The sequence below is a fragment of the Schistocerca piceifrons genome, chromosome 1 (genome assembly GCF_021461385.2).
Source record: "Schistocerca piceifrons isolate TAMUIC-IGC-003096 chromosome 1, iqSchPice1.1, whole genome shotgun sequence".
Lineage (NCBI taxonomy): Eukaryota > Metazoa > Arthropoda > Insecta > Orthoptera > Acrididae > Schistocerca > Schistocerca piceifrons.
The window spans coordinates 653,757,155-653,829,243 of record NC_060138.1 but is presented as its reverse complement, the minus strand read 5'-3'; positions in this window follow the sequence as shown (position 1 = coordinate 653,829,243).

Here is a 72,089-nt window from a genome sequence, read left to right as displayed (position 1 = left end):
TTAGGTACTGGCAGAAATGCTTCACTGCAACGTTAATAGCTGGCAACTCCCTATCAAAATCACTCTAGTGTGTCTGCTGTGGAGAGAGAATCTTGGAAAAGAATGATAATTGAAGCCATGTTACTGTCACCTGTCGCCGCAACACAGCTCCTACTGCAGACTGACTCACATCCACAAATAAAGCTGCTGGAACTCCAGCCAGGGGGTGAGCTAAATGTGTAGTTTATGGCAAAGCTGTCTTAAGAGCCTCAAGGACTTTCTTAGAGTCAGTGTTTCAGGGGACCTTCCTGCTTTCCAAAGTGTTTTTACCTTTCAAGAAATCATTGAGTTGACAATTAATCTTGGTCAAATGAGGCAAATGTGAGCGGTAATAATTTATCATACCTGCGTACCTATGAAGGTCATTGTACCTAACAGGAAAAGATATATTCACAATATCTGAGACCTTTTCAGGGTTGGGAAAGATGCCATTTCAGGAAACTACGTAGCATAAAAAGTGGATCTTACTTTTGCAGAACACACTTTTATCCCTGTTAATTTCGTATGGCATATTCATCTAAGCATTTCATAATTTCACATAGATGAGATACTTGTTTTCCCATATTATTTGGTAAGTCCAAAATGTCATCAACATAGCGGAATACACAGCCCATACCCTGAAGCACATCTTTTATGAAACTGCAACTCCTCATCGGTGTTTTGAACTCTAAAAGACATCATGTTATGTTGAAACAAACTGAGTGGAGTCATAATAGCAGTCTTGTGCTTGTCCGTACCAGCCGTGGGTATCTGTGCAAATACTTTGGCACAGTCTATCACACTAAAAACAGTAGCTCCATTCAGGTTACATGTAAAGTCTAAAATATTCATAACTGGGTACCAATCAGTGATTGCTCTTGTGTTTAGGCCCCAATAATCCCTGCATAAACTCTGGGATTCATCATTCTTTTTAACCATATGCTATAGTATGTCCCATGTACTGTGAGTGTGAAACCATCCTGCCCACTAATGTACCTTCAAACACATCTTTAGTGCACATCAGCTTTTCTGGAGGCAACCTTCTTGGTTATCTGGGGAAAGGCTGATTGGATGTGGTGTGGATGTGATGAGTTTTAGGCAAAAGAGAGAAGGGGGAGGAGAAACGAGAGGCCTGCTGATGGAGTTGTGGCAGCCATCCATGGGTTATATATCTCTGCTTGTACATCTTGAAGTGCCTTTTCTGCAGCCACAATACACCACCTAAGAACTCCATTATGTTTGTCCAAAACATTTGTCTCTTCTCATTTCAGGTGGTACAAAACCTCGACTTGTTCAACCTGTTGTTCCAACACTGTACATTCTCAAGCTAACACAGCCAGCGCCAGTCATGAGAAACAAATGACAAATTCTTCTTGTGTGACACATGTGACATATTGAGTTCCACAATAAGATGAAAGAAGAAAGGTGACAATGTTTCGTTTTGTGGAAGACATGGATGTCACAGACATCCTAGTGCATTCTGTATTGGAGACATTGCATGGAACATGGTCTGATGCAGTTGTGAGCTTAGCTGCATGCACAATAGTTATCAGTCAATTGTTACCTAAGTCTGGTGCTAGGAAAAAATAAGACAGAAAACCTGTGCAATGAAGACAGACCATGTCAGAGATTTGTTCCAAATCCAAAGTCAGCATCATTCTGCTAAATATTTCAGAGTGGAAATTGTTTGCTGCCATTAAAATCCAAAAACTAGAAACCTGAGGTACATCATCAACATTCCTTGGAATCACTCTCACCTTGTACCCAATACCCATAAAAAACCATAAACATTTATGTCTTGTCGATGACGAAAAGTCTCAGTGAATCACTCATGGCCAAAACTGTAGCATTTTTGAAACAAGGTAGGCACTCTGCAACTGTTACGTGGGTCCGTACATCTATGCATGCCTGTTGGTGGTGTTTGGTAATTTGCAGGGTTTTGTCACTGTCTTGTATTTTGGGCAAAGTTTATGTGTTACCAACACTATTCACTTTGGCAGGGAGCATGTTCTTACCCCTTTCTTACTGTCCTCCTGTTGCTTTCATCCAATTTAGAATTCAATCTAGCCAAATGATAGAAAATTCTGTCCATAGGTGGCTCCGCCATGCTGACATTAGCACACAGAATCTGTGAGTCCAGGCCACTCTTACACAGTGTGTGACACAGGCCCGGTCTCAGGAACCTTGTCTAAAGCAGCACAAAAATTACTATTATTAGCACTAGCGATTGCTAATGCATCCACTTTTTTCACTAATTCATCAACAGAAAGTTCAGGGAAAGCATAAAGTATTGCATGCATCTTGAGGTAATCATTGCAGACAAAAAGTTTCACTGACTGTTCCAATAAAAGTTCTGCTCCCACTGAAGGGTAAAGTGAACACAGTACTTGTGACAGGGAACCACCGGCTGTAATATCACTGTCAACAATTTGATTCAGAAGTGATTCTGGTGGGATCAAGAAATATTGTAAAATAGAACCTTTAAAAATGGCAAAATAATGTTGTGGTAAAATGTCTGACTGTTCAGTGAAATTGAGTTCCACTGGGATGTAACAACAGCAAATCTGTCTGAGATGGAGATGATGCCCTGAAGTTGGAAATATCCTCCACAACCACAATTGAGGCCTGGTTGGTCAAAAAGGTGGAATTTTTACATTACTCAATCTCGAGCTGTTGTCTCCACCAGTAAAATTGTTAATAACTGTAATGGCAGCAGGTTGAGGAGCAGAGTTGGATAACAGCAGACCTTACTATTCCATCTTTGTGGTGTTGAGCATATTAGCCATGGCACAAGGTACACTGATGGAAATAAAAATAAATTCACTCAAACTTGGGGTCACCATTTTGGGGTATGGTGATATATGCTTGAACACATCTTTAATATGAAACTTCCTGGCAGATTAAAACTGTGTGCCAGACCGAGACTCGAACTCGGGATCTTTGCCTTTCATGGGCAAGTGCTCTACCATCTAAGTTCTGAAAACATTTTTAATATCAAACACTTTATATGCACATACCAAGACAGAGAGACACACTCATGCAACAAGCACTAGTGCAAAACCTCCGAAGAAGATAAACACAATCAAGATATATCACACAGAGTACTGACTGTCCTTTATTCAACTAATGTTCATTTATTAATTTCTTTGATATGTTTATTGTTGCACTGATCAGAATGTAACTTGAGCCCATAGTGATGACAACTTTAAATAAACTGTTTACAAGCAACATTAGGATGTCACATTCTGTGAAGCTGAAGAATAAAGGAAAAAATCTGTCCATAGCGTAATGTGGAAAATAGACACTTAGAAAATGTATGACTTTTAAAAATAAGATGATAATATCCAAAATGGTAAATGAAACCAAAGCTTTATTAAAGGGTAGTTTCAATGCTGACTTTTTATCATACCTTGGAGACATCTTGCAATTGAAGTTTCTTATTGGTAACTGTTTTTGTGTTTTGAGTGAATTCTTGAACAAAGTAAGAAATAAAAGAAATAATACTTGGTCAATATTTATATTCAAGGTTTGGAGAACTAGGCTTTTTTTAATTTTTTTTAAAGCATAATACCTGACAACATGTGTCCCCTGTTTAATCAGTATCTCCAACAGTTTAGAAAAGCTTTCTACCTTATCCACAACAATTTTGAACTTCAGTCCTTAAACACCACAGCAATGTGCATCACAGAACATTGGTGTAGACAAACAGAAATTCAACATATAATATCCACCCACATGAAAAAAATTGATCTGCTATTGTAGAGATCCTTAAAGGATGGGGGATCATACATTTAACTCATAAAAAGGAACACATTGTACAGCAAGACATGGCCTTACACATTTTGGAATGATGGAAAGATGAAGGCATTCATTTTTTTCAAGCACTTTTTGAGATAATAAAGAATTATTGTGAAGGTGGTTTGATGAACCCTCTGCTAGGCACTTAAGTGTGATTTGCAGAGTATCCATGTAGATGTAGATGTAGAAGAGGTGTGTTTCACAGTAGTAAAGATGCACAAGTGCTCATAGCTTTTAAGGTACTTATGCATTTTAGGGCCCATGTTTACCAGCCATTTTTCTTGTTTTGGTCTGTATCACCACCTATGGGAGTCAATTTTCACTTGTAACTTTCGACTCCATCATTTATGGACCAGGGTCCCTTACTCACATTGATAAAATTTCCCCTCTCCATTATCCCTGAAAGTTTGTAACATCATTGTGGAATCACACTGTAGATAATTGCATCATCTGTGAAAAGTCTGATGTTACTATTAATAGTGCCTGCAAGGTCACTGATACATGTCATGAAGAGCTGGGGCCCTGACACACTTCTGGAGGGCACAACCAAAGTTAGTTTTACATCTGTTGACGGCTCTCCATCCAAGACAACTAGTTGTATCCTCTCTACCAAAAATTCTCAATGTAGTAACAAATTTCTCTTGATATCCCATGCAGTCATACTTTTGGCAGTAAGTGTAGGTGTCTCAAATGATTTTCTGAATTCGAGAAATGTTGCATCTAGCTGACTGCCTTGATCCCTGGTAATCAGATGCTAAAGGTGCAAGTTGTGTTTCACATGATCAATGACTTTGGAATTCACTCTGGTTGGCATGGAGGAGGTTATTCTCATTACGACTGAGCTCAGGATATGTTCTAAGATTCTACAACAAATGGATGTCAAGAATATCGGACAGCAGTTTTGTGAAGCACTTCTGCTACTGTTCTTGTACGTGGGTGTGATCTTCTTTCAACTACTGGGCATGGTTTTTTGTTCAAAGGGCCTATGGTAAATTATAATTAACGGAGGGACTAACTCAGCTGCAAATTGGCTATAGAATATGACATGGATTCCATTGGACCCAAGAACTTTGCTCATTTTTAATGATTTCAGCTGTCTCTCAACACCACTGACACAAATATTTGTTTCACTCATCTTTTCAATGGTATGAGAATTAAACTGGGGAAATACTCCAGTTTTTCCTTTGTAAAGGAACATTTGAAAATGAAGTTAAGCATGTTTGTTTTTGTTTTGCTGCTCTCAATTTCAGCTCCTGTCTGATCCATGAGTAATTGTGTGACATAGCAAGCTGGGGCTATTCCACATGTTATGACTTCTACTCCTGAAGATTAATAATTTTCCTTCCCAGTAATGATGCTAATTATCATACTGTTACGTGTTTTTTATATTTGTGACATATATGAAAATACTTGAAAAACTGAATTAGACTTTGCTCCACTTAAAACTATTATTTCATAATTTATTTTCATTGCACTGAGTCCAACAGTCTAGTTAGTTTTCACTCAAGCAGTAGTGGTAGCTGAATTGCTTGCAATAGTATGGCTTCATCAACAACATGTGAGCTAATATACATTTGTGGGAGTAGTGACACCCTTCATTATAAAGACTGTCAACCCAACTTTATAAAAACATTTTTTATTTTGTGTAAAACTAAGTGACTTACAAGATAATTAATGTTCCATACAGTCATTATTTCTATTGCAAATTTTGCATTTTGGCTTGTTGGATTCTGAACTTTGACACTGCACATTTGTTGCTCTATTCATTGTGAATCAGATGACAGTTCCCAATAATTAATTAAGCTACTAATTAAGAGTTTGAATAATTTACTATTATGTAAAATAATTTTCAATTCAAATGCTCATTGTTGTTGTTGTGGTCTTCAGTCCTGAGCCTGGTTTGATGCAGCTCTCCATGCTACTGTATTCTGTGCAAGCTTCTTCAACTCCCATTACCTACTGCAACCTACGTCCTTCTGAATCTGCTTAGTGTATTCATCTCTTGGTCTCCCTCTATGATTTTTACCCTCCACACTGCCCTCCAATGCTAAATTTGTGATCCCTTGATGCCTCAGAACATATCCTACCAACCGGTCCCTTCTTCTTGTCAAGTTGTGCCACAAACTCCTCTTCTCCCCAATTCTATTCAATACCTCCTCATTTGTTATGTGATCCACCCATATAATCTTCAGTATTCTTCTGTTGCACCACATTTCGAAAGCTTCTATTCTCTTCTTGTCCAAACTATTTATCATCCATGTTTCGCTTCCATACATGGCTACACTCCATACAAATACTTTCAGAAACGACTTCCTGACACTTAAATCTATACTCGATGTTAACAAATTTCTCTTCTTCAGAAACGCTCTTCTTGCCATTGCCAGTCTACATTTTATATCCTCTCTACTTCGACCATCATCAGTTATTTTGCTCCCCAAATAACAAAACTCCTTTACTACTTTAAGTGTCTCATTTCCTAATCTAATTCCCTCAGCATCACCCGACTTAATTTGACTACATTCCATTATCCTCATTTTGCTTTGTTGATGTTCACCTTATATCCTTCTTTCAAGACACTGTCCATTCCATTCAACTGCTCTTCCAAGTCCTTTGCTGTCTCTGACAGAATTACAATGTCATCGGCGAACCTCAGAGTTTTTATTTCTTTTCCATGGCTTTTAATACCTACTCCGAATTTTTCTTTTGCTTCCTTTACTGCTTGCTCAATATACAGATTGAATAACATCGGGGAGAGGCTACAACCTTGTCTCACTCCCTTCCCAACCGCTGCTTCCCTTTCATGTCCCTTGACTCTTATAACTGCCATCTGGTTTCTGTACAAATTGTAAATAGCCTTTCGCTCCCTGTATTTTACCCCTGCCACCTTCAGAATTTGAAAGAGAGTATTCCAGTCAACATTGTCAAAAGTTTTCTCTAAGTCTACAAATGCTAGAATCGTAGGTTTGCCTTTCCTTAATCTTTCTTCTAAGATGAGTCGTAAGGTCAGTATTGCCTCACGTGTTCCAACATTTCTACGGAATCCAAACTGATCTTCCCCAAGGTTGGCTTCTACTAGTTTTTCCATTCTTCTGTAAAGAATTCGCGTTAGTATTTCTCAGCTGTGGCTTATTAAACTGATTGTTCGGTAATTTTCACATCTGTCAACACCTGCTTTCTTTGGGATTGGAATTATTATATTCTTCTTGAAGTCTGATGGTATTTCGCCTGTCTCATACATCTTGCTCACCAGATGGTAGAGTTTTTCAGCACTGGCTCTCCCAAGGCCGTCAATAGTTCTAATGGAATGTTGTCTACTCCCGGGGCCTTGTTTCGACTCATGTCTTTCAGTGCTCTGTCAAACTTTTCATGCAGTATTGTATCTTCCATTTCGTCTTCATCTACATTCTCTTCCATTTCCATAATATTGTCCTCAAGTACATCGCCCTTGTATAGACCCTCTATATACTCCTTCAACCTTTCTGCTTTCCCTTCTTTGCTTAGAACTGGGTTTCCATCTGAGTTCTTGATATTCATACAAGTGGTTCTCTTTTCTCCAAAGGTCTCTTTAATTTTCCTGTAGGCAGTATCTATCTTACCCCTAGTGAGATAAGCCTCTACATCCTTACATGTGTCCTCTAGCCATCGCTGCTTAGGCATTATGCACTTCCTGTCGAACTCATTTTTGAGATGTTTGTATTCCTTTTTGCCTGCTTCATTTACTGCATTTTTATATTTTCTCCTTTCATCAATTAAATTCAATATTTCTTCTGTTACCCAAGGATTTCTTCTGGCCCTCGTCTTTTTACCTACTTAATCCTCTGCTGCCTTCACTACTTCATGCTCATAAGTTAGTTATTCTCAAGGCAAATGCGTAATGTGACTCCATAAACTTTTCTGAATGCCTAGGTTATCACATTTCTTGTAAACCAATATTTTGGCCATACTTAAAGTCCATACTAAACGGAAAAATTGTACATAGTCGTTTTTTAAATGGTCATATGATTTCTAAAATGACAATTTGTTCATGCACTAGTTATTAAATGATTGGAATGAAATCACTAACTCCCTCATTAACATCCTTCACAGTATTGGCATGTCACATTTAGCAATGCAACAAGAGTAACAAAAAACTATCAGTCAGTATACACCCATTACGTGTTGAGCTGACAGGCATGTAACACATCTGCTGCCAATATTCGTGCACATTACAGTTATGCATGGTTTGTTAACAGGAAACATGAAACATGAATAATATTGATGTCTAAAAACTTCAAGTTATTTTTATAACTCAGATTAATGGATATTTTGACTGAACTGTGTTGTCGTTGCTGGGAAGTTTGTGGGCTATCATTGTCACATGAATGAGTTATTGTTGAGTGTTGTGACATTAATGAATGAATGAAGTATTGTGGTGTACTTTGCTTTGAAAGATTGCTACAAGATGATATGGTATGTGAATGTGATGTTTTGTGTAAATATGGACTTTTTTTGTGCTGCACTTGACTACTTGGTTTAGTGAATTGTTAGGACTACAGCACCACTGATCATTGGACAGTACTGCATTAAGTGTGTGTTCCATAACTTTGTAATCCATATTAGTAAATCTACCATAATTTCAAGAAAGAGGAAAACTGGTCACAGTATAATTTTGAGGCTAATAAATGTGAGCAAAAGTGCAAGTTAAATTATGGTGTTTATTTTTTTCAACAAACGGCATCAAATACTGAATAATAAAGTTTTCAGCTTCAAGGCAGCAAACACATGTGCTGCAGAGGAGGTCATGGAGGCTGCAATAAACCAGGTTGATGCTTTCCAACGCAACACTAACCTTGATGCCACTAACAGCCTGTACATATGATCAGAATCTCTTTGTGTTTTGTGAAAGATCTTTCAACAATATTCCACTATGGTAGTCACTGAAGGCTTCACACATTGCACTCTTGACAGCCTAACATGTTTCTTTCAGCATCTCTTTGTTGATAGCCCCATGCTTTGCTTTACATCTATTATGCAGTAGTCCTGTTCCCTTAGAAGTTTTTTACAGTGACTGAATACCATGGATGGTTCCTCCCATCATAAACTGTTCACTGGGTACATATCTATCCTGTTACTCTTTTAAAATTGACCCAAACAGTTTGTCCATGATAAGCTGACAATTTGAGTGGCGATCGGGAACAGCAAGAGGGATGCCTTGCCCCTGCATTACGACTACCAAGGAGTGAGGAATGGTGAGGGGAAGATAGTATTGGCTGCTTGCCATAATGCTGGCAACATTCCCCTTAACAATGTGTACTGTAATACTTCAGGTCTAGCTGCAGCTTTACACTGGCATCACTTGGAGATAAATGAACATCTTTCAATTAGTGGTGATATTCTCTGCTTCTGAAAGCACCAGTAAAATATTCAAGTTACCGTGGACAAACAGTAGTTTTTTCACATGAACCTATTCTACCTATTCTAAGTTAAAAGTTTCAAGTTCCTCATTGAGATATGACTTCTTTGTCTAGTTTACTGAGCATATAAACATTTCCTGGTTTTAGTTCAGCTCTGTACTTTGCTGTACATTGTTGTTGAAGTGTTGGCAGAAGAGCCAACACCGTGTTGCTAGAGGAGGCTGATTTGCACGCGTTTAAGCTCACGCAGACTGGCGTGAGGTCTGGAACAAGTAAAGGAGTTTATAGTAGCAAATAAAGTACGTAGTTGATGTAATACTTAACTTTAATCCATAATTAGAGAACATTGCTCTTGTTGATACATTAATAACAATCTCAATATAAACTGGAAATGGCGCCTTGCTAGGTCGTAGCAAATGACGTAGCTGAAGGCTATGCTAACTATCGTCTTGGCAAATGAGAGCGTATTTGTCAGTGAACCTTTCCTAGCAAAGTCGGCTGTACAACTGGGGCGAGTGCTAGGATGTCTCTCTAGACCTGCCGTGTGGTGGCGCTCGGTCTGCAATCACTGACAGTGGCGACACGCGGGTCCGACGTATACTAACAGACTGCGGCCTAGCAAGTGTGGTGTCTGGCGGTGACACCACAGTTGTTATAACTGCCTCATGGTCACTTATACCAATGAACATCCTTAAAGTGGCCAGGTTTATCTGTTGCTATTGGATCTAATATATTTCCATCGTGTGTGGGGTTTCAAACTATCTGTTGTAGGTTTGTAGGTAATCTTCAGAGAAGGCATTTAGTAATGATGTATATGTACATACTGAAGGGATGAATGAAAACTATATAGACTATACAAGCATGCTCCTAATTGCAGAGGCTCTCCAAAACTTCAATCAAATGAAACTATATGTTTTCATAGACAAATATTCATTTGTCGCTTCGGTCTACATGTATACATCATAGATGTTTGAGACTTGAAAAGGTCTTGGAAGCAGAAAGTTTCATTTGATTAAAGCACCTATGCCTGGGTTTCAGGCAGTATCCCATGTTTAGGTCGATGCTGAGGTGCTGTTCTAATATAACTGGAGAGCCTTTGCAATTTTGTTTGAGATTAGTGGACTGAGGCCTGAATGGGAATTTGGATTGAGGAGGGAGAAGTGCTATGGTAGTCCATGCACTTGGTCAAGGCTACAGTGCCAGAGTGGTGTAGTGGTTAAGGCATCTGCCTAATGAGCAGGAGACCTGGGTTTGAATCCTGCACTTGATACAAATTTTCATTTGTCACTTCAGTCTGCATGTACACATAATAGATGTTTGAGGCTTGAAAAGGTCTCTAGAACCATATCATTTCATTTGCTTTTAGTAACGTTTCACCACTAAAATGACTGAAATTATCCCAGTTGATTATTGCGCTTGATGAAAGTAGTCTCTAGTGATTACAGTATGTTAGGGAACATAAATACAAGTGAACTGAGGTTTTTTCTAATGGTTTTGGTTAGACCAGGAGATGAGGCTGGTGCATAGTGGAAAGATGCAATTGTAGTTCTACATCCATCCATGATGTTGAGTCTTGTCTAAGTGGATTTGAGTTTCTTATCTTTTGTGACAAATACACTTCCTCCCATTTCCCATTAGTCTGTCCTTTCAGTACACAGTTAAATTTTCACCAAAAGTCTCACTGCTGTCAACTTCAGATTTTAAAGGGCTTTTTGTACCTAATATTATGTGAGCTTCACTGCTTTAGGAGTGTTTCAAACTCTGGAGCCTTGTTCCAAAAACTTTGGCAGTTAACCATTAGTATTTAATGCTCTTGCCTGGGGAGGGGGGGGGGGGGATGTTTCTTTGGATCTTACACTTACACTGTGTGGTTTTCTACAGCTATCATTATCTAAACTGGATGGAGAGTCACCCGATCTAATAAAACCCTTGTGTGCATCCCACATACAGTCAGCTACCTGGGTAGTGGCCTCTTATGTGTAGTGCACACATGACCCATTTATGGGGACTCTACTGTTCTCAGCCCTGTGGTGCAGGTCTAGGAAGTTATAGTTTCGCTTGTCACAGAACTTTTGCGATATCTTGTTCAAGCCTTCCACTTCACTCAAAATCAGTGGGCCACTATCTGTTCTGTGGACAATGTTGCAGATCATGAACTTCTTTGAAATTCTGTGAGCAATGCTTGTATTCTCAACCTTCTCCAATAGTCCTTGGAATGATCTAGGTATGACCTTGGCACAAACAACAGGTATTGTTTGTTCCAATGTGTTCCACTATCTACAGTTGACTACACCTTGTTCCCTCAGTGTTTGCCAGAACAGCTCTTCAACATGTGGAGTGAGGTCAAGAAAGATACACACTGAGTGTGTCCAGCATTTCTTCCCATCCATTTCAACAACAGTTCAGTCTGGCTTCAGTAAAGGTTTCTCTACTGTAAAGATATATATGATCCATGAACTTAATGCTAATAGAATTAAACAAGAAAAAATATCCTTGTGGTCTCTGTGCCAAGGCCTTTGATTACATAGACCATAAAATTTGGCTAGGGAAACTAAAATCATGTGGCACTGCAGGGTTGGTGTAGGAATGAGAGGGTGATGTAAGTGAATAATATTATGGGAATTAGATTAAGTTCAGAATGTGGAAAAATTACATTTTATATGCTGCAGGCTTTGGTGCTTGACCCACATTTGGTCTTGGTATATAAAAATCATATTGGAGAACGCTTCAGAACTGTTATGTTTGCTAAAGGTACAAGGATATTGATAAAAGGCTTAAATACATTCATACAAGACAGCCAGAAGGATAATGGATCTGGCTTACAACTGGTTTACATTCAATACGAGGTGCATTCAAGTTCTAAGGCCTCCGATTTTTTTTCTCTGGACTGGAAAGAGATAGAAACATGCGCATTGTTTTAAAATGAGGCCGCGTTCATTGTCAATACATCCCAGAGATGGCAGCACTGTACGGCAGATGGAATTTTACCACCAGCGGCGAGAATGAGAACTGTTTTAAATACTTAAAATGGCGATGTTTTCCTTACTTGAACAGCGTGCAATCATTCGTTTTCTGAATTTGCGAGGTGTGAAACCAATTGAAATTCATCGACAGTTGAAGGAGACATGTGGTGATGGAATTACGGATGTGTCGAAAGTGCATTCGTGGGTGCGACAGTTTAATGAAGGCAGAATATCATGTGACAACAAACCGAAACAACCTCGGGCTCGCACAAGCCGGTCTGACGACATGATTGAGAAAGTGGAGAGAATTGTTTTGGGGGATCGCTGAATGACTGTTGAACAGATCGCCTCCAGAGTTGGCATTTCTGTGGGTTCTGTGCACACAATCCTGCATGACGACCTGAAAATGCAAAAAGTGTCATCCAGGTGGGTGCCACGAATGCTGACAGATGACCACATGGCTGCCCGTGTGACATGTTGCCAAGCAATGTTGATGTGCAACGACAGCATGAATGGGACTTTCTTTTCGTTGGTTGTGACAATGGATGAGACGTGGATGCCATTTTTCAATCCAGAAACAAAGCGCCAGTCAGCTCAATGGAAGCACACAGATTTACCGCCACCAAAAAAATTTCAGGTAACCGCCAGTGCTGAAAAAATGATGGTGTCCATGTTCTGGGACAGCGAGGGCATAATCCTTACCCATTGCATTCCAAAGGGCACTACGGTAACAGGTGCATCCTATGAAAATGTTTTGAAGAACAAATTCCTTCCTGCACTGCAACAAAAATGTCCAGGAAGGGCTGCGCGTGTGCTGTTTCACCAAGACAATGCACCCGCACATCGAGCTAACGTTACGCAACAGTTTCTTCGTGATAACAACTTTGAAGTGATTCCTCATGCTCCCTACTCACCTGACCTGGCTCCTAGTGACTTTTGGCTTTTTCCAACAATGAAAGACACTCGCCGTGGTTGCACATTCACCAGCCGTGCTGCTATTGCCTCAGCGATTTTCCAGTGGTCAAAACAGACTCCTAAAGAAGCCTTGGCCACTGCCATGGAATCATGGCATCATCATTGTGAAAAATGTGTACATCTGCAGGGCGATTACGTCAAGAAGTAACGTCAGTTTCATCGATTTCGGGTGAGTAGTTAATTAGAAAAAAAATCGGAGGCCTTGGGACTTGAATGCACCTCGTACAATAACACAAAGTTAGATGTCAACAATTCTAGCTGGCCCCAGGTGGTACTTTCTGGTAGAAAATCCACATTAAAGTCTCAAAAAATAAAATAAAATAAAATAATTTTAAACAAAATAAAAATAAGAATGTTTCTCCAGTTAAGTCTGTATAACTTTACCAAAGATGTCTGTAGTTGTTTTAGGAAGCTTAACATATTTAATTGGATTTTCCATTGGCACTTGGCAGAACATGACAATAATGTTAAATGGGAAACACTTCAGGTTCTGCAAAATTATGTTTAATTGGTCATGAACGGACTTTTGGCTCAAGCAATCATCAGGTGACAACTGAATGTCACAAAAAATTATATTCAACTTTCACAGATATTATTTATTCAGAAGATACAAAAATGGTGACAAGTAAGAGAGTTCACAAAAGGAAAAAATGTAATACTTCCCTTTGTAAACACTCTACTTGTAAAATGTAAACTTTTGTGGCTGGAAATGTCACAGTTAATAAAATATTCTGGGCTATATGCCATGGTTGGACAGACTTTCCACTAGACCCTAACATCTTGGCCTCATCTGCAAAGGGTATTTTCAAGGGGATCATAGTTTCTTTGAATTTCTGATTCATGTCCTGGTTCAGTACTGACTATGCAGTAGCACACAAATGGATTTTGCTGCAGTCAGTAGTGAGCCAGGTTGTGAATCAGGCATTCAAAGAAACTATGATCCCCTCTTAAAAATGTTCTTCTCAGATGGGAACAAAATTCTGGGCTGTAATGGAAAATCCATCTGACCATGGCTAGAATATTTTATTAACTGAAACAATCTACTTGTCATTATTTTGTATCTTCTTATAAATAGTTTCTGTGCAAATCACATGTCATTTCATTCGTGCTTCCAACAAACTGTTATCACCGGATGATGTCATAAGAAGCTAAAAGCCAGTTCTCAACCAAATAAATACCATTTTGCAGAACATTAGGAAAGTGTTTCCTGATTAATATTACATAGGACATTTGATGATGATTGTTTGCAAACTATCAGCAGTCTACTAAAACATTGTGTGTTCCCTAATACACTATTATGACAGTGCATTGAAAGACCTGTTCAATACAGTACAGTATATTTTGCATGTATAGCCACTTCTCTTTTCTTCTTACTGGTCCTACAATAGTTCAACATTAGCTTGTATTCATCAAGAAGAATGTAAAAATTCCTGGCAGATTAAGCTCTGTACCAAATTGAGACTCAAACCTGGGATCCTTGCCTTTCATGGGCAAGTACCAGTAAGTTCCAATACTGCACACATTCTGCTGCAGAGTGAAAATTCATTCTGGAAGATGAATATGTTCAATTTTAGTGAAGTGATGCTCTGAATTGCAACACATCTACTGACATTCCATCCACCCTTTCATTTTCCTGTATGAAAATGAGAAGTTCATCCTGTTTGCAAAGTTTACTCAAAGAGTAAGAGCCATTCTGTCATTTAAAAAATGTTTTGATCAGAAAAGTAGAAGCATGTATGTAATGTCAGTAGTTTGTAGCAAGACCATTGATACAATAGTTTGTAGAGAGGGAGGGGCAGATGTGGGGGTATAGAGTATTTTTCATATTTCGGAAGATGAATTGTGATTTTGTAAGTAGCCATAAGAAAGTTCCAGTTCCAAACCTGTCAAAAACTTACATCACACCAGCTTTTAAATCATGTTCTTGAACTTGGGGAGGTTGGGGGGAGGGGGGGGGGGAGGGCACCCTTGGGTTCTCAGAGAGAGAGATAATGATGATGAGTTCTTAAAGAAACCTCATGGCAATAATCATGTTCTTGAAAGAAAAACGCTTGAGTACACTATATTTTTCCTTTCCTTGAGAACTTGGGGGAGGTGGGGGGGGGGGGGCACCCTTGGGTTCTCAGAGAGAGAGATAATGATGATGAGTTCTTAAAGAAACCTCATGCCAATCAGTTGTTAGGCAGAGCTCATTCAGAGATGATAGCACAAATTTTTTTGAACTGAACACCTTCAAAAGCAACATGTTGTAACTACTTTTTTTGTGAATGATGGACAGCAACCTAAATAAATGGGAGACGCATAAGGCTACAATGGGAACAGCTAACTACAACTGCTGCCCTACAAGACTCAAGCTGACAGTGAGTCATTTCATGTGGTCATACATATGATCTGCTACTGCAGCTGCAGCAGCAACTGCAAGCTCCATTCCCACAGCCATATTCACAGATTCAAGCTCTGCCACCATCAAAAGCCACAGATCAAATGTGCCAGGGGCTGAATCTTAACCTGCACTTCCACCACCACATACCTTGATGGTCGCTGCCACCTGGGCACCACATAACCCGCCACCTCACCCTATCCCAGCCCTAGGGTGTGGAGACTGCTGCCACACAACCACAGTCTTTCCCCAGCACTCAACTGGCTACATTCCTCAATGAGTTGACAGAGCTGTTCCAGATGTTTTCTGGAATAAGCCTCACTACCCTCTTCATCACATTTAAGGTCACCTTGGTAAAGCTTCATGCTGTGCCTGATGTCCTAAGAAAGATTATGGTTATTGAAGAAGAAGCAATGTCATTGATGTCATGCTTTCATAAATCTCCATAGGACCCAAAAATTAAAAATTGCAACCTGGAATCCCAATGGCATTAAAACTAGAAAACCATTTTGGAAGACTTTGTAGACTGGAATGCTGTCAATGACAGAAATGCACCTGAAACCTGAAGACCAACTCACTGTCAGAAATTATGCCATCCAGAACTGCTCAGGTGTGGGACAGCAGTATTGGTTAAGGGCAGAAGGTGCTTCCATTGCTTGGAATTTCCACAGACTTAGAATATCAAGGCTGCCAGTATAGAAATCAAAGTTGGCCAAAACCTTTGGCAAATTATTTTGGCCTAGCAGCCCCCCCCCCCCCCTCCCCCCTGCTTCATATAAATCTGTACAGGGCCTTCAGAGTCTGCCCAGGACTGACAATCGTTTATTGGTAGGAGGGGACCTAAATTCAAAACATAGAGGCTGGGACTGTCGTGCTGAGAATGCAAGTGGCAGGACTTTGCAGGGGTTTGTCAAGAGGCACACCATCCATAGTGTCATTGTCCCTGATGAATCCATGCATATCTGTGGCAATGTGAGCAGAAATTCTGATACTTTAGATATTTTTGTCAAATAACTTGTATCTCAGTGTGTCGGTCACAGTGCACAAACAGACAAGTGATTACAAACTCGGGCAGATTTACCTACCTGGTGGGAGAAGAGATGGAGGAAATTCCCTGATTATAGCTGGAAGGAGACCTGGGTGAGGCCATTGAGCAATTCAATGGCATCCTCCATGCCTGTGCTCACCACTGATCCTGACACCAGGGATGTGCCCCCTGATATCTGGGATCTCATTGTCACCAAATCCAAGAAGTGTAGGCTGTGGCAACGCTATTGCAACCCAGCGGACTGCCACCTGTTGCAGAGTCCAGAGGACCAGGTAAAACAGTGATTACAACAGCACAGGAGCTGATGCTAGGAGGAGAAACTAAGATCAGCTGAAACATAATCATCCAGATGCAAAATGTGAAAAATAACCCAGCAGTGGAAAACCTCCACCAGAGAAAACAAGTGACTCATGGCAGGAATGGTTTTGCATACAAAGAGCAAGAAAAGGTGGAAGTAATGGCAAACTCATTGAAGTCACAATTCTGAATTTGCATCATTCACAATGATGAAAGTGATAGGCAGGAGAGAATAGTTATCAGACAAGTGACTCAGGTAAGAAATAGAAGCCCTATGACAGAATTCATGCCCATTAATGATCTGACAATATATGCACTTGTTAAGCATCAGAGTAATCATCCTGCCATACCCTACCTAGGAAGTGTTTGTAACACCTACCTGAAACTCACATACTTCCCCTCAGTGTGGAAAACTGTGAAGGTCATTGCCCTACCCAAACCTAACAAAAACCTGCTCCTTTGGAAGCTACAAGCCCATTTCCCTTCTAACTGGCCTCAGTAAAATCATAGAATTAATAATACTTTCAATCCTCCATCTCTTTCTAACTGAAAACAATATCCTTATGCCTGAACAGTTTGGATTCCATGCTGAACATTCCACTATCCAACAATTCCTCTGCTTTGTAGAATACATTTGTCTGGCCAGGGCAAGCAGAGAAGCAACAGTAGCAGTGTTCTGGACGCAGAGAAAGCATTTGACTGTGGCTGGCACAATGGCGTAATTTACAAGCTAGATCAGATAGGATGCCCACTATGCATAATCTGGATCATTGACTCCTTCCTTAGAGTATGATGGTTCTCTGTAAGGAATGGAAAAAAGTCCAGCCAAACATGGCTAGTTGTGGCAGGAGATGTTACAAGATGGTGGAATTGTGTGTGCAAAAGAATAGCATTCTACGAAAAAGGAAAAAAAAAATGACGGTAAAGTAAAGTATGTGTAAATTTTAAGAGCAAAATAGTGAAGTTAAATGAGTGTATTTCTAGCTTTCAGTTAATCGTTAGTGCACTGAGTAGTGATAGCTCTGAACTTTGAAAAGAAATGAGTGAGCTGTTAGGCAAACAAAGGTCCACTTCTTTTCCAGTTAAAAATTCAAATGAGTGGACCAAAATACTAAATAAAAACAAAAGTCTGAGCACAAAAAATTGCCAGAAAGTGAAAACAACAAACAATTGGTGTTTAAATGCAAAATTCACTATCTTTCTGTAAGTGAAGAGACTGAACCAGTACCGGTAAGTGGAAATGAGCATTCAAAACCATTGTGTTGACAGAACGGTGAAACATCACCTAAATTTGGCATTAAGAAAAACAGTGTATTCCTCTGCAATTTGACAACATTATTTGTTGGAGAACATGACACAATGTGCCATTCAATGCAAAATAACTGTGCCCTGTCAACATTTTAAATAGGAAAGCTGTGTTTAAACTGAGTTACACCGCCAACATTTCTTCGACAGTCAGCAAGTTAAATAATCATAATATAACCACAAAAGCTGTTTATGTTTTAAGCAAAATGGCTGCATGGAAATGCAATACAGTAGACTGGACAAATTTTAGGTGCAAGTAAAAGACCAGCCTAATCAGTTTGAAAAAATTGTGGGTAATGATAATCAAATGAGAGGTTGAACGTATGAAGTAGAATGTCAGGCAGATGGTGTTATTAAAGATGGGAAAAGTTTTGATGGATGATTTGGATGCTATCAAAGCTCAGATACCAGACATGTCTAATACGGGATACTGAACGACTGAGATTAAAATTGTACCAACCTGTAATATCTTTGGTGTCTGTAGATGTCACTATGTGCATGTTTTCTCCATAGAGTGAGTTGCAAATAAAGTTGTTCAGTAATTATGTGTTGTACCTGTATTGTCAAATCACATCCAAACAAGTTGTGATCCCAGGTTGCACTTGCTCATAAAGCAATGCTGCTCATATGTCTCACATCTTCCAAAATGCAACGTAGTTATGATGTGACACAACATCTTATTTGCTGTGGAAAATTTACAAGCAATAACAATGAGCTGTTGTCAATAATGCTGCTCTATAGTCTTCTAGAAAATGTCATCAATTTAGATGTGCTATTAAATCCGATGACAATTTATTGGATTTAGAGATGTAGAAGTAAAGACCCTGGATAAACACAATGCGAGGATTCAGAAAGACAGTGAAAGTACAAGTGGTGTGATATTTGTTAAACTAGGTAAACATTTCATGAACAAGCCAGGAACCGCTATGAGTGACAAGGACAAATCAGAGAAAAAAAAATCAAAATGAAAACAAAAAAGGGTAAAATTGGTGTACAAATGCAGTTTTTGCAACAAGAATGGACACAAATGAGATGAATGCATTTTCAGAACAAACTAAGCATGCAAGCTGCAAACAATGTCAATCAAACTCATTGCTGTTTCTCTATGAATGAGCCTGCTCTGAAGTTTTGTGACCCCAAAATTTTTTGGTGTATAGGCAGTGGTTGTGTATTACATGTGTGAAATGATTCAGAAAACTGCAAGAGAATTTAATGCTTGCAGCTAACAGTGCTACAAAAGTAACAGTTACAGGTGATTTATGCATTCCAACTGCAGCCACTGGTGCCAACTCTGTAACTCTGAGAAACACTTTGTGTATGTTAAAATATGTCTTGTTTCAATGGCAAAGGTTGTGGACAACAACCAAACAGTTACACATGGGCAAACTCTTACAGTTATATGAAATACTAATGGTAAATTTGAAATGTTTGCAAACAAAGTTGGTAACTTGTTTTATTTACAAGAAAATAGACCAAAGGTGTGCACTGTTGTTGCACCAAAATTTTTGAATAGGGATAAGCAAATTTGGTATGCCCAATTAAGCCACTTAAAATCACAAGATATGATCAAAACACTCAAAACTTAGTATGTGACAGGTTTGAAATTCAGGGTTGTCAGTCTCTCTATATGCACTATTTGTCCTAGAGGAAAAATCATATACACTCCCTTCACTAAATGTCAATGGGCATCAGATGATCTTCTGAAGTTTATCCACTCTGATGTCTGTTGGCTAATGAAAGAAACATTTCAAGGTGGTGCGTAATTTTTTCAACCTTTGTAAATGACAGCAGCAGATAATGTCAAGTCTATTTTCTTCAACATGAAGGAGAAACTGTTGACAAGTTTGCTGAATTCAAGAACCTAACTGAAAATCAGATTGGACATAAAATTAAATCCTTTGAGACAGACAGCACTAGGAGTTACCGCATTTGAAGTTAGATTCAATCCTCAGAATGGCAGGAATACGACATTGTCTTACAGTTCCATACACTCCAAAATGGCTCACTGCATGCTGCTCAAGTCAGGTTGATCATTTTGTACTGAAGCCATCAACACAGCTAACTTAATCCATAATCAAAATATCCATGGGTGTGCTGCCGGTCTATAGTGTCCAACGGGCACAATATTTCGGTGATCATACATGTCGCCATCATCAGGTGAACTGACGGACTGAGCTCCTGTGAACGTGCCGGCACGGAGATCCGTACGCTATGGCTGCTCAGAGGGAACTGGGTTCGGTCGTGGCGGCGGCCGATTTAAATACCCTCCGCCCGCGGCACGCTCCCTCCGCCGTCCGCGCCCCGCACCACGGTCACGCGGTGGAACAGATTGCAACAGCGTCTGAGATGACATCGGTGTGATGCCTCTGTCCGCCGTGGTCGTCACAACTATACGTTTGCTCGATTTACTTTTGATTAACCCAATCACTGGTTCCCAAGCCTTGCTAAGATTATAGCCACAGTCACGGTTTATGAGGTCATCATTGGTGCGAATTTCGATGGCCTCTCTAACAACGCTGTCCCAGTATCTCGACGTCTGTACCAGAATCCTCGTGCGGTCATACTCTATGGCGTGATTTTCCGACAAACAATGTTCAGCGACCGCCGACTTGCTCAGATACAACAGTCGAGTGTGCCTCTGGTGTTCACGGCATCGATCCTCGACGGAACGCATCGTCTGACCAATATACGACTTGCCACATTGACACGGAATCTGGTACACGCCGGCCTTCCTCAAACCGAGGTCATCTTTGGCGCTCCCCACCAGTGCACGAGTTTTATTTGGAGGACAAAACACAGTTCCGACCCGGTGTTTCTTCAGAATGCAGGCGATTTTCCCCGAGAGTGCGCCTGTGTATGGAATAAATGCAGTGCCAACTCCTCCCTCGTGACTTCATCCATCTCAACAGGTTGTGCTGCACGTATGATCACCGAAATATTGTGCCCGTTGGACACTATAGACCGGCAGCACACCTGTGGATATTTTGATTATCAAATACGCCGGGAACTCAAGAATCACTTCATCCATAATCATTACACTGTCTGATGGAACCCCGTATGAGAAGGGGCTGAAGAGAAAGCCTCCCCTATCTTATCTTTGTTCATTTGTCAGAAGGCTGTCATCTTGGATAAATTACCAAACAAAGGAAAGTTTGATACTAAAGGCATATTGCTTGAAAGCCTTTCATGTGTGGGTACCAAGAAATCACAGGATTTAAATGTCAAGAGATTTGAAGTTTCTTGATCATGACAGTTTTGAGCCCAAACAAACTTACATGGACTTATGGCTTTGAAGAGGACAGGCTTCCAATTACTGAAATATGCTATTGTTATACCTTTGCATAAAAAGGAGGATAGATCTGATGTCAACAATTACCGTCCAATCTCCCTTCTAACAGCTTTATCCAAAATTTTTGAGAAAGTAATGTATTCAAGAGTAGCTTCACATATCTGTAAAAATGAAGTACTAACAAAATGTCAGTTTGGTTTCCAGAAAGGTTTTTCAACAGAAAATGCCATATATGCTTTCACCAGTCAAATTTTGAATGATCTGAATAACCGAACACCACCCATTGGGATTTTTTGTGATCTCTCAAAGGCTTTTGATTGTGTAAATCATGAAATTCTGCTAGACAAGCTCAAGTATTGTGGCATGAGTGGGACAGTGCACAAATGGTTTAATTCGTACCTAACTGGAAGAGTGTAGAAAGTTGAAACAAGCAGTTCTCGTAACATGCAAAGATCAGCACATTCCTCAAACTGGGGAACTATCAAGAATGGGGTTCCACAAGGGTCAGTCTTGGGTCCTTTGTTGTTCTTATTATATATTAATGACTTGCCATTCTATATTCATGAAGAAGCAAAGTTAGTTCTCTTTGCTGATGATACAAGTATAGTAATCACACCTGACAAACAAGAATTAACTGATGAAATTGTCAATACTGTCTTTCAGAAAATTACTAAGTGGTTCCTTGTAAACGGACTCTCACTGAATTTTGATAAGACACAGTACATACAGTTCCGTACAGGGAATGGTATGATGCCATTAATAAATATAGACCTTAATCAGAAGCATATAGCTAAGGTAGAATATTCCAAATTTTTAGGTGTGTCCATTGATGAGAGATTAAATTGGAAGAAACACATTGATGATCTGCTGAAACGTTTGAGTTCAGCTACTTATGCAATAAGGGTCATTGCAAATTTTGGTGATAAACATCTTAGTAAATTAGCTTACTACGACTATTTTCACTCATTGACTTCATGTGGCATCATATTTTGGGGTAATTCATCACTGAGGAATAAAGTATTTATTGCACAAAAGCGTGTAATCAGAATAATAGCTGGAGTCCACCCAAGATCATCCTGCAGACATTTATTTAAGGATCTAGGGATATTCACAGTAGCTTCTCAGTATATATACTCTCTTATGAAATTTGTTATTAACAACCAAACCCAATTCAAAAGTAATAGCAGTGTGCATAACTACAATACTAGGAGAAAGGATGATCTTCACTATTCAAGATTAAATCTAACTTTGGCACAGAAAGGGGTGAATTATACTGGCACTAAAGTCTTTGGTCACTTACCAAATAGTATCAAAAGTCTGACAGATAACCAACAAGTATTTAAGAAGAAATTAAAGGAATTTCTGAATGACAACTCCTTCTACTCCATAGAGGAATTTTTAGATATAAATTAAGAAAAAAAAGAAAAAAAGAAAAAAATATTTAAAAAATAAAAAAAAATAAAAATAAAAAATAAAGAAAAACAAAAAACACAAAAAAATAAAGTTGTTATATTAACTTAAGTATGTTGTTAAATTAACCTAATTATGTCATGTATTAGAAAATTCGACTCATTCCACATCATTACGAAATATCGTATTCATGATCCATGGAACTAGTATTAATCTAATCTAATCTAATCTAATCTCTAATCTACAGGCCAAGAATTCTATCCAGCTGATAACATGTCATTTGATGAAGACCACAACTATTCAAGTGTCACACCTGCTCATCAGTCTGTGCCAGGTGTGGATTAATCAGATGTTTCAGTTCATGATGCTAACTTCATTTCAGTTCCAAAATGCATTACGTGGTACAGATCATCAAAAGTGGTTTAAGGCTTTATATGATGAAATTATGTCACTGGTGGAAAATGATATGTAGGACTTTGTGCGCAGGCCAACAAATGAAAGGATAATAGACTGTAGGACTGTTTTCAGGAACAAATACAGAATTTATGGATCCATGTTTAGTAGAAAAGAAATAATAGTTGCACAAGGAGTTGAGCAATGGCCTGGAACTGTCTTCGTGGAAACATTGTCTCTAGCTGCAAGAACTATGACGTTTAGATTACTCATGGCTCTATCAGTCAAATTTGACTTGTGTGTGTCACAGCTGGATATCACCACTGGATTTTTCAGTTGCAGAAGTGACACAGAAATATTCATGGAAGAGCCTGACTCACTTGTCAAATTCTTACAAAAGATGAAAGATATGGAGAAGTGTGGTGGTGGTTCAGACAAAAATAATCAAAACATTGCAACATCAGATTTTAATGACTTTTTTCTCACCGTATCTGAAACAACAGGGAACCCTAATAAACAATCTTCCACAGAGAATTTCCCAAGGCTTGATCCTTAGGCCGCTGATGTATCTGATTTACATTAATGATCTACCAGTTGCAATTAATGACAGAGCAAAAATAGTCATGTTTGTGGATGGCACGAGTATTCTGATCAATGGTCCCAACTCCACAATGCAAGACACAGCCCCAACAGCAATTAACCAAGTACAAAAATCGTTCACAGCAAATATCTTAAACCAAAATGTTTCAAACACTAACATTATCATTTTCAGACAGTAAATAACAAACTTCAAGTTCCGGAAGTGGAGATCAAAAAATTTATGAAACCACACACACAACATTTTTAGGCATCCAACAAGACAGCCTGCTAAGATGTAAAGAGCAAATTGATAGTGGTCAAGAAACTTAGCACAGCATGTTTAGCTCTGAAAACTGTTCCTCACCTTCTTGACAGAGAAATATTGTTGTTAAAAATCATACAAAAGCCAAGATCCTATAAAACGTTTATTTATTCAAGATAGCTGTTTTCAAAAGTATTTGCTATCATCTTCAGGTCATAAAGAGCTTTTTGTTGTAAAACATGTTCATTTTATGCTGAATCTCACACTTGATATCTTCCGCATGACGTTCAGTGTAAAATGAACATGTTTTACAAGAAAGAGATGTTAAATACTTGAAGATGACAGAAAAGACTGTTGAAACTGGTTAGATAAACAAATATTTTACAAGATCTTGGCTTTTCAGTGGTTTTTTGAGTTACAACATTGACCTCCAATAGTCGCAAAATGCAAAAATTCAAGAAATATTGTTTTTCCCATATTTCACATATTTCCATTCTGTACTCTCCTATGATATTATCTTCTGTGGAAATGCTACAGGAGTTGAAAAAGTCTTCAAACTACAAAACTGAGCAATGTGGTTAATATTTGGTGTCCCTAACAGAGCATCCTTCAGAGGTCTCTTTAAGACTCTCAGGATATTTTCTGTTACAAATCAAAATACAAGTATATACTCACTAATGATGATTTTAGCCAGCAACATGGCACTATTCCAGAAAAACTGTGACGTTCGCAAACATATCATAAGACCGGAAAAATCTCCATCGAGGCTCTGCAACTCTCACAAAAGTCCATAGGGGAGTAAATGTCTACTCCCTACCAAATGAGACAGGAATTGAAATTGAGGGTAGCAAAGCAAAAGCTGAAATGCTTAACTCTGTTTTCAAATGTTCCTTTGCGAAGGAAAATCCGTGAAAATTTCCCCAATTTAATCTTTGTATCACCGAAAACTTGAATGAAATAAGTATTAATGTCAGAAGTGCTGAGAAATAGCTGAAATTGTTACAATCGAATTAAGCTACAGGGCCCAATGAAGTCCCTGTCAGATTCTATGCTTAATTTGCAGCTGAGTTAGTCCCTCTTATAAGTATAGTCTATCATAGATCCCTCAAACAAAAAAACTGTGCCCAGTTCTTGGAAAAAGGCACAGATCACACCTGTCTGCAAGAAGAGTAGCAGAAGTGATCCACTAAACTACCGTCCAATATCCTTGACATCGATTGTTGCAGAATATTAGAACATACTCTGAGCTCAAACATAATGAGGTACAGTATCTTGAATAGAATGACACCCTCAATGACAACCAGGATGGATTCTGAAAACATCAGTCATGTGAAACCCAATTTGGACTTTTCTCACATGACATACTGAAAGATTTGGATCAAGGCAATCAGATGGATGCAGTATTTCTCAATTTCCAAAAAGCAATTGACTCAGTACCATGTCTGCACTTATAGCCAAAAGTTTGATCATATGGGGTACCAAGTGAAATTTGTGACTGGATAGAGGACTTTTTGGTAGGTAGAACGCAAAGTGTTATCTTGGATGGAGAGTCATTGTCATATGTAGAAATAATGTCAGGTGTACCCCTGGGAAGTGTGTTGGGACCCTTGCTACTCATGTTGTATATTAATGAACTTGCGGACAATATTAATAGTAAAATTAGGCTTTTTGCAGATGATGCAGTAATCTGTAATGATGTACTATCCAAAACAAACTGCATAAATATTCAGTCATATCTTGATAAGATTTCAGAGTGGTGCAAATAAAATGGTATAACACTTTGCTGGGATGCGAAATGGAATTATCACATAAGCTCAGTTGTGGGTGTAGCAGGTGCCAGACTCTAGTTTATTGGTTGCATACAGAGAAACTGTAATCAGTGTACTTGCTTACAGATCACTCATGGGACTTGTTCTAGAATATTGCTCAAGTGTGTGGGACCCACACCAAATATGACTAACAGGGGATATTGAAGTACACAAAGAAGGGCAGCATGAATGGTCATAGGTTTGTTTGATCCATGGGAGAGTGTCACAAACATACTGAAGAAACTAAACTGACACAGACCCTTGAAGATAAAAAACACACACAAACATACACACACACACACACACACACACACACACACACACACACACACACACATACATACGCATGTATGAGGCTGTAGAAGAGCTAGAAGTCCCATAAACTTATTCAAAACTAATTTTTTACTGTTACTAACTGGACACCCCTATAACAAAATTTGATGAATATTTTGAACTTTTAAATGTAAACAACATAGCTTTCTCCTTTCTACAAAACTTATATAATTGGAAAAAATAAGAAAATGAAGAAAAGTAAATGGAGAAGTTACTATGGTATAATCAACATGACCTCTTTCATAAATAGAATTATAGCCAATGTTCCTTGATGATCACACCAATCTGTTAGAATACCAGATTATTTATATTCAAATGATTTTTTTAGTATTCTAAAATTTATCAAAAGCACTTTGAACCTACATAACATTACTACTCAAAGTAGCTCATCATGGACGATCTTTTCCTAATTAAAAAAAAAGTAATAAAAATTGATTCAGGTTGACAATATCACAAATTAGACCAACCTGTCTACCTTTGATTAATACTGAACATGATGTCCATGTTGAAATTAATGAAATTGTCAAGGAATTTATAACAATAATCAAAATTCCTGGATGGAGCAACACATGAAATAAGGAAAAGACGACCAGTCACCTACAGCAGATCAACCCATGGAGCACGTAAACATGTAACAGGAGACAGCATTCACACTAGCTTTTGAGGATTCACTCTTTTTCTCATAAAAGTACACACATTCACATACACAACCATACAGGAACCTGCATACTCACCCCCATGGTGACAGCAAGACTGATTGTTGATAATCAGCTCTTGAAAGATGTTGCCTGAGGTAATGGTGGTGGGTAAAGTATAGGGAAGTCTGCATGAAGGTTGCAGCAGAAAGAAGCGTATCTTTGGATGATAACTCCATGGCACACAACAAGATTAAAGGTTTACAGAGAGTAGAGCAAAAAAAGATATAGGAAGAGCAAGGGAGGGGGGGGGGGGGGGGAGAGGATGTACGAGGGACAAAGGGAGGGGAAAAAGGAATTGGAGAAAATGGGAAAAAGGAATTGGAGAAAATGGGAAGAAGGTGAAGGTGAAAAGGGAGAAAGAGATGGTAGAGAGAAGGGAGAGGGTTTCAAAAGGGGAAGAGGAGGGGGAGGGGGGAGAGACAGAGAGAGAGAGAGAGAGAGAGAGAGAGAGAGTGAAAGTGTCCACAGAAGGTGGGGGGGGGGGGGGGGTAGGGGGGAAGAGGAAGAATGGTTGTAGAAGGCAGTGCATGATCTGGATAGAGAAGGAGTGTTGTGGACAGAGGAGAGAAGGGAAAAGATAAGGTGAGGCAGTGCAAACAGGTTTAGGCAATTGTCTCTCCAGTATATCCTGCACTCTCACAATCTCACTGGCCTAAACTTCTGTTAACCTGTCTCCACTGCCTCACATAATCTTTTCCCTTCTCACTTCTGTCCATCGCTCTCCTTCTGTGTCCAGGTTGTGCACTGCCTTCTCCAACCATTCTTCCTCCTCCTCCCCCATCCCCACCCCCCTCCTCCCAGATGTAGGCACTCTCTTCATATCTTGCTCCCTCCATCTCTCCCTGCCTCACTCTTCCTCCCTACCTCCATCTTCCCCCCACTGTCCCTCTTCTCCCTCCCTCCCTCTCTCTCCTTGCTCTGCTCTCCCCCTTTTTAAACCCTTTCCCTTCTCACTCCCCTCACTTTCTCCCTCTGCTCTCCACCCTTTTTAACCTGCTGTGCTCTTTTCACCTTGATGTGTGGCTGCAGAGTCATCTACCGAAGACCGGTTTCTTTCCTGCTATCCCTTTTTGCTTCCTTCCCTGTCTCCTCCCCACTTCCATCAGCTCGTGTGTGTATGTGTGTGTGTATGTGTGGTGGTGGTGGTGGTGGCATTTGTGTGTGTGTGTGTGTGTGTGTGTGTGTGTAGGTGTAGGTGTGACTGGGTGTGTGTGAATGTGTTTACTCTTACTAAAAAAGGAGCAAATGCTCAAAATCTAGTGTGAATACTGTTTTCTGTTACATGTTTCTGTGCTCCACACTTTGATCCACTATAAGTGAATGATTGCCTTTCCCTTATCTTATGTATTGCTCCTGTCAAGAATTTGGGAAATACTAAAGTTTTGAAAGTATATTTTAATTTTAACACTTTCTTAATTTAAAAAAGTGAATGACTAATTATGTTTTATTGTTGTATGTTGATAGCAGAAAAGGCATCTGAACACCCTTAAATGAATCATTCCAGATCTTTTAATAATCATGCTGAACCTGCACAGATGCAGGAAAAAGGTAAATGAACAAGACAAAGAAGAAGTTTCATTGTTGCATGTGTCACATTAAATGAGATTCTACAAAATGTGCTCTTGTGTAAATCCTAAAACAAAATTAACACTTGAATAAATATTTGAATACCAGGATTCAATTAGGACAATCTTTCTCATCACCCCCAAAGTAATATTTTGCCACCTACTCAATTTTCAAAATATTCTGCTCCATCCTTATGTCACATCCACTCCAAACCCCTTGCCAGACGGACCATAACGGTAGGTTGAGGAGCAAGACATGTCCTATTCATCTAGCAAATCCTATTCCAGTTCCATCACAAGCATCCCCAATGCTATGAGAGGCAGAGCCAACCTGTGGAAGCAGTTGTATTGAATACCAACTCTGTACTAACTTCTTCCCACCCATTTACATGGACATGGCCACCAACCCTAATCAATGGTTACTGCCAAACTGTAACCAAGAGCAGAACTTATCCAGTGGTGGAACACATTGCTAAGCACAGCATAAAAACATGCTTGACTTTACTGGATACATTCAAAACATTCTATCCATCTCCTTCTCCTCCTCCTCCTCCTCCCCCTCCCTCCCTCCTCTCCAATATCAGCTTCTATGAACTGGACATGGCCACCAACCCTAATCAATGGTTACTGCCAAACTGTAACCAAGAGCAGAACTTATCCAGTGGTGGAACACATTGCTAAGCACAGCATAAAAACATGCTTGACTTTACTGGATACATTCAAAACATTCTATCCATCTCCTTCTCCTCCTCCTCCTCCTCCTCCTCCTCCCCCCTCCCTCCCTCCTCTCCAATATCAGCTTCTATGAACTGGGAACTATCTTACAACACTTCCTTTGATGTTACTCCCTCCCACCCACTTTCTCTCACTCAGCCTCTGTTATCCCCTGCTGTCTGTCACACACCTAATTCAGTAAACTTGCCCTCCATTTCACTCATTCTACACTCACACCCTCCTCTCCTTTTTGCAACCTCCAACTTGCTCTGTAAACTACACAGCTACAATGCAGGTGCAGGCATACATGTGTGTATGTATGAGTGTGTACATGTATCCTATTAGTTCATGTTCATGGTGGTTCAACATGGTCTGATGGTTTTTGAGTTTATAGTGCACAGAGGCAGTTTAAAATATATATAAAATATATAGCAAAAGATACACAACGAATAACTGTTTACATATGATATTCTAATTTTGATAGAAATTAATTATTTGTGAAAGATGATGTCCTTAAGATACTGACCCTCTTTTACAGCACACTCATCAATCCTCTGTGTGAGGTTCGTTGTCACACTCTCCACATGTTACAGGGTACAGTATGAATCTCTCTCTCAATGGTACCATTTAGTTGAAGAACAGTATGAGGCTTACTGATGTACCCTTTGTTCTTGAGGAAGCCCCACAAGAAAAAGTCACGTGGAGTAAGATCCCTGTTGGATCTTGCTTTCCCCAGAAACAGCCTCCTTACTTCAGACATGCACACATTGGAAACATAAACTGTCATACCATCTTGTTGAAACCAAACATTTCAGTGATTTATGGAACAGCAATGAAGTTATAGAATGCAAAATTCATACAACATGGCCAAATAATGGTCCAAGTTCATGGTGATGGCTCTCCCAAATAAAGCCCTATGACACCAAATTTCCCTAATCCAGCCCCCAATGTAACCCTTTCAAAAGCAGTAGGCGTTGGTGCAGTTGCTTAGGGTTTTTTGGAGATCAATAATGACACTTTTGTTTATTAACGCTGCTGTACAGGTAAAAACGAACATCATCTGACATTAAAATCACAATTTCAGGTTCTTCTCCCAACATTTCTTTCATCACTTCAGTAAAATTTCTCCTTCCCACAAAATCTTGAGGCTTCAACTACTGACCAACCACTGTTTCATAGGGATGAAAATTTAGACTGCTTAAATGCATGACATGGACAAATTTGATAATCCAAGAGACAGTGCATGTCATCATGTAAATTGGTTGGGGCTCTGTTAAATTATATGATGTGCACTTCAATATTTTCAGATGACATGGCCATCTTTGCACTGCCTCAGTACAGAAGCTGTTTCACAAAAGTTCTTAACCTATAGCAAAATAGTATTGCAGATTGCAATTGCACAGTTATGAGGAACATTGACTTGGAGACAAAACTTCCTCTGAGTGATGGTCAGAGTCTCTACATTTTAAGGAACAGCTCTGTGATTAATGCATACTGTTGCACAGTTCACCTCTCCATTGTAACTAAATTGCTGCTGCAGAGGGAAAACAATGAGCCCAAGCATTCCCCTCCACTATGCTGACTCACCCGCAACTGCTGAAGTCAAAAACGTCAAGTTACACTGACTCACCCTGTATTAAGATTTGTTTCCATTCCATTCAGATTTCAATCGTGGGAAAAATTGCTGTATAAATGGCTCTTTGTGCATTATAATTAGCTTAATCTTGTCTTTGTTGTCTAAAATTCCCAAGCCAATAGTGGGTCTTGATACTTTGTAAATAGGCTTCTGTGAAATAGTCGGCACCTATCTTCAAGCATCCACTAATTCAGTCTTTCAGCATTTCTACAGTGTCTTCCTGTGGGTCAAACACAACTGTTACCATTCATGCTGACCTTCTTTGTTTATGTTCATGTTGGGATGCGGTTTGACAGTATAGGCATGATACGTACTGTAATTACCTAAGAACTTTACTCACAATTAACTATATGGAGAATAATATGGAACTGCTAACGACTAAATTGGCTTGCTCACAATGACACCAAACATATTACATGGAGGTAAAATTTTAATCTCAACATGGCCTTCCCCCCCCCCTCCCCCTGCCCCCCATAAATTTGACAAGCAGTTGTAAAAGAAGAATTGAATCTTAAGTTTCTGGTTCTAGGATTGAAGTCCAAGTCCTTTCTTGTGCATTTTTGCAGGAATAGTCTTCATCAGTACATCTACCATTATATATTCTGTTAGCTGATATTCCATTTTCAGGGGATTCTTTTGTAGAGCCTGATGTATTTAGTGGTATTTTATATCAGTGTGCTTCATCTTGCAGTGCAAAACTGCATTATGTTCTAACTTTCTAGCTGACTGATTGTCACTGAATGGAGTGATATCTGATAATTTTCCTATACATAGCATCTTCAAGAATGTTGATAGGTGAATTGCTTCATTTGGTGATTCAATGAGCCTTATGTGCTAATCTTCAGATGATGAAAGAACAATGACTCTCTGCGTATGTGGACACCATGAGATTCCTGATATGGATAAGGAGAAGCTGTACCTTGTATATAACCTCCTATCAGCATAGATTCTTCCCCAGTCACCATCTGCAAAACTAAAGATTCCTTCATTGTCTTTGATGTTGGCCAGTTTACTGTATATGGTTCCTTCAGTGTATCTAAAGATTTGCTAAGCTGCTTGTGAGTGTATAAAATTATGTATGTTATAGTACTGGCTTAGCTTACTGACTGCATGGCACATATTGCATTCAGTACATATGGCAATGTACATTAATGCTCTACAAATTCTGAGAATGAATAATGAGTAGCATCTTCTGTATACATAGCTATTGCATCCAACTTGCTCCCAGTTGCCAATGGAGTTCTTAGTGGCTTGCAGTCATTCCTTCTGAATCAGTCTAAAACTTCTCTGATACAGCCAATCTGATGTAATGTAATTTCATCAACAGATTGATTTACTTCAATGCCCAGGTAGTATGTACTGGCACCAAGACCCTTGAGATCAGCTCTGGCTGATAACTCATCCTTGATTTGGTTTGTCCTTTATGAGTCTGCTGAAGTGATTATAGTTCATCTGTGTACATGAATATGAAGATTGGATGTTTTCCAATACTGTCTACAAAGACGAATGGATCTGAATTTGCAGTCTGCGATCCAGTTGAGGTTAGCATTGCATTCAACTTCGCATACCACTGTCAACCAACTTGGTGCAGCTCATACACATCTTTTCTAAGTTTACTCACTTTATCACCAGATTTCAATGTTTGGAGAATGTCACTTGCCTTATGCATCCTCACCCTGGTGTATTCCAACCTCTGTCTCCCTCTACAGTTTTTATCATCTACAGCTCCCTCTTAACACTATGCAATTTATTCTGTGATGCCTTGACAGATGTGCTACTGTCCTGTCCCTTCTTCTTGTCAGTGTTTCCCATATGTCCCTATCCTCACTGATCCTACAGAGAACCTCTTTGTTTCTTACTTTATCAATCCACATAATTTTCAACATTTTTCTGCAGTACCACATCTCAAATGCTTCAGTTCTCTTCTTTTCTGGTTTTTCCACAGTCCATGTTGCTGTGCCCCAAATGTACATTCTCAGAAATGTTTTCCTCAAATGAAGCCTTTGTTTCACACTAGTAGACTTCTCTTGGCCAGGAATGCCCTTTTTGCCAGTGGTAGTCTGCTTTTTATCCCCTCCTTGCTCCATCATTTATTTTGCTGACTAAGTAGCAGAATTCCTTAACTCCATCTATGTCATGATCACCAACCCTCATACTAAGTTCCCCTGTTCTCATTTCTGCTACTTCTCATTACTTTTATCTTTCTTCAATTTATTCTCAATCCATATTCTGTACTCATTAGATTGTTCTTTCCACTCAACAGTTGCCCTACTTCTTCTTCACTTTCATTGAGGATAGTAATGTCATCAATGAATGTTATCATTAATATCCTTTCACCTTAAATCTTTATTCCACTCTTGAATCTTTCTTTTAATTCCTGCATTGCTTCTTTAATACAGATTGCATTGTATGGGTGAAAGGCAACATTCCTGTCTTACACCCTTTTTAACCTAAGCACTTTGCTCTTGGTCTTCCATTCTTATTGTTTCCTTTTGTCTCTTGTACATATTGTATATTAATCATCTTTTCCTATACCTTATCTCTCTTTTTCTCAGAATTTCGAAAATATTAGACCATTTGACATTGTTGAACACTTTTTTCAGGTTGATAAATCCTATAAATGTGTCTTGATTTTTCTTTAGCCTTGCTTCAGTCATCAGCTGCAACATCAGAACTGCATTTCTGGTACCTTTCCTTTTCTAAATCCAAACTGATCATTACATATCAAGATGGCGGCTAGTGTAAAAATTCGTTGTGCGTGTCCGAGAAAAAGTGTGAATTTTGCCGTGAAAAAGAAAAATTGTGACAGTTGTAAGGATGCAATTACAAAGCTCAGCGAACGGGTGTCTAGTTTACAATTTATTATCAGTTCCTTGAAGATGGATATCAAGAAACTTAAAGAAGAAAAAAGTGAACGGAACATGAAAAACTCGCGCCATGAAAGTACGAATATGTCGGAGAATTGGACGGAAGTGAAGTACAAAAGATGCAAACAGATAATACAAGATACAGAAAACGGTGAAAGAAACATAAATATAGTGACGAAAATTACTTTCAAGCTCTTTCGACTACGGATTGTGAAAGTGAAGTTAACAGTGCGAGTGTACCATGTGGAAAACCAAACGACTTTGTGAATAAGGTAAAACATGGAATATTTCAGCAGCAGTTAAGTGAAAGATCATATGCGAAAGTGCTCACGAAAAATCTTCCACCGCTAAGCTCCTCTACTGAGACAATATCAACATGTGTTAGTAAAAAAGACACAATAAATAGTGCCAAACAAGACTTCCCTTACTGCAAAGGTAGGCAGGAAACAGGCAATCTCGGAACAGCAAGTACCGGTAAAATTGAACTGTATGCCGACAGCCAAGGATGAAATACAGCCGCTGAATTTCGGCGTGCAAGTAGTCAGAATTTTAGTTTTAACTATACAATAAAACCAGGAGCAAAATTCAGTGCTGCTACGTCCATGAGTCAAGAAAAAATTTCCTCATTGAGCAAAAAGGACTTTTCCATCTTCCTGGCGGGATCAAATGATGTAGTTAGGAACGAAAAAAACGATCTCTTAATCTCGCTAAAAAGAAATCTGTATGAGCTGAGAGGAACAAATGTTATTGTTTTTTCAGTGCCACACCATTACGACTTGATAGAATGGTCCTGTGTAAATAAAGAAATTGAAACTGCAAATAAAGAGATGCAAAATATTTGCAAGCAGTTTGAAAATGTAACATTTGTGAACATCAGCAATTTAGGGAAAAGATTTCACACAACACATGGTTCCCATCTAAATGTACTTGGAAAAAACGTAATAGTAACAAAAATTTTAGAACTTGTAAATAAAATCTCAAATGTGCAGTGTGATGATAGAAAAAACATACCTCTCATGGACAGGAAGTGTGTGTATCCTGTAGAATCCAATGTGAAATCTGCTGTCAGTGAAGCTACACCTCTCCAAGACAAATGTGAAATTTTATTAATGCAAGTGAACACTCCAAATGTTAATAATTCACAGAAAGGCACAGCAGTTATGGAACAACAAACGCTAGAAATAAGTGAAACAGCAGCAGCACCATCATTATCAGCAGAAGCAGCAACAGCAGCAGCGGTAGTAGCAGAACCAACAATGACTGGAGCAGCAACACAGCAATGCTTAAGGAGGAGCCAAAGGAAAAATACATCTGTGTCATTCAGTGATAATTTTTTATGGTTTCAAGCCAAGAAGAAAATAAAAATGTGAAAAATGAACCTGCGAACTCACAGATAAGTCACAACAACATCCTATTTTTAAACATTCAGGGTCTTGAAAATAAAGTTGAAATTCTGGAGGAGTCATTGCCACAGAATAAGTATTCTTTCTTATGTCTATCAGAACATTGGCTTAAACCAGAACAAATACAATACTATGTACCAGAAGGTTATAAATATGGAAACAGTTTTTGCAGATCTCAGTACCGTAATGGTGGTACTGTTATCTATGTTTCAAATGACATAGAGTGTAGAGAACTAGATCTTAGTTGGGCATGTGTAGAGAAACACTTTGAAATTACCGGGATCATATGTGATATAATGAAACTTATCATAGTATGTATCTACCATTCCGCTGACTCAGATGATAAAACTTTTTTAGATAATTTAGACAGTGTACTCTGCTACATAACGAAATGGAACCAGTATGTAACTGTAATTGGGGGAGACTTTAATTCAAGCTTTGATGTAACATGTAACAAACCCAGTGTAAATAAGTTACTGAATATGCTAAGGCAGCACAACTTCCATCATGTAAATTCAGAACCAACAAGACTACAAGCGTGCTTGGATAATGCTTTTGTCAACTGCGCTCGTGATATGTACTCCACCAAGGTAAATGAATTTGTTTTCTCAGACCACTCCATGTTAACAGTAGAGTTAAGACATTTTATAAAAGGGCATGAGAGCAAGGCTGCACAGAAGTTAACAAAATCTAATACCTTAATATTAACAAAACACAATCTCATAAAACTAACACACCAGCTGAGCATAACAAACTGGGACAAATTATTTCAAAACTGTGATTCCAGTGCCCAAACAGTTTATGAAACATTCCACAATTACTTAACAGGTATTTTAAAAGCCCATCTTGTTCAAAAGAAATACCATAAAACAAGAAAGGGTAAATTTTGGAACACCAAACAACTGGAGAATCTAAAAAATAAGCTACTGCTGTTGAAGCGCCTTGCCAAAGTAAACAATTCTAATGAAATTAAGGATCTTGAAAAAATCACTAAGAAACTGTATAAGAAAGAGTTGCAATTGGCAAAACTAAGATACAACACAAATTTCATAAAAAATAGTAAAAACCATTTCAAAACAGCCTTGTCAGTAACTAATACTGTTAAAGATGAAGTCAGAAACTTCGACAAGACAGTCCCAATACCAGCAGATACATTCAATAAATATTTTGTAAGCTGTGCTGATGATATCAAAAAGCTGACCAGAAAACCCAATGTAACATGTATAGATTATCTGAAGAGAGCAAACCTAAATCATAATAGGGCCAGATCATCATTGAAACACTTCAAAGAGGTGTGCCAACATGAAGTTCTTAAAATAGTCAAAGAAATGAAAAATTCATACAGTACAGATATTTTTAATATGTCAAACAATCTATTGAAAGAAATCATACATTACATTGCAGCACCATTAACATATTCTATAAACCTGTGTCTCATAGAAGGGTTTTCTCCTGATCCTCTCAAACTATCCAAGGTAACTCCAGTCTTTAAGAAGGGTGTCAAATCAGATCCTGCAAACTACAGACCAATTTCACTAATTCCAGTACTAGGAAAAGTCTTTGAAGGCATAATATATAAGCAGATGTATGAGTACCTAGAACTAAATGGTATGTTAAGTGCATCACAGTTTGGTTACAGAAAAGGAAGGTCAGCTATACATGCCATAGAGCTCTGTCAGAGACATTCTAGCAGCATTTGAGGACCATGCGCACGCACAGGTAACCTTATGTGACCTGAGCAAAGCTTTTGACTGTATTGACCACTCACTTCTGCTCTCTAAACTTGAGTACTATGGAATATGTGATAAAAGTTTAAAACTCATCAAATCATACCTCAATATAAGGAACTAGGTGGTGAGTTTAGGAAGTCATCTGTCAAACATACTCGAGGTTCAACATGGAGTGCCACAGGGATCTAAATTGGGACCACTTCTTTTCCTTGTACACATAAATGACTTACCAGGAAATATAGATGTAAAGACATATATGTATGCAGATGACACAACTTTTCTATCTATAAACCATGTACTTGATAACCTTGTAAGTGATATGAAATTGGTAAAAGAAAATGCAACATCATGGTTTAATGCCAATGGTCTGCTATTAAATGAGGAAAAGACCCAGAATATGTGGTTCAGTCTATCAAAGACTACAAAAATAGAAAAACAAAAGGCAAAGTTTTTAGGTATTGTACATGACAACAGTCTAACATGGAACTCTCATGTTGATCTCATAGTGGTTAGGTTGTCAAGAGTTATATATTTGTTGAAGAGACTGATGTGTTGTGTGACATTTGAGTACATAAAGACAGCGTACTTTGCCTTTTTTCAATCTGTTTTAAGGTATGGGTTAATACTCTGGGGAAACAGCAGAAAAATAAATGAAATTATGGTGATCCAGAAGAAAGCAATCAGAGTAATGGCTAAGGTAGATAATAGAACACATTGTAAACCATTGTTCATTAAATATATAATTTTAACAGTAATTAATTTATATATTCTTGACAGTGTTAACTACATACTTGCTGAACTACCTAATTTAAGTGTAACAAATGAAAGACATGGCTACTATACAAGAACGTGTACTTCTCTGCTGTTGTCACAAAATAGATTAGCTAAAACTAACAATAGTCATAAGTATATGGCAATTAAAATATATAACAAATTGTCTAAAATGGATCAATCAAGCCCGACAAATTATTTAAAGACAATGTTCATAACTTCTTGTTAACTAATCCATTCTATTCATTAGAAGAATTTTTAGAAATGCCCAATATCAACTTAAATATGTAAAAATTTATTTTGTAAAATTAATAGGTTAAGTGAACTGATGAAGTCTATTGCATATAACAATGCTGAATGACTAATAAAGAATATGAATCTGAATCTAACACATCTTCAGTTTTCTTTACCATTCTCCTGTAAGCCTATATTATTCCTGTCAGCAACTTGGATGTGTGATTGCGTAATAATTCTCACACTTGTCAGCTCTTCCAGTCTTTAGAATGTGTGGATGATGTTTTACCAAAAGTTAGATGGCGTATCACAAGACTTGTACATTCTATTCTCCAAAATGAATAGACATTTCGTTTCCCCTAATGATTTTAGAAATTATGATGGAATCATTATCTGTTCCCTCTGCCTTACTTGATCTCAAGTCTTCCAAAGCTTTTTCAAATTCTGATCCTAATACTGGAAGCCCTATCTCTTCTATATTGACTTATGTTTCTTCTTCTACCATGTCATTGGACAAGTGTTCCCTCTCATAGAGGCCTCCACTGTACTCTTTCCACCCACCCACTCTCTCCTGTGCATTTAACAGTGGAATATCAAATGGCTCTGAGCACTATGGGACTCAACTGCTGTGGTCATCAGTCCCCTATAACTTAGAACTACTTAAACCTAACTAACCTAAGGACATCACACACATCCATGACCGAGGCAGGATTCGAACCTGCGACCGTAGCAGCAGCGCGGCTCTGGACTGGAGCGCCTAGAACTGCACGGCCACCACAGCCGGCCAGTGGAATATCCATTGCACCATTAACATTGCTTTTGACCTTCCTATAAACTGAGTCAGTCCTTCTGACAGTCATTTCTTTTTTGATTTCTTCACATTTTCCATGCAGCTATTTTGCTTCAGCTTCCCTGCAGTTCCTATTTAAATATCCTGCATTCCTGTAACCCCATGGCTTCAGCCTTTGTTAGCCCATGTCCTTTACCTGCCTATCCCTTTCCCTGCTCCCATTCCAGCCCTACACAGCCTTCCATTCCTTCTCTGCTCTCAGTCTGGCACTACAGGGCCTTGTGTTCCACCAATGCACCCACAGTCATTTTTCCCTTTCCTCTGCTTCTCTCCCTTTCTGCATACCCTCCCGTCCCCCCTCTGTCCTCACCCCCCAACCATCCAACTGCACCTACCTGCCCTACTGTGTCCCCACCGTGTCCTTGCTTGCTCCCACAAGCAGCACTTTACTGTCCCCCTCCCTGCACCAGCTTCCTCCTTATATTCACCACCCAGACTGCTTCTCCAATCATGTGCAGTTATTCACAGTGTGGTCACAGAGGCTGGCCAGAGACAGTAGTCATGAGAATGTGAGTTGTGCATGCATGAATGTGTGTGTGTGTGTATGTGTGTGTGTGTGTGTGTGTGTGTGTGTGTGTGTGTGTTGTCTTCTTTAGAAGAAGGCCTTTTGGCCAAAAACTCACATGTTTAGCAGTCTTTCTATTGTACCTGTCTGTGACTCATCATCTCCTCTCTATGGCGAGTAGCAGTCTATCCTTTTCCGTAATACTGTCATTATTCCATTCCCAATTTTCCATTGTTTGAATTTGCCTAACAGCTTTTCTTCCATCTTGTAACCCATTGCTGTTACTCTTTGTTGCTGTTCTCTAATGCATTACTTTACTCAATGTCCTTCCTTTTATTTCTCTCCTTTCCTGTGTTTTACCTGTTGCCGTCCAAACCACACAACAAGCTTTGACTTACAAGCCACATTATACCAACATGGCTAGGTGACCACGCTGATTGTCAGTGCATCATCTCATGCCCCATATTACTCCTGCCAACATAATTAATTGTATACCTCAAAATTAATCACTCTTCTTGTCTCACTCTCGGCATATTTTTGCATGTTATTTTCTATACCTTCTTGTGCCATACGAACATGTTGTACCTCATCCTACCAATCCCCTCTGCAACCCCCACTCCACTCTTTCTCTATTCTTATTCCAGTATGCACATACTAACCTCACCTAATCCAGTCACATCTGCTGTCCTCCTACTTCACACATATCCACCTACCAAGCTCCACCCCACATTATCGTCTTTTTATTTATTTTTCTTTTTGATCTCGTTGTATTTTCACATCAATTTTAGCAAATTTTTGCCTTTCACTATCGGCTCTGCTCCCTCATGTATCACCGTGTTTCCTCATACTTCATGCATTCTGCCCCTTTGCGATTTTTTCGAATGTACTTTATGTATTTTGCATATTTTACAAGGTTTTTACATGTATTTTTATGTTATTTATGTATTTTTATGCTTTTTTATCTTCCACCAAGTATCCTCGCTCCTTCCATCTGCACCAATATAGAAAAGTTTCCTTATACTTAGCGAGTACCCATTTGTATATAATGTTCCTACAATGTAACCTAGCTCATGGAATCCCCCCAAATGACCTTGCTGTTAAATTATCCATCTATAGCTGCAATCCCTCCTTTCACAATGACTTCCATCAGTTCGGATACTGCCAGTTCTTAGCCCTCAGCAACATAGTCCTGCAGAACCATGCAAATCAGACCCAAAGCTCTTCATAGTATCTCTTCTCCAACCAAAAAATTCTCCTGTTCTGCACTCCCATATTCCTGTATTCCATCTCTCAAACAGGGACTAGAGCAACATGCACAATACCACCTCAAAAAACTCTCCAACTGTTCACTTCCTACTCCCACCTTGAACTACCATTATCTATCACCTCTAGCATGTTTTAACACTTCTACTTAGTTATTATCTACTCGTCAGTAAGATAATCCTCAAAACTTCGAAGACAGATGAACTGACTTATTGAAAGTGCATGTTGTCTGATGTTATCTAGAATCATAAGCAGAAGGTTAAAACGAAAGTTTTCTCCACATAACTGAAATATTCGTAGATTGCCTGGATCTTCATGAAGTGTGTGGTGTACAGTTAAAGTGATCGGTTCCAGTTTTTAAACATTTATTCTTCCGTTCGTAACACCTGATCAAATCCATAATGACACATTGCAAAGAGGTCGAGTTGTACAGTATGTCTTCAAAAACAACTGACTGGTTCACAAATAAAGAAACATACTTTTTCACAACTTTAAATCTTAATGAAATAATATTCAAGTAACTAACACAGGTTACACTTCAAGATATCAGTTCAAACTGCCCGTCCCAGCAGTCTCGCTGTTTCCCTATTTATAATTTCTAAATAATGGATGGTCACTTGGACCATTATTACTTAATAATGACAACATATTTTTAATCGTATTTACAATTAAAAGTTCCAAAGCTAAGATGTTCTGATTACACAGAATAATACGTCTAAAATTACAAAATTGAATAATATGTGAAATTTATAAAGTAAAAATGTTTTTAAATGTGAAAATTCCATCTAATTATGAGTACAGTAATGAATTTCACAAAATTAATTAATACACACTAATTACACAACGACTCACATTGCTAACAATAACTGAAGCTAAGAGGGTAAAATGCAACATGCCTAGAATTTTATAATCAGGCGTATATCTGGTTACGACAATATGAATTTAATTAATAAAGTCATTAAGACGGAATATTCTTTACAGCTTTCATCCTAAATTTACGTTTTACAGTATGTGCCTTCCTTTGCAAGCAACAGAGTAACTTCTTGAATGAGTAAACTACATTCGTAAAAGTCCAGTTATTTGAATAATTACAGTTGCTGATTAACAGCATATATTTTATTCCTACCATTTTCACTAATTCAAGTCTTTCCCATTACTACAATGAATGCCACAGTTTATTAAAATACATCGTTGTTTGTTTTATTTTGTAACAGTGTCTGCTAATTAGTCTCCAATTTAGTGTCATTTTTATGAAATTCCCAAAGCACCACAATACCCATCATTATAAAGTGACGTATTGTACTACATGATGTCAGGGAATCGAGGTTTTCATTAAGTCTTTGTATATTAAGTACATTACAATGTCCACCCTCAGTAGCTGAGTGATCAGTGCAACAGAATGTCAATCCTAAGGGCCCATGTTGACTTCCAAGGTGGGTCAGAGATTTTCTCCACTGACACACTGGGTGTTGTGTTGTCCCAATTATCATCATTTCATCTCCATTGACACGCAAATTGCAGAAGTGACGTCAAATCAAAAGGCTTGCACCTGGCGAATGATCTGCCAGATGGGAGGCCCTAGTCACACAACCTTTACTTTACCTCTTTTCTTCCAAAAATGCTAGTCCCACAGAAGTAGCAGTTCTTTCCAAAGGCCTTACCTTTTGCTCAACTACCATATTAATGGAAACACTTTTTTTCCACCAACTCCACCATTTTATTTGTTAGACTCACTCCAAACCAATGTTGATTCCTAATTGAGTGAGTTCACTCCTCTGTCCAACTATGATGGGGATCACTGCCCCCCAGACACCCTCTGTTAACATTCCAGAATGTCTTCGCCTCAAACCTTGCCTCATCATCAGTCCCAAAGTTCCTCAACATGGAAATTAATCTTACATCCACAGAACTGCAGTCCACCATCCTGATGTTAGAATCCTAACAACTGACAAAAGCACAACCACTGTGGGTTTGAACTGCAGGGATTACAAATCAGAAGGACACTGCCAGATGTCAGATTCATCCATCTACAAATGCTGCCACAGGGACACCATTCCAGAAATCCAACAGGATATCTAGTTTGCCCTCAAATTCTTAGGTCTGTCCCAGAACCTCTCCCCTCAGTCTTCTCTCTCCTAACCCCTACCATTCTCCTCACTGCTACCTTATACATGCTTCCTGAAGTCCATAAACCAAACCACTTAGGTTGCCCATTATAGCCAGTTACTGTGCCCCCACAGAGAGAACCTCTGTTCTTGTGGACTGAAACCTATAACGTACATCATGTAACCTAACCCCCTATACAAAAGACAGCAATCATTTCTTCCACTGACTTTCCACAGTTCCTGTTCCTTTACCTCATGGCAACCTGCTTGTTACTTGATGCCACCTCTCCTTATACTAACATCACTAACACCCACGGCCATGCTGCTATTGAACACTACCTTTCCCAATGCCCAACATGATTCCAAACCTACAACGTACTTCCTGGCCATCATGGCCAGCTATATCCTCACCCACAACTACTTTTCTTTTGAAGGCACCACCTACAAACAAATGGACATCTGCATGACACCATCCTCTGCCAACTTATTCGCGGGCCCTCAGGAGGAATCCTTCCTAACCACCCATAATTCCAAAATCCTCACCTGTTTCATATTCACTGATGACATCTTTGTGATCCGGATCGATGGTGATGACATATCCACAATCTTTTTTCCACTCCTCTGAAATGTGATCATTCCAATAGTGTGTGACATTTGTATGCAATGGGGAAGGTTTAAAAATTTTGTGTATGAGTACTGCGTGCTCTAAGCCAAAATCACAAAAATCTGTGTGTGGCCGTATCTGAATCTCTGCTTGCTCACCATCCTTTCTCGATGAAAATGCACTCCAAACATGGCTCGATGAGTTCTTTGCCTCAAAATCATGTGCTTTCTACAGTTGCAGAATCAAAAAGTCACCCCACAATTGGCAGACTGTTGTAAATAGTGAAGGATAATGTGTTATTGATGACTAAAGTCTCTGCTCTGTATTTCTGTTGTGCTTATTAAACTTATGGAAAAATGCTACGAACTAAGCACCAATCCATATCTCAGAACATGAAGGGCTGTGGCTTAGGCTAACTGTAAATAATAAAATAAACATTTGTTCCATTGAACATGGGAAACTAAGCTGAACAATTAATCATAATAAATTACACAGCTAACCAGCAGATTAAGCTATATACAATGGAATAAACTAATCTGGCAGGAAATGAAAATGAGTGAGTCTGCAACTAAATTTTTAAAGATACTAATGGAAACCTTCAATGAAGCCTATCCTCCACATTACAAAAATCATTGCAAGCAGAAACCCCCTTCATGTACAGATGTATACCTGTAAGTAAACTACACAGAACATTAGTTCAACCATATAAAACAGCCAGTAAAGTCCTTCTTTCGGATGTTGTTCAATTCATGTATCACGTTGGCATAAATTTGGTTTATTACATCAAAGTATTGACACTTCATTTGAATTTCTGCACTTTGTACCTTTCATGTGAACTGATCTTTGTCATTTAGTGGTCGATTCACCTGTGATAATTATTGTTTCCAGAAAAGAACTACGTCTGTCTTACATTTCAATCAAGTTGGTGCAGGCATTCACCCATCATCTTTGTTTTTCTTTTATCCAAAAGTTGAGGTATGTGGAATAAACTTTGCTCACACTTTTCTTGTGAATGTCTGGAATACTTGATACAGAAATGTTGCTCTATTGTGATTTGTAATGCAACAATATTGACACTGTACACCCACATCTTCACCAAACATTGTCTGCTTTCAGGTGTCTGGTTCAATGCACATCTGCTGTTTACAATTGTTTGTTCAGGCTGTAACTACAGTTACTGCACTGATATCACTTATAAGTCAGGAACAAAAACCGTCATGGAAGTTTTCAGACAGTTGGTGTGTCCAATATCAGCTATTTTGAAAACAATAGCCTATTCAGCTCTGCACTGTATGGCTTCAGATCTGTCCTCTCTATTGTTAAAACGGTTGAAAGTATTGTAGCAAAAGCATATAACTGCTTTGAGAATAAGACAGTTTTGCAACACTACTTACCTGAGTAAAGCCTTCTTTATAGTCTACCTTAACATACATATTAAAAAGCCATGGTGTAAGAGTGAATGCTCCTGACTTAAAGTAGCCCTAGCTAAGTTACAGGAAGCAGCTTGTGTGTGCAAGCAATAAAAAATCTGATTGTCCATCAATCCCAGCAGGAGTGCCTCAGGGGTCATTTCTTGGATCTTTTTATTTTATAGACATGATTCGCTCATTGTATTGCTTTGCTAAACAGTGCTGCACTGATGACATATGCAACCAGCAGCAATGGAGATAATGCAGCACTTGGTTTAAGGCAGATGCACAGCAGGTAAAAGATACAAAAACTGAAGACATGCGGTTTAATTTAAATGCACTAAAGTAGGACACTAAGTCAGTAAAACTTCTTGTTTCTCGTATTGACCAAAGTCGTAATAGGAAACTTGTACAGACAAACAATGCAATACTCTCCCCTGGATAGCATACCTGTTGCCCAAACTGAGGGGCAATATCAGCAAAATGATCTTATTATATGTAGAATTTGCCTTTTCTGTTCACATCTGTCCTATGGAATTCTGTTGTAGGAAAATTTCAGTGGTGCAAAATAATATTTAGATGGCCGAAAAAGGGGGTAGACATGTTGTGGGACTCGCACCACAAGAATATTGTAGAAATTACTTGTTTTCATCCCATTCAGCATGTCTTCCCCAACCTGGGATTCTGGGTGGCTTTTCTGTAACTTTCCCCATTTCATAAATGTTGCCAGTCCATTTTCTTTATCCATTTGCCTTTGCTTCCAACCCTTCTGCCGGTAGAAGGAGCCACTGGCTCTGAAAGCTTGTACATTTTCATAACTTTTATATGCATTTTTTCCAGCTAGCCCTTGATGAGTAGATTTTTTTTATCTGTCCAGTTACATTTTAGAAATTACTTGATATTATGACAGTGGCAAGTTTATAACTGGTCTATCTTAAGGAAGATATAAATCAGGTTAATCTCAGGAACTAAGTACATTAGCATATCACAAGTAATGCTTGTGCAATTGATATGCCCTACTTCAAACTGGTAAAGATCCACTACAGTTATGAACATCTTAGCATCATTATTTTTAATAAACTCCCAGAAAGAACCAATACATTGTGTATGAATATATTCAGCATTAAGATTGAAAAATGGATTAAAAATAATATTACACAGTGAAATAATTTCAACACTGCGTAATAGAACTTCTACATTTATGATGATAAATCATTTAAAATAATAAAATGTAATACTGTACAACATGTATTGTTAAACAAATCAGTATGTAACATGAAAAGTCTAGTATGCAAACAACGATTACTTATTGTGAATATATTAATGTAATGTGTAAAGTCTGATGTATGAATGTAAAGTGTTTTTGTAGTTATAGTTGTATATTAACTTTGAAACCACTGATAAAATGCAAAACGCTCAAAGGTGAATAAATTTATCTGTTATAAAACTTTTATTTTGAAAGTATCTCAGGTACTATCACACTTACCAACAAATACAAAGTACTGACCAAAATAGTGAACTGTGACAGTGCCAATGGGACATAGTTCATTTGATGAAAAGCATACACCAGGCTAAAGATGACGCAAAAAACAAAGGTCCTCCTGGGTATTTGACATGATTTATTCCAGCATTTACAAAGCACGACTACAGAGACATCTTTGGTTAAACATAGTGACCAAAACTAAAAACAAAGAATAAAGAACACTAGACTACATAATGTCTCATAAACTTCTTTGACAAGTGGCACATTGCAGCAACATAATTTTCCACTATCACTATAGGATTCGCACACACATGACACCCCAACCATGTAACCACTTGATTGCAGTTGTATCACCTCTTGTGGCATCACCGGTGCCATTGTTTAACCTTGGCTGCATGGCATCTGCTCTTGGGTATATAATGGGAAGCTGTACTGGCCTGTCTGTGTTGGCTTGTCCAGCTACCTTGTCTCAGCTGGTGGAGGTGGTGCTACAAATGGGCTTTAGTCTGTCAATTTAAGTCGTTGTCAGGTTACCACCAGCGTCCACCTTTAATTGTTTGGTGTCCCTACTGAGCACGTTTTAGGGTCCATCATAACGTGGCTGTAACGGTTTATGCATGGCGTCATGCCAAATGATAATTTGTTTGCGTCTTGACAACTCATGGCATAGAAATGAACCATGAGAATGCCATTTCTCAGTGCCATGGGGCGAAGTTGCCATATGTGCGACCACAGTTTCATAACGAGGTCCGAGGCCTCAATCATATGACTCGAAAAATTCACTTGGCAGATGAATCGTTTGTCCATATACCGTCTTGGCTATCGTGGCTCCAATATCCTCCTTTATAGCTGCATGGATGCCCAGTGGAACTATAGATAGTCACCTGGTCCAACTTTGTGAGTTGTGACAAAATAAGGACGCCTTTAACTTTTGATGCAGACATTCCACAAGTCAATTTGCTGCTGCTGGTTGGTACACTGTGGTTGTAATCTTCTTTGTTCCTAGTGGCGAAGTGAGGGCCTTGAACAGATGTGAGTAGACTTATCTACCATGACCTGTCTTTATGCACAGCGGAATCCCAAAATGGAAGATCCACCAACGTAAAAACGTGGTAGCTACAGTCTCTGCTGTGATGTCTGGCATGGGAAAAACCTCTGGCCAACGTGTAAATCAGTTGATTGTGGTCAGACAGTAGGTAAACCCTTCAGATGGAGGGAGAGACCCAATTATATCCAAATGGCGAATATGCTTGAAACTGGATGATAGAAGTGTCCCGAACAGTGCACGAACATGCCGCGTAATTTTATTGCACTGGTATGTGGTACACTGATGTACATAAGCCTTGTAGTCTGCATTCAAACTCGGGCACACAGGAGTTCATTTAACCAGCTTGGTGGTTCCACGGACTCCTGGGTGTGACTGCTCATGCAATGAAGCAAAGGCTTTCTAGTGAAAACCCTATGTCACAAATGGACGCGCTCTTGATGTTGACGCATTGCAGTACATACAGACATTTGTTGCAGGCAGCGGAAGACGCTGGAGCTGTAGCCCAGCAGGTTCTGCCAAAATCTCTCACAGCTCTGTAGCAAGCTGTTGTGCTGTTGCGAGGGCCTCATCGTCCACAGTGCTTGCGATCTCTTGAATGCACAATAGAATATCATCTGGCACATTCTTCTCACTGTCGACGTGTACAATATCGGTTGTGAATTGTCCTATGAAATCTAAATGGCGGGGCTGGTGTGGTGAGGATTTGTCAGGCTTTTGTTGAAATGCATACATGGGATATTTGTGGTCTGTAACCAGATTGAACAGTTGCCCCTCAAGCATATACCGGAACTTCTTAACAGCGGCGTATGCATCTTACAGCTCCTGGTCGTATGCAGACCAGTGTTGTTGTGCCAGCGAAAGTTTCTTGCTGAAAAACGCTAAGGATTGCCAGCACTGGTTCGTCTGTTGTTGCAACACGGCACCGACTGCTGTTGCAGAGGTATCGACCATGAGGGCGAGAGGTGCTTGTGGAGCTGGGTGAGCCAACAGTGTGGCATCAGCGATAGCAGATTTCACCAAAGCCTCTAGCATTCTATCAGTCAACTTCACTTCTTCACCAAGTTTATGCGGCCCTCGTAGACACTCGTTTAAAGGCGCCACCGATAAGGCATGGTTATGGACAAAAGACATATAAAAGTTCATAACACATAGGAATCGACATAACTCACGTATTGATTGGTTTAAGGGAGGAGGAGGGGGGAGGGGGGAGAAGGGATCGAAGTGCTTGGTCATCAGTCCCTTGTTCCTATATAACAAGTCCACGAGGGAAGGAATGAAACAAACAAGACTTATCGCACAAAACCGTGAGAAAAGGAAAACCACAAGAACTACAGAAGGGCAACAAACACTGCAATGAACAAAATAAGACAAGGAAACTACAGAGAAACGCAAGAAACAGGTAGAAGGGATTAAAACGGTAGAGTAGACGACCGTGGCTGGTTGATCACAAGTTTAGAAAAGGATGAGGCAGCCACTCTGCAACACATTAAACCTCCAGTTTAAAAGCACACTGGGGTAGAAAACACAGATTGACAAAGGACTGCACTAAAACTTAGAATGATAAAACCCCTCTCACATATTAAACGTAAAACTAAATCAGCCAATGAGGCATTGTCAACTAAAATTAATGGTAACGAGTCCGATGACTGAAAATTCCGCCAAGGGCAGCTAGAGCAGGAAAGTGTAACAGAATGCGGGCCACTGTCAAACGGCCGCCGCACCATCTCTTGTGGTTGCCATGTTCCATGGGTGTTGATGGTGTGGCCCAGGAACTGCACCTTTGGTGCTCCGAAAACACAGTTACTGGATTTATAGCAAACCATGTGCACGAAAACGATCGAAAAGCTGGCGTAAATGCTCCAGGTACTCTGTCTCTGATCTGGACATCACTAAAACATTATCGATATATAACACACAGAAATCAAAATCACGTGTCACTTCGTCCATAAACCTGTATAAAGTTTGGTCATTTTGCATAGGCCAAATGGCATCCTCCTAAATTCAAAAAGTCCTAATGGAGTATACACCGCTGCTTTGGGGATGCCCCTGATGCGACTGGTATTTGGCAGTAAGCCCGATCTAGATCTACACTCATGCTCATAAATTAAGGATAATGCTGATACATGGTGAAACAACGCTCTAGTGGGCGGTTTGCGGGTTTAAATAACGTCGGGGTATGACTATGTGGTGCATTTGACCTGCGGTCGTCGCACAGTGGCACTGGCAGCAGTCCACATACGCAGAGGTGTGCTGGTGCATGTCAGAGTATGGTGCAGCGAGTAAGTGTGCAGACGTTTTCAGACGTTCTAATGGTGACTGTGTGTTGAAAATGGCTCAAAGAACACATATTGATGACGTTTGAGGGGTAGAATACTAGGGCGACTGGAGATTGGTCAAACAGATCAGGTCGTAGCATGGGCCATCCATGTGTCACAAAGTGTGATCTCAAGATTATGGCAACGATTCCAGCTGACAGGAAACGTGTCCAGGCGCTACAGTACAGGACATCAAAAGTGTACAACACCACAAGAAGACCGATATCTCACCATCAGTGCCCACAGACGGTCATGGAGTACTGCAGGTAGACTTTCTCGGGACCTTACTGCAGCCACTGGAACAGTTGTCTCCAGACACACAGTCTACAGACGATGGAGACCTGCAAGCTGCATTCCACTGACCCCTGGTCACAGCAGAGCCCGTAAAGCCTGGTGTCAAGAGCACAGTACATGGTCATTGGAGCAGTGGTACCAGGTTATGTTCACAGACGAGTCCAGGTACAGTCTGAACAGTGATTCTCGCCGGATTTTCATCTGGCGTGAACCAGGAACCAGATACCAACCCCTTAATGTCCTTGAAAGGGACCTGTATGGAGGTCATGGTTTGATGGTATGGGGTGGGATTATGATTGGTGCACGTACACCCCTGAATATCTTTGGCAGAGGAGCTGCAACAGGTCAGGTGTACCGAGACCTTATTTTGCACCAGTACGTCTGCCTTTTCAGGGGTGCAGTGGGTCCCACCTTCCTCCTGATGGATGATAATGCACGGCCCCACCGAGCTTTCATCGTGGAGGAGTACCTTGAAACAGAAGATATCAGGCAAATGGAGTGGCCTGCCAGTTCTCCAGACCTAAACCCTATCGAGCACGACTGGGATGCTCTCGGTCGACGTATCACTGCACGTCTTCAAACCTCTAGGACACTTCAGGAGCTCTGACAGGCACTGGTGCAAGAATGGGAGGCTATACCCCAGCAGCTGCTCGATCACCTGATCCAGAGTATGCCAACCCGTTGTGTGGCCTGTGTACGTGTGCATGGTGATCATATCCCATACTGATGTCGGGGTACATGCGCAGGAAACAGTGGCGTTTTGTAGCACATGTGTTTTGGGATGGTCTTCTCAACCTACCACCAATACCGTGGACTTACAGATCTGTGACGTGGGTGTTCCCTATGTGCCTATGCTATAAGCGCCAGTTTTATGTAGTGCCAAGTTGTGTGGCACCACTTTCTGAAATTGTCCTTAATTTATGAGCATGAGAGTTTATTAGAGAAGATGCATTTACCGTGCATTTTGCCTGCAAAGTCCTCGATGTTGGGCACAGGGTATCGATCGGGAATAGTCTGTTCGTTGAGCCAACGATAATTGACACAGAGTCACCATCCATCAGTTTTCTTTAGCACGACGTGGAGAGGTGAAGACCAGCTGCCACTAGATGGTCAGCAGGTTCCCTGCGCCAGCGTGAAGGAGAACTTCTGTTTTTCTTCTTTAAACTTATCCAGTTTCAAACGCCGTTGTCGTGCGTGGATCGGTGGACCAGGAGTTGTTAGGATATGGTGTACTGTGTTGTGTTGTACTGGTGCAAGCGTTGGTGACTGCCGGGTAATCTCTAGATATTGCTGTAGGACAGCGATATACGGTGAATCACTCGTTACTGTTCGTATTCTGGCTCAGGCATTGTGATGAAATTGACCCTGACTGCTTACGGTGGTTGTCGTGTCCAGAAGACGGCGGTGTCTGAGGTCTGTAACTAGTGCAAGGTGCGACAAAAAGTCTGCTCCCAATATCAGATGCACTAGGTCGGCGACTATGAATTGCTATTCGAATCGACGTCGGCGACTATGAAGTGTCATTCAAATCAGCCATTGAGAGCTAATGTCACCCGTCCATATGTTTGAATAGTGGAGTCATTGGCAGAAAGCAGGTGACAATCTTCATAAACGAGAAGATTAGTTAGCCATTTGGCCCGGTAAACGGACACATCTGCTCCAGAATCTACTAAGAACGGTTGTTTCGTGTATTGCTCGGTGATGAAAAGGGCGACGGCTGTTAACTGCTGATTCAGTTGCCATCATCACTGAGCCCTTGTCGATTCTTCCAATTTCACATGGCGTGTTACATTTCTTGGCCTCTGTACCAATTGTTTGTGATACCAACATACTACCCCCGTCTTTGATGGCGAGCGGCTACGACCCAGTGTTGAGCTACGGCACTGGCGTCAGTTGGTACTTGCACGCAGAGCCGCAATCTGTGCTGTAAGCTTTTCCAGTTGTGCTTGTAGCGATGCAGATGTTGCTGTGGTGGGACAGCGCAAATGCGTCAAAATCTCCCGCACACACTCTAAGTATCTTTTGTGCGTCCGCGTGCAGGAGTGACATCGGGATGCTTCTCAATATGTCATCACTGACTGCACTATTCGCCAAAGTGCTCAGACGACTTAATAACTGTGACGGATTGCGATCACCGGGCTCTTCTGTGTGGAGCAACTTCACCAGTCTCTTGGTCTCTGTGACAGGCGTTGTACTAGTGTGTTTTTAATTGTTGGGTACCGTTCCGTGGTTTGGGACGCGGCTATGGTATATTGTACTTCGCTGGCCATCTTGTCATTTAGTGCCGCAGCGACATAGCTGTACTTTGCCTCGTCGCCGGTGACATGCGCTGACACAAAATGGTTCTCCAATTGAGCAAACCAAAGCATTGGGCTTTGTTGCCAAAAGGGAGGCGGTTTCACGGATATGCGGCCGGATACCGGGATCGCTGCCATCTCGCTTGTGGCTGCTGGTTCCGACATGAATATCGTCTAGTCCTATCTAACTCGTTAAACGTCGCGATCACGTCGGGGTCAAACACTAAATGGTGGATATTTGACAAAATTTATTCCAACATTTAATAAGCGCACCTACAGAGACAATGCATAAAACACATCTGTGGTTACACATAGTAAAAGCAAAGAATAAACAACACTATGACTACATAACGCCTCAGAAACTTCTTTGACAAGCAGCACATTACAGAAAGATAATTCTCCACTATCGCAACAGGCGTATTAATCAGTGGCATTTGCTACATACAGAGACGAGTGGAACTTCAGTAAGGATGCTGTGTCACACAGTGTAATCAGTCATCCCAGTAGCCACTCAGACAAATGTGTGAATGTCACAGTTAAATGTGTTTTTCAGCTGATCTCCAATATCATGAAGTTTTATTTGACAAAGAAAGACGAAAAGACTAGATAGTTGCTTTTCATCTGAAGAAATGTTAATGATCCTGTGACCGAGTACAAGCAGGGTCTTACTGAGGACATGACAACGTAGGACCTGTCAGGCACGGAGGAGGCACAAAAACTGACAAAAAACCCAAGAAAGCCAATTTAAGAATTAAATGGAGAGGTATGTGGGTTCTCCTACTCCTCGTGTTATCTCCTAACTGTGAGAAGAATTCCTCCGCTTGGACCAAGAATGCAAACGCACGCTGTTGTCACAGTGTTATTTTGCCCTGGTAGCATCATAATACCAATTTGGTAAATAGGCATAACATGGGTTCTGCCTCAACAGTGCACTCATTTCGTACAGCAGCTGCGTAAACAGCTACCTCATGTTCAACAATCGAGTTTTTGCTGCTACATTGCTATGGTATTGTAGGTTCTCAGAGGTTGGCGAGTGCATGCTGAAAAAAAAATACTATTTCACCAAAGGATTCAGACTTTTATTGATTTCTGCCAACCGAAGACAGGAGTGCAACAGTTTAAGCTACAGTGATTCAAAATATCTGATAGAATCTTAACTGAAACGGGAAACAGATCTCACATATAACACACCATTTCAGTTCACTTTCATTTCCTCTCCAGAACCCCTTAAATAAGAGCTCCGTATCTTATATTGAAAACTATGCAACAGACTTTGGTGACAGATATGGCAGAAGTATTGATACAGCCGAAATGGTTAACGAAATAGCGAGTGTCAAATTCCAGTGGAATGAGCCGTGAAAAGCACTGACACAGCTTCGAATTTGGAATTGCTTTTCTTTTTTGTTCTGAGTATGGGTTATGACGTGCTTATCCATCTTCAAAACAGCTTATAGACATTTATGACTATTTCAGCGACTGCAGTATCTTATCAGCGCAGTTTCAGCAAAATAAAGATGATAAAAAAACTGCTTAAAGCCAGGTACACGTGAAGTAGACTGTCAAACTCAGCTATCTGGTCAATAGAACATGACACAGCTGCTGAATTTGACTTCAGTGATGCTATAACCCTGTACGCAATACTTGGATAAACGCCACACCACCAGGCTGCAGTTGGTGCTCATGCAGTCGGCTACACTTCAGAATGGCAGCAGTACGGGCTGGATACCAGAGAACGCCTGCAGTGGGTCGCAAGACCAGTGCACATGGCAGTGCATCTGCCACGCCTCCCACAGGAGCCCTCTTCTGCGTAGAGACAGTGCAACTGGCGCTCCTTCTCAGGTTGCATTCTACGCTTATCGTACTCTTTCTCCGTTTGTCTTTTACTTGAATGAGGATAAATAAACTTCTGTTCTTAGTGGCCTTTTGTGTCTTGCATTACGACACAAGTGGTGAGGAGTCTGGTATTCACTTGCCTGTGCTCGGTCTGTTGGTTCTTCCTTCAGTTTTGGCGACGGAGGCAATTAAAACTTAACGCTAACATCAATCTAAAGGCCAAGTGGAGTGGCAACCATGCACGCTGTGATCGTATATTCAGAGCCACCATATTAAATTCTGTACTTAGCACAAGTGATGTGTCAACCATGTAACCTGTCCTCGTATTCACAGGTATTGAGACGTCGTAGAGGTGTGCTCGTATTCCCAGGTTAGATATATCTTGCCGGCCGCGGAGGCCGAGCGGTTCTAGGCGCTTCAGTGCGGAACGACGCGCCTGCTACGGTCGCAGGTTCGAATCCTGCCTCGGGCATGGATGTGTGTGATTCCTTAGGTTAGTTAGGTTTAAGTAGTTCTAAGTTCTATGGGACTAACGGCCTCAGCTGTTAAGTCCCATACTGCTTAGAGCCATTTGAACCATTTTTTTGATATATTATTTTTAGCCAACAGGACTACGTGCCACCTTGAATTTACCGCCAGTTTACAGTTAGGACAACTGAGCTCTGAGTAGGGTGCAGCAAACGCATGTGGTGGCTCATGTCGTTACTACTGATGTGAGTTGCTTTGAATAAGAAGAGATTTCTCTGGTGTTGGGTGGCTATCTGATGGGTTAAAGACTGCCAGCCTTGCTAGCAAATTCTGTTGGTAGTGAGAGGTTTGTTTCCGTTAGCGTTAGTTTATCTCTTAGTGAAACTGAAGTAGACAGTTCCTGTGTACTTGATATTGTAGAGGTTATACTCGACAGCTGGAATAAATTAATAATTGGTACCTTTTCAGAAAACCCCAATTTCAAAGAAAACTTGAGTCTCATTTCAAATAGGTGTCCTACTCATAAAATAATCGTTGGTGGTGACTTCAATATACCCTTGATACGTTGGCGAAAAGACTTGTTTAAAGACTGTGGTAGGCACACAAAATGGTCTGAAATCTTATTTTCCGCTCCGTTCAAAGATTTGACCAATTAAATCGGAAAAACCTAATTTTCGGCTGTTGTTGCAGTTGCCTTCCTCTGATCTGCTAAAGGAAAAAAAAAAAAAAACTGGTATGTTGTGTTGGCGGAAGCCCAAATATATTTCGTGATGACTCCAACACCGAGCATGTCTCAACTTTAAAAACAGTTGACTTATTTTCCTATGATTGTAGGAGTGGAATGCTAATTTTATTGGCTTACTGAGGAAGCTTTTATCACTGTTCATTGTTGCCATGCCCCGTAGAGGGTTATTGACGCTCTGGCCAACACAGTACACCAGTTTCTCCACTGGTACATCCAGAGGAACATCATAGTAACCATGGCCCATACATAGGTGTTATCCACGTAGTGAAAGTTGTTTCACAATTTGACGCAGCTCTATATCGAGAAATCTCGTATGTTTAGTGACAACGCACGTACCGATTCTCATCTGTTTAGTATTTAATTATTATTTAATAAGTACATTATACTCCTTTCCAGTGCCGTACGTTGATTTCTGTTTACTATGTCTGACACGAAAAAATCACGCGTTAAAAGAAGCAACATATCTCGCATAACTTTCCAATATGGCGGCGAGTGACGAGATTAAATCATGTCAAAAAGTTAAAAAAAGCATGGAGTAATGTTAGTGTATGGGTTATGGTGTAGAAAATTCGTCTACAATGAATGTGTAAGCCTTGGTAATATTGAAGCTCATGCCGTGGCATTTAAAAGAGAGAATTAAGTTTTACTTGAAACCTGCCAAAAGAGATAAGGTATCAAACTTTTAAGAGAAACGGACACTGGACAATAGAAAATTAGAGAATTGTGTAAATAGTTGATTTAACTTACTACAGTTCGTACCAAATGTTGTCAAGTTAAGAACGAACTACCAAACGATAACTCAACAATAAATACGCAGCTAGATATAGTTCTAGGTTTAAATCCAACTTCAGAAAAATATTTATTGCAGCTGTCAAAGTCCTTTGAGAAATGAAGCAAAGAAACCCGTGACAACCATGTGGAGAATATGGAAAGGGAGTCTACCAAACGAAAAACCGAAATTAGTGAGCAAAACGTCACGAACTTACACAACCAAAGCATAAACCAAGGACTAAACAAAAGACATTTTGTGCATCAGAGAGCTCAAGACATTAACAACATTCTAAAGACGTCAAGTTGTTGCATATTGCAAATCATTTACCCAAATAATTAACTCATAGATAACAACAGAACGTTACAGAAGGATTCAGTTCGAATATAAGTAGGAAATAATCCTATGCAGCTTAAACAATTGCGTACAGTGACTTAAAATGTACAAATGATATCTCAAATAAACAAATACACGCTGTTACAGTGACATGCACTCTAAATGTAAACAGCAAAACATCTAATGAAAGTGAAGCAAAGCAGTGTTACTATCTAAACAGTCATGCCAATCCCATAGACGAAAACTCAGCAAAAAATGCAGGCACACCTTTTCAAGAAATACACAGGTAACGAAGAAATGTACACTTTGTCAGTGAAATAAAACCTTTCGTGAATACTGAAGGAAAAAATATGTTAAAATTGTAGCTGAGGAACACATGCGTGCCCACAAAAGTGCACTGTTGTTGTTGTTGTTGTGGTCTTCAGCCCTGAGACTGGTTTGATGCAGCTCTCCATGCTACTCTATCCTGTGCAGGCTTCTTCATCTCCCAGTACTTACTGCAGACTATATCCTTCTGAATCTGCTTAGTGTACTCATCTCTTGGTCTCCCTCTACGATTTTTACCCTCCACGCAGCCCTCCAGTACTAAACTGGTGATCCCTTGATGCCTCAGAATTTGTCCTACCAACCGATCCCTTCTTCTGGTCAAGTTGTATCACAAACTCTTCTTCTCCCCAATTCTATTCAATACCTCCTCATTAGTTACGTGATCTACCTATCTAATCTTCAGCAGTCTGCTGTAGCACCACATTTCGAAAGCTTCTATTCTCTTCTTGTCCAAAGTATTTATCGTCCATGTTTCACTTCCATACGTGGCTACACTACATACAAATACTTTCAGAAACGACTTCCTGACACTTAGATCTATACTCGATGCTAATTTCCCTTCTTCAGAAACACTTTCTTTGCCATTGCCAGTCTACATTTTATATCCTCTCTACTTCGACCATCATCAGTTATTTTGCTCCCCAAATAGCAAGACTCCTTTACTGCGTTAAGTGTCTCATTTCCTAATCTAATTCCCGCAGCATCACCCGACTTAATTCGACTACATTCCATTATCCTCGTTTTGCTTTTGTTGATTTTCATCTTATATCCTCCTTTCAAGACACTGCCCATTCCGTTCAACTGCTCTTCCAAGTCCTTTGCTGTCTCTGACAGAATTACAATGTCATCGGCGAACCTCAAAGTTTTTATTTCTTCTCCATGGATTTTAATACCTACCCAGGATTTTTCTTTTGTTTGCTTTTCTGCTTGTACAATATACAGATTGAATAACATCGGAGAGAGGCTACAACCCTGTCTCACTACCTTCCCAACCACCGCTTCCCTTTCATGCCCCTCGTCTCCTGTAACTGTCATCTGGTTTCTGTACAAATTGTAAATAGCCTTTCGCTCCCTGTATTTTACCCCCGCCACCTTCATAATTTGAAAGAGAGTATTCCAGTCAACATTGTCAAAGGCTTTCTCTAAGTCTACAAATGCTAGAAACGTAGGTTTGCCTTTTCTTAATCTTTCTTCTAAGATAAGTCGTAAGGTCAGTATTGCCTCACGTGTTCCAACATTTCTACGGAATCCGAACTGATCTTCCCCGAGGTCGGCTTCTACCAGTTTTTCCATTCATCTGTAAAGAATTCGCGTTAGTATTTTGCAGCTGTCACTTATTAAACTGATAGTTCGGTAATTTTCACATCTGTCAACACCCGCTTTCTTTGGGACTGAAATTATTATATTCAACTTGAAGTCTGAGGGTATTTCGCCTGTCTCATACATCTTGCTCACCAGATGGTAGAGTTTTGTCAGGACTGGCTCTCCCAAGGCCATCAATAGTTCTAATGGAATGTTGTCTACTCCTGGGGCCTTGTTTCGACTCAGGTCTTTCAGTGCTCTGTCAAATTCTTCACGCAGTATCGTGTCTCCCATTTCATCTTCATCTACATCCTCTTCCATTGCCATGATATTGTCCCCAAGTACATCGCCATTGTGTAGGCCCTCTATATACTTCTTCCACCTTTCTGCTTTCCGTTCTTTGCTTAGAACCGGATTTCCATCTGAGCTCTTGATATTCATACAAGTGGCTCTCTTTTCTCCAAAGGTCTCTTTAATTTTCCTGTAGGCAGTATCTATCTTATCCCTAATGAGATAAGCCTCTACGTCCTTACATTTATCCTCTAGCTATCCCTGCTTAGCCATTTTGCACTTCCCGTCAATCTCATTTTTGAGACATTTGTATTCCTTTTTGCCTGCTTCATTTACTGCATTTTTATATTTTCTCCTTTCATCAATTAAATTCAATATTTCTTCTGTTACCCAAGGATTTCTACTAGCCCTCGTCTTTTTACCTATTTGATCCTCTGCTGCCTTCATTACTTCACCCCTCAGAGCTACCCATTCTTCTTCTACTGTATTTCTTTCTCCCATTCCTGTCAGTTATTCCCTTATGCTCTTCCTGAAACTCTGTACAACCTCTGGTTTAGTCAGTTTATCCAGGTCCCATCTCCTTCAATTCCCACCTTTTTGCAGTTTCTTCAGTTTTAATCTACAGTTCATATCCAATAGATTGTGGTCAGAGTCCACATCTGCCCCTGGAAATATCTTACAATTTAAAACATGGTGCCTAAATCTCTGTCTTACCTTCTAACTGAAACCTTCTAGTATCTCCAGGATTCTTCCATGTATACAACTTTCTTTTATGGTTCTTGAACCAAGTGTTAGCTATGATTAAGTTATGCTCTGTGCAAAATTCTACCAGATGGCTTCCTCTTTCATTTCTTACTCCCAATCCATATTCACCTACTATGTTTCCTTCTCTCCCTTTTCCTACTCTCGAATTACAGTCACTCATAATTATTAAATTTTCGTCTCCCTTCACTACCTGAATAATTTCTTTTATCTCATCATTCATTTCTTCAATTTCTTCGTCATCTGCAGAGCTAGTTGTACTACTGTAGTAGGCGTGGGCTTCTTGCCCACAATAATGCGTTCACTATGCTGTTTGTAGTAGCTTACCCGCACTCCTATTTTTTATTCATTATAAAAGCTTCTCCTGCATTACCGCTATTTGATTTTGTATTTATAACCCTGTATTTACCTGGCCAAAAGTCTTGTTCCTACTGCCACCGAACTTCACTATTTCCCACTATATCTAACTTTAACCTATCCATTACCCTTTTTAAATTTCCTAACCTACCTGCCCGATTTAGGGTCTGACATTCCACGCTCCGATCCGTAGAATGCCAGTTTTCTTTCTCCTGATAACGACGTCGTCCTGAGTAGTCCCCGTCCGGAGATCCGAATGGGGAACTATTTTACCCAAGAGGACGCCATCATCATTTATCCATACAGTAAAGCTGCACGCCCACGGGAAAAATTACGGCCGTAGTTTCCCCTTGCTTTCAGCCGTTCGCAGTACCAGCACAGCAAGGCCGTTTTCGTTAGTGTTACAAGGCCAGATCAGTCAATCATCCAGACTGTTGCCCCTGCAACTACTGAAAAGGCTGCTGCCCCTCTTCAGGAACCACACGTTTGTCTGGCCTCTCAACAGATACGCCTCCGTTGTGGCTGCACCTACGATACGGCCATCTGTATCGCTGGGGCACGCAAGCCTTCCCACCAACGGCGAGGTCCATGGGCCATGCACTACAAAGCACCAAACAGAAAGTAAGCCCACTACCCGATAATTCTACTGCATCTGGAAATGTTGGCTCCAAAAGAACGATTAAAACAACAGTTGGTACAGGAGATGAATAAAGAATGTTGAATGGCGGAAAAAGGGCATGGTTACAACTGAGCAGATTCGAAAGTGGCACAGTGGCACAACTCCTGATGATTTGGAAATTTGTGGTAAGATTCTATGGGAGCAAACTGCTGAGGTCATCGGTCCCTAAGCTTACACACTACTTAATCTAACTTAAACTAACTTACGCTAAGGACAACACACACACCATGTACGAGGGAGGACTCGAACCTCCGACTGGGTGAGCTGCGCGGGCCGTGCACGGCGCCTGAGACCGTGTGGCTATCCCGCGCGGCACAACTCCTGAGAATGTCATTAGCATCCCACAAAAAACTTTTCCTAACAACAACCTTACAGCTGAAAAGCTTGAAACAACGGGGCTTCATAACAGTTTTGAAGTCAGTGGTGGCTGAGCTGTGAGATAAACCATGACAACGGCTAACACTGTATGACCCAAAAATTTTGCTATAAAGCGTTTTTTATTTAGGGTATTGGCCAATATTCCTGTGAAATAGGCTCTCAGTGACAAACAAGCACAAAGAGCAACCAAGAACTAAACGGTCACATATTGCTTAGAATGTCATTTCCATATTTACAAACAATGCCAGTGGGCTATGTCTCAGACCTAAATTCGATGTGTTATCCTTTATATAATTGAAGCCAGTTGTTCTTTGTCTGCGTGAACACTGGTAATTTGCACAAGAAGGTGAGTACTACAGTTCTAATGAATACCTAAATTTGGTAAGTGCAGGATACAGAATAACTGCTGCCGTCTGTGGTGCACCTAGATTTAGAGTTTATCTCTTTGGAATTATTAGGACGTAGAATAGAAATGAGAACCTTGAAAATTTTCTCATCCAAATGGAATCTTGCCTGTGCTACTAGCACTTGAGCTCAAGAATTGCTTTGTGTGGTGATTTCATTGTATACTCTGGTAAAGAGAGCACTAAGGCGAGAGAGTTTTTGAACCTAAAAGTCAGTTATGGTTTATTTCCGATGGATTTGGTTATAGTATTCAGTCTCGCTACAATGACTTTCTGGAAACTAATCCCTGTATCTGTCATAATGATCCCTATTTGTTCAGGATTATTTGTTGCTAAGAGGTCAAGTATATTTAAATATTCAATATACTTGCAGAAAAAGCAAGAGAAATTTCAAAATGGCTGTATGAAAGATACTTGGAATGAGGCCAATGAGAAAAAGTTAATAAAATACCACATGTTACAACTAAGGCGAAATGAATGGTGGACACTGCATGCACGGGCAGAAGAACATACGAATTTCTCATTAATATCAAGTGTGACTAAAAAGGAGATTTCTTTACCTATCGACTGGACTGATTCATGACCTGAATTTGCATGGCCCCTATCCAACGTATCTATGCAAAATAAAAATATTGATGAAGCATAGCTGCAGCAGTGTGGGCAGTCCAGAGCACAGAATGTGATTCTGTGCACTCTACGAAAATACGGTGGGTAATGGTTTTCAGGGATTAAGGATGGCCGGCCGATGTGTCCGAGCGGTTCTAGGCGCTTCAGTCTGGAACCGCGCGACCGCTACGGTAGCAGGTTCGAATCCTGCCTCGGGCATGGATATGTGTGATGTCCTTAGGTTAGTTAGGTTTAAGTAGTTCTAAGTTCTAGGGGACTGATGACCTCAGATGTTAATCCCCACAGTGCTCAGAGCCATTTGAACCATTTGATTAAGGATGTTGGATCCCAAAGTAGCATTAAGAAACAAGTCAACTGTGTGGATCTTGGATAGTACTGCAATAACAGTATCTGGGAAGACGAAAGAAGACTTCACGAGGCATTCTGTCACACATCAGCATGCTGTCACCCCAGCTACCCAACTTACACTGCAGATAGAGAGCAGACAGCTGAGATCAGGGACCATTGGATGAAATGGTTTCTCAGGAATGTATACTATGTTGGTGCAAATGATCACAGAAATGTGGAGTCCAAGATATAACAGTGAACTGCGGAACTGTTTGTTATAGTGAAAACGCCACTGGTGTGCTGCCCACACGCAAGGAATCAAGCAGACAATGGCTGTTCACCAGGATAGTATGACGTCAGATCCAGTAGTGGAAACAACCATCTACAGTTCAAATATCCAAAATGCAGTGTGTGAGACACAAATGTGAAATTTATTCAAATCTGAGATTAATGGAGAATCAAGTAGACGTTTGAGACCCAGTGCTGGGTAATTGACATAATAATATAATTTAAAGGAACTGGTTATGATAATGACTTCAATATTTAAATAACACTACGGTTTATTGTCAGAACATATGAATATTAATGAAGTAATATACAACTATGACGACAAAACGGTACAAGGATGTTCCCCATTATACACATTGCTAACTAATGCTCTGAGTTGTCAAAGTTAGCGAAAGAGGTGGAATTGCATAAAATTTCCGCTCTTATTCTGTGAGGTGGCCACAGTGGCCTGGCTATAATGAACACATCGACAGTTTATCTGGAACCATCACTCAAAGATCCTACGGAAATCAGGAAGTGCTGATAAATGAGATAGTAGCAGCTATCTTGCATTTGAACTGCAATACTATTGGCTTCCGCAATATGCCGAAGCTGTAAGCGTTGCTTACCGTAATCTTTTTTAAACTATGAACGGAGTGGAGACACAGCGACCCCACGACCTGAGAGCATAGCCACAGTCTAGCCACCACATCTCTCAATTGCCTCCTCTCATCTATGTCCCGGTCACGACTCTCCTTACCTACGTCTCCCCATTGACTCCCTTCTTCGCGTCTCTAAAATCAAAGCTTGCTGTTTCTTTCCCACCAACACTATGCTTCAACCAAACCTCTATAACACTGCCAATGCTGCTGAATGTCGCAACTGTTTCACAGGAAAGATTTTAGGCCCAAAAACGCTGAAACGTCAACAGGCCGATGAATCACACTTATCTCCCTTTTTTCTAAAAAGGTTGCTATCATGTGCTACATCCACATGATGTCACAACTAGCCTCGCAATACAGGTTCCGTGAAAAAATAAAAAGCCTGCTACAAGGCTAATAGCCGACGCTGCTACAGTGTCTGTCCATAAAGTAGGTCAGAGCTGTTATCAAGTTCTTTAGAAATGCGAGGAGATGTTTATGTCCGCAAGTATGTTACTTCAGAGCTACCATTGTCCATTGTCCACTGGCAGAGTCTGTTTTTTTTTTTTCAATGAACGCCTTTTTATTTTGGCCACCCGCTGACCGTCACAAAAGGGCAATGACTCATCCGCTAGTGGCCTGTATGCCCAAGCGATTTTTATCTCTTCGTTAGGAGGCAGGTACCCTACCTGCCATTCTTTCCTGTTCCTGCAGAGGACCTCCCAAGGCTCGCTCTGCTGGGCCTTGCAAAATGGCGCCGGTCATGTTTACAGCATCCACCACTTCTAAAGTAAGCCCAGAAAGCAATTGAAAGTACCTAGCATCAAGTTAGATTATAAGAAAATTATGAAGAAGAAGTGAACTCATCATAGCCTGCCACTGTGATAATACTCGTATACAGGGTGTCCCATTTGTCTTCACCACTCTAAATAACTGTTTGTCTAGATGAAAATTACAAAATGTTTCAAGCAAATGTTCTTTAGCCGTCAGGGGGACATCAATCAGCATGATTGTCTTCATTATAGCTTTTTTTTTTCAGAGATATGAACAGCGGTACGACTTTTTTAAATGGTACCCTGTATTTTTTATTCGATAATTCATTTCATATGCTAAAGACCTATTCAAAAATGTATCACAGTGTACCATTCACTGAAACACAACGTTAATAATTACGTAACACAACACTGACGTTGACGCTCCCAGCGCTTAAAGCAGGTACTCTGGAACCGCGCGACTGCTATGGTCGCAGGTTCGAATCCTGCCTCGGGCATGGATGTGTGTGATGTCCATAGGTTAGTTAGGTTTAAGTAGTTCTAAGTTCTAGGGGACTGATGACCTCAGATGTTGAGTCCCATAGTGCTCAGAGCTATTTGAACCATAAGAGCAGGTACTCGGGGTAATGGAACACATCCATGTGCTGACGTTGACAGAGGACAAATGTAAACATAAGTAGAATGCACACCTGTCATTCCATCAACCATCGTCAGTTGAAGAGTTGTGTGAGTAGAATGTACACCAACGAAGAGAAGGTAGAAATGCTACTCATCTATGGGGAATGTAAGTTAGCAGAACAGTAATTGCAATACTGTTTCCTTATGTGTGGGTACATTTAGTCCTTTTAAATAATGTTGTGTAGATTAGACATACAGTAAAGGCTGTCCTTCCTACAAACTGCATCGACATAACGTTTCTTTTATTGCTGTTGTTGAAGGTAGGTGAAATGCTACGCAGGCAACGGAACTGTACAGAGAGCGACATCCTGACAAGAACCCACCTTACCGACGGATGTTTTCTCGTCTTGTTGCGACGCTTCAGGAAACGGGAAGTTTCAACCCACGACAACACAATCGTCGTAACACTCGCACAGACGAAGCTGCCGAAGTTTCTGTTCTCGATTCCGATCCTATGAATCCACATGTGAGCACACGACAGCTTGAACACGAGACTGGCATTCCTAAAACCAGTGTACGTCGTATTCTTACACGTCACCGGTTCCATCCTTACCATGTACACCTACATGAAGAATTGCATGGGAATGATTTCCAGAATCGTGTACAGTTCCGACAGTGGACACAGCAGCAAATCCTCGCCAACCCGGACTTCTTCCCCAATGTTCTATTTACCGATGAATATTCCTTCTCAAACAACAAACAAAAGATAGGTAAATGCAAGGAACATGCATTATTGGTCCAGCGACAACCCACGATGGCTTAGACAGGTGAAACATCAGCGTCAGTGGAGAGTTAACGTCTGGTGTGGGATGCTTGGTACTACAATTATTGGACCTTATTTCATCAATGGTAGTTTAAACGGCACAGCGTATGCCAACTTCCTCAGACGAATTCTTCCTCCTCTTCGGGATGAAGTGCCTCTAAGAACCAGAATGCTTATATGGTATCAACACGATGGATGTCCAGTACATAATGCCTTGCGTGCACGCCGTGTTCTGAACCGAAGGTTTGCTGCCAGATGGATTGGTCGAGGAGGAACAGTTATTTGGCCTGCTAGGTCTCCTGATTGAAATCCTCTGGAGTTTTTTTCTTTGGGGCCGTATCAAAGACGTTGTCTATTGCGAAATTCCAACAACTACGGAGGACATGCAGGAACCTATCTTGCTTACTTGTAATTCTCTTCAGCAGGCATCACTGGAAGCAGAAAATAATTCTTTCATGGAACGAATGCACCAGTGTATCGGTGACTAGGGTCACCACTTGAGCACCTTTGAATGTCCTACTCCTGGGCTGTGGAACAGGAGAGTCAAAGTAAATTTCGTGTTATGTTTTTACTTAGTTTTCATTTGTTTTCTGACAACTCCAGCAAGTGGACGAGTCTGTGATCCCGGGCTCAAAGTCAATGTTGTGTTATGTAATTAATAACTTTGTGTTTCAGTGAATCGTACACCCTGATACATTTTTCAGTTGGTCTTTAGGAGAGGAAATTAATTACCGAATGAAAACTATAGGATGCCATTTAGAAAAGTCATACCGCTGTTCATATCTTTGTAAAAAACAAAGCTACAACGAAGGCAGTCATGCTGATTGATGCCCCCCCTGACGGCTAAAGAACATCTGCTTGAAAAATTTTGTAATTTGCATCTGGGCAAACAGTTAGTTAGGATGGTAAAGATAAATGGGACACCCTGTATATTCCGTCAAACTAACGCAGTTCCCTTCCATTTGTATAATCAAAGATGACAAAAAAAAAAAAAAATAAAGGTCGCTGAAGGGCTTGGCACATTTGATAACATCTCTCTTGCACAAATATTTTTCCCAAGGGATGTACCTCTAAAGAATATAGTGGGACAACAGTAAGAAAAATTTTACAAAGATGCTTACATGGTGTGGTCTGCAAGTTAATGTATCAGACCACCAGTATCATAGGCTGAGCGGAGGGTACATGAAGATGTATCTCTGCAAAGACATTCATCCAAATATAGACCATATTGTCCAGTCCCTTTTCCAGTGGCCGTAAGGGTGATGGAATTTATGTGACCAACGTCACAATGTTGCTCAGCTGGTCAACATTTCACTCTTATCAAGGAAAAAGTTGTAAATATGTTATCCAGAGTGTATGTAAGTGACTGGTGCAGCTTTAAAAATTAATAGTTAATCGATTTATTATTTTTATGAGCAAATCTTACAGCCTAAGCAATCCAAGTTTTTGATGCATTACATGGTGTTTGCTTGTCATGTTTACGCCACAGGCGTGTTGTCTGTTTACAAGATGGCGTTGCAATAGGGAAAGGCACTCAGTGTATTGCGTTTTGGTGTCCAAATCTGTGGTTACAGTACAGCATGAGTTTCGTGCACGGTTTAGGAAACTACCTCCACACAAGAATAACATGTGTACCATCAGATCGTGAAAACCAGATGCCTTGTATGACTGACGCAAACATAGAAAGAGTGCATGAGGCCTTTCACTGAATTATTCATGCCAAAGATTATGGCATCGAAGGTGTTGTGTAAGCGGCTATGTTTTCAACTGTGCAAAGTGGGGTTAGAACAGTCCTTACACCAGCAGACAAAGTGGAAAGGCATGAATTTTGTGAAGAGCTGCTGTTAAAAATGAAGGACGCTGATTTTCTTCAAAGACTCATCTTTGCAATGAAGCCATTTTCCATGTTAGTGGCAAAGTGAACAACACAATGTCTGTATCTGGTGAAGCGAGAAACTACGTACGCTGATAGGGCATCAGTGTGGCTCTCCAAAAGTGAACGTTTTCTGTGCAGTGTCATGCAAGAAGGTGCACAGTTCATTTTTCTTCAAACAACAAATCATGACGGCTGACTCATTTCGAGACATGTTGGAAACCTGGTTGTTACCACAGATGAACATCAGTTATGTTTACATTTTGCAAGTGGATAGTGTTCTCCCCTCCACAGGAATGTTTGAGAGCTTCTTAATCGCATTATTCACCAATGCTGGAATGGACGTAGTGCAATGGCAGGCAACAACCTTCTCCCCTGGACATCCTGTTCGCCGGATTTAACACCCAGGAGTTTCCTTTTGTAGGGGTTTGTGAAATACCGAGTCTATGCACCACTAATGCCTGTGTCCCTTGGAAAAGTGAATGATAAAATAAAACATGCGCTGTAGACGAATACAGAGGACACGTTGCACTGAGTATAGGAAGAATTTGATTAGTGTGGATATGTGTGTTGTGTGACCAAGGGTGCACATATTGAAAGATTGTGATTAATGTGGCCGGCCGCGGTGGCCGTGCGGTTCTAGGCGCTTTAGTCCGGAACCGCGTGACTGCTACGGTCGCAGGTTCGAATCCTGCCTCGAGTATCGATGTGTGTGGTGTCCTTAGGTTAGTTAGGTTTAAGTAGTTCTAAGGTCTAGGGGACTGATGACCTCAGATGTTGAGTCCCATAGTGCTCAGAGCCATTTGAACCATTTGATTAATGTGTCAAAAACTTTGATAGTTGTTGGTGCTTGTACTGTAAGGTTTGCCCATATAAAGAAATAAATACATTTATTAATTATTTTTAAAACCACATCATTCATTTATAAACACCCAATGTATCAAAATTTTCTCTGCCCTTATTGTCATGTGGCTCCCTAATTTATCTTGCATGTGAAGTTACCAATCATGACTCGGCTCAAGGTCCATTCACACTCATTATTTATCTTAAGTCGACGTCTACTACATCATGTAGCTTCTTATAAGTATTTTATATTAAATGTGAAATTTTGTGACACCAGAAATTTAAGTATGCTTATTTTTTTGATAACTTCAAAATAAAATGCAGGAAGTCCCTGAGATGCTACATGTAACTAAACACATACAAATAAGGTAAAAATCCCCAGCATCAAGTACAGATACGTCATGTCATAATGGACTTGTACATGTGTAGCAGCAATTGGTTATTTTATACAGAAGGACAATAAATTCATGTAACTATTCATGTTTCCACTTGTGACCTGCGTCCTTTAGAAAAAGATACGAAATAGCAAAAACTAAAAAATGTAGTCAAATCTGAGGTTAATATGTTGCTTGTGAAAACACAGAGTGTATTGACAATTGTGAGCAATGAAATGATCAAATAAGACTGGAGGGATGGATATCTATTTTTGTCGCAGACAGTTTGATGTACATTTTCTTTGTTAAAGATTCAGAAACTAAATATTGAAGTTCATCAACAGGGACTGGCGTCTGACATGCACTTGTTGGTTTGTGTGTGGAAGATCTCTTCACCCAGCTGAATGTGAGGGGTCAGCCCAGAAGAAACTTCAATGTGCTACCATTGGAAACCTGAAACTATCACCCTGAATGACAACACAGTCTTTGTGACAGTTTAGTACATGGCTGGTGACGAATACGCCACTGAAGGACACGCACTATCATCAATCTATTTTAGCTCTGTACATACTTCCATTCACCAAAATGAAACAGTACTACATAAATATAAAAATAACTGTGCACCCGGTTGAAACTGACAAGTACTATTTTAAGAATTGGCCCAAAAATTACAGATGCCATGAGCCATCACAACGCAGCAAAATCTTTTAATGTCAACTAGACAGCAAACTTAAGACTGAGTTAGCGATTTGAGTAGACAGAACTTTTATTAAACAAGTCAAAAATCATAAACCTGGTCCTCTTCCTGCCTTGGCGACTAAATAAGAAGGCTACAAAGAAAACCCCACAAGAGTAAAATAAAATAGGCTAGAATGTTAAAATATATTAAATACGATCACTAGGACAGTAAAAAAACACTTACAGACAGTAAATAATGAAAGTTATTTGAGATGGTACTAGTCTTAACATTAAACCGCATAAAGTAGTTGACTTCCATCACCAAGCACCAGAATAATGCAGCCCAACAACATACCCACAGGCTGCTAAGCAAAACAGAACGGCCACACCACTTTAGCGAACAACATCCCAGAGCATTAAGTTTCCTCTGTAAGTACCTTTCTATTAGTAGCAGTGACTATGTGACGTTATGTTAAGATTCTACAATGCGGCTGTACCTTAATCAGTAATTATGGAGACCCACGACCTAACTGTTTGGTCCCCTCCCCCAAAATCAACCAACCAGTAATTATGGCCAATAGATAACGTAGACTAAATTACTGACTACAGTGGCGCACCACTCATAAATCTACAAGAAACTACACTGAAGCGCCAAAACAACTGGTATAGGCATGCATATTCAAATACAGAGATACGTAAACAGGCAGACTACGGCGCTGCTGTCGGCAACGCCTGTATAAGGCAATAAGTGTCTGTCGCAGTTGTTAGGTCGATTGTAGCTGCTACAGTGGCAGGTTATCAAGATTTAAGTGAGTTTGAACGTGATGATATAGTCGGCGCACGAGCGATGGGACACAGCATCTCCGAGGTAGCGATGAAGTGGGGATTTTCCCGTTCGGTCATTTCACGAGTGTACCATGAATATCAGGAATTCGGTAAAATGTCAGATCTCCGACGTCGCTCAGACGGAAAAAGATCCTATAAGAACGGGACCAACGACTACTGAAGAGAACCGTTCAACGTGACGGAAGGGCAACACTTCCGCACGTTGCTGCAGATTTCAGTGTTGGGCCATAAACAAGTGACAGCGCGCGAATTCAACGAAACCTCATCGATATGTGCTGTAGGGGCCGAGTGTCCGGGAAACGCGCGACCGCTACGGTCGCAGGTTCGAATCCTGCCTCGGGCATGGATGTGTGTGATGTCCTTAGGTTAGTTAGGTTTAAGTAGTTCTAAGTTCTAGGGGACTGATGACCTCAGATGTTAAGTCCCATAGTGCTCAGAGCCATTTGAATCATTTTTTTTACTCTGATAGGTGACACGTACGTAAGCATCCTTTCTGGTAACCTGATCCATTCATGTTCATTGTTCCGACGGACTTGATCATTCCAGGAGGACACTGCGACACTCCACACATCCTGAATTGCTACAGAGTAGCTCCAGGAACACTCTTCTGAGTTTAAACGCTTCCTCTGGCCACCAAATTCCGCAGACATGGACATTATTGAGCATATCTGGGATGCTTTGCAAGGTGCTGTTCAGAAGAGATGTCTACCTCCTCGTACTCTTACGGATTTATGGACAGCCCTGCAGGATTCATGGTGTCAGTTGCCTCGAGCACTACTTCAGACATTAGTCGAGTCCATTCCACGTCGTGTTGCGGAATCAACCCGAGACCAAAGGAAATATACTCTGCAAAATGTACTCAAATAACCAATGTAGAAACGACCAGAAACAAAAAGTTAAAAGCATAATGTCCTCTTAGCTTGCAGACGTTCACAAAGACATAATGCTCGGTACCGATGCCCAATCAGGTAGCCGGCCAGAATGGCCGAGCGGTTCTAGGCGTTTCGGTCTGGAACCGCGAGACCACTACGGTCGCAGGTTCGAATCCTGCCTCGGGCACTGATGTGTGTGATGTCCTCATTTGAACCCAATCAGGTGGATTGCACTTTCAGCGACAGTCGGTAGCAAGCTGCTAGACACTAACCAATCTTTGGTCAAAGTTAATTCTTACTGGAAATACACCGATGTAAAGCAGAATCCTTATTGAGGTGGTGTGCCATGCAGCGTTGTTCTTGTACTAGAGGTTCACAGTTGCTGAGGCATTCCTCGGCTGTTAAAACACCCCAAACAACTTCGCTGTCAATGCTGTCGTGGTCCGCAAACACACCTGTGAGCATACTTAACCGGTAACGATTAATTATACGGATCTGCACCTTGTCTGTGGTCGGACATCACAAGTAGCGGTGGCTAAATCACACAACACATGAAATCCTTTACAAATTCTGGGCTATTGGGTTACGACCACACCTAACAGTCACAGTACAATGGCACACCAGACCTCGACATCGCCACTGCAGAGCCCCAAGACAACGCTATTATTGCACTAGTCGCTGGTCATGCGTTGAGCGCTACCACAGCAGACCTTCACGCCTCGTGATTACTCCGGCCGTCGACGGTACTACCCGGAACCAGCGTGCCAAACGTGGTTGACAAACGAACGGTGGAGCAGGCAGAGGGACCACTTCAGTCGGTGGCTGCGGCTCGAATTCAAAGGTGCCGAAGAGAAAACCAGCCGGGACAGTTACAAAGTTAATACAAAGGATATCTTCCAGTTCAGCACATACTGATGTTCCTTACTAATGACCTGTGTTAACACTCAAATGTTAACACACAGACCAGTTATTTTTTTACTTAAAAAACAACATCAATTAGATTCATCACGTAGGGAATAACCAAAAGACATGAAAAATAAAAGCCTGCAGAAAGACAATAAGAAACACAATAAATTTGTACATACAACACTACATAAGAACCTGATGTGAGGTGGCAGACACGATATTGTCACATGAGAAACGATGTGGTCTTCAATGAATTATACAAGAAATGGGTGTTCACTTTGTGACTGACGTTCACGAGACTGGTATGGAACGGAGTGAGGGGGCGCGGCGGTGGCTATATCTCGCAGGCTGGGCTTGGTGTGACAGACGGCCTCCTCACGGTCTGAATACCCCAGGAAGGTCATCTCTTCTTTCCCCCAGGCATCTTCAGGAACAGGCCAACATAGATCATGTAATTGGAGTAGTAGCAGGATATCGAGTGGTGACATGACTGAGGCAACGAGACTTGGTGTCGACATCGTGTTTTCAGTTGCTCCTAGGGAATAAAAAAAAACTCCTCCCGCATAGGCCATTAAGGCCCAAAGGTACCGACCGGCCGCCGTGTCATCCTCACCCACACGTGTCACTGGATGCGGATATGGAGGGGCATGTGGTCAGCACATCGCTCTCCCGGTCGTATGCCAGTTTCCGAGACCAGAGCCGCTACCTCTCAATCAAGTAGCTCCTCAGTTTACCTCACAAGGGCTGAATGCACCCCGATTGCCAACAGCGTTCGGCAGATCGGATGGTCACCCATCCAAGTGCTAGCCCAGCCGGACAGCTCTTAATTTCGGCGATCTGACGGGAACCAGTGTTACCACTGCGACAAGGCTCATAAGGAATGATTCCCGTTAACTAAATGACATCCAAAAGGCAGTAGCGTTCTTAT